The sequence below is a fragment of the Bos indicus x Bos taurus genome, chromosome 4 (genome assembly GCF_003369695.1).
Source record: "Bos indicus x Bos taurus breed Angus x Brahman F1 hybrid chromosome 4, Bos_hybrid_MaternalHap_v2.0, whole genome shotgun sequence".
In the NCBI taxonomy this organism is placed as follows: Eukaryota; Metazoa; Chordata; class Mammalia; order Artiodactyla; family Bovidae; genus Bos; species Bos indicus x Bos taurus.
The window spans coordinates 48,988,135-49,060,223 of record NC_040079.1 but is presented as its reverse complement, the minus strand read 5'-3'; the positions used below and the strand labels follow the sequence as shown (position 1 = coordinate 49,060,223).

General features: G+C 40.2%; 2 protein-coding genes and 1 long non-coding RNA gene across 4 annotated transcripts in view; 2 read left to right on the top strand and 1 right to left on the bottom strand.

Moving 5' to 3' along the window:
• The first annotated feature begins 15,123 nt into the window (after positions 1 to 15,123).
• On the top strand, positions 15,124 to 54,834 carry C4H7orf31 (chromosome 4 C7orf31 homolog). The gene is given in 10 exon segments (XM_027539359.1): positions 15,124 to 15,267; positions 25,904 to 26,080; positions 29,765 to 29,836; positions 31,940 to 31,969; positions 40,036 to 40,217; positions 44,132 to 44,220; positions 49,465 to 49,639; positions 49,933 to 50,024; positions 53,657 to 54,329; positions 54,332 to 54,834. Coding segments are annotated over 10 exon segments (1,752 nt in total). The 5' UTR covers positions 15,124 to 15,133; the 3' UTR covers positions 54,460 to 54,834.
• Positions 54,835 to 62,079: 7,245 nt separating this feature from the next.
• LOC113891379 (cytochrome c) lies at positions 62,080 to 65,237 on the top strand. Of its 2 annotated transcripts, none has more exons than XM_027539356.1 (3): positions 62,080 to 62,202; positions 63,920 to 64,096; positions 64,208 to 65,237. In XM_027539356.1, exons 2-3 carry the CDS (start codon positions 63,928 to 63,930, stop codon positions 64,354 to 64,356), a joined length of 318 nt encoding a protein of 105 aa, XP_027395157.1. In that variant the 5' UTR covers positions 62,080 to 62,202; positions 63,920 to 63,927; the 3' UTR covers positions 64,357 to 65,237. The 2 variants fall into 2 exon arrangements, with proteins under 2 accessions (XP_027395157.1, XP_027395159.1); XM_027539358.1 differs by lacking the exon at positions 62,080 to 62,202 and adding an exon at positions 62,566 to 62,587.
• A 6,831-nt stretch (positions 65,238 to 72,068) lies between these two features.
• The window catches only part of LOC113891875, a 7,411-nt gene continuing 7,390 nt past the window's right edge, over positions 72,069 to 72,089 (bottom strand). The window contains exon 3 of the long non-coding RNA XR_003510896.1: positions 72,069 to 72,089. This exon is cut by the window's right edge and continues 285 nt beyond it. This is a non-coding gene — a long non-coding RNA (uncharacterized LOC113891875).

The window sequence follows — 72,089 nt, the reverse complement described above, 5'->3', positions numbered from 1 at the left end:
GTCTGATGTTTATCTGACTGTCCCAGTCTTAGCTGTGACATACAGGAACTTTAGTTGTGGTATGTAGGACCCAGTTCCCCCCTGCACTGGGTGTGCAGAGTCTTAGCCACTGGACCATCAGGGAAGTCCCTTCCCCTCTTTATTTATGAGAACAGCGTTTGTTTTCTGGGCTTCCCTGATAGCTCAGGTGGTAAAGAACCTGCCTACAAGGCAGGAGACTCCAGTTTGATTCCTGGGTCTGGAAGATCTGATCAAGAAGGGATAGGCTACCCACTCCAGTATTCTTCAGCTTCCCTGGTGGTTCAGCTGGTAAAGAATCCGCCTGCAATGCAGGAGGCCTGGGTTCCATCCCTGGTTTGGGAAGATCCCCTGGAGAAGGGAAAGGCTACCCACTCCAATATTTTGACCTGGAGAATTCCATGGACTATATAGTCCGTGGTGTGGCAAAGAACCGGATATGACTGAGTGGCTTTCACTTTCACTTTTGTTTTCTACATGAAACTCAAGGGCCAGCTTATCACACAGGCCTGAGAAATCTGTTTATACCCCACAGTAGGTAAAAAATATAACTGCATGACTCATGAAACGTCAAAATGCAAAATTTTTTGTGTGTGACCCACCACCCCCTTTAAAATGTAAAGGATGGGGAACAGGCTGTGCAGAAATCTTTCACTGGCCCTGGATAGAAACTTGGGCAGATGCCATGAACTTCACTGTTGCTCTTAAGTGGTTCTTTGGCCTAAGTCAAAAATGCACAGTCTCAATTCTATTGTAATCAACATTTCAATCTGCATTCATTCATTCATGTTCAACTCTTCCCATGTGAGATCTGAGCTGGGTGACAGGAAGGAGACTGACTTCTGCTTTCTTTTCCAGCCTCAATTGCTTCCTCACTCTCTGGCTTTGTTGGACTCTTCTAAGATGAAAGAGAATTTGAGAAGAGAGGCAAGGAATACAGGACAGTTCTTGCCAGGGTGAATGGATTCACTCCCAGGACCCAGAGGATGGCCCGTCCACCATAGCTGGGCTCAGCCCTTGCCGAGGGACGTGGGCACCCACTCTGTTCATGCCCATTTCTCTTCGAGGGGTCCTCTTTAGTAGGGCTCAAAGCCACTTCCACAAATCTCTCTTTCCTGCAGCTCATATCTGGTTACCCACAGCTCACTCTCCACACTGGCTGTGATCCCAACACACCTCTTCTATCTTGCTGCCCCCAGACTCTTCAGCTGTGGGGCCTGGAGTTGAGCACCAATTTTTCATTTCTCTCAACCACATGGAGCACATTTCCTCATCATATGGAAGCCTCTCCCTGCTGAAGAGTAATGGGCTCAGTAATCCCTAGCACATGGGCATCGGTAGGGGGCATTCACAGCAGGGTAACAATGCTCTCCAAAGAAATCTCTTCACAAATCCAAATCTTACCCTTTTATGGTCTCCAAGTGGGTGAGAAAATTGAGGACTTAGTAGAACCACTTAAAAAGCACTTCCTTCATAAAGTCTGCACATAGTGATCTGGCTTTGTAATTTTCCAATCTATCAGATTTTGGCATTTTGATTAAAACTTCACTTTTGCAACAAAGATGGAGTTCTACTTGTAAGGTATGCTCACAGCTGTTAAAAATGACATTGTCTCTGCATCATTACGTATATATGTGCATTTTTCTGGGGAGAGACTTCAGAGTTCTTGGGTAAATTCTCAGTAGACCTTGTGATGCCATAAAGTTTAAGATTTACTGCCACAGAAGATTTTTATTTCTAGAATTATTTTAAATTAATATCTAAGTCAGTTTATTAAGGAGTATTATTATCTGATTGGTTACTTAAGCACTGAGAACATAACACCCAATCAGAATCACTCAAGTGGTTTAGCCTGATCTTCCTCCAAATATTGGCTTTTTAGAATAGCAGACAATAGAAGCAAGGTGGTTAAGTGTGCTCACCTCCTCAGCTCTTCTGTGCTTTACCAGGCACATGCCCTCAAATATTCCATTCTCTACCCCGCCTCCTCTCTTCCTACACTTCACTTCCTCAAAGAAATTCCATTTGGATTCGCCCTAACATAAACCTTAGCCAGCTTGTAAAGACAAGGGGAGTGTGGGGTTTCTGGGGAAAGTTTGGGATGACGCGTGCTATATGTCAATGATTTTCAGGGAAGGCAACTTCCATGAGATCTCAGGTCCACATTTCATACATCATACTAGGACAATGACCTTGAGAAATAAAGTACTGACTCTGGGGCCAATTTCTCAGTGAGGAAAATGAAAGGTCAGTGTTCATCTAGGTGTGATCAACAAAATGAAACAGCCAAGAAAGGGGAGAGTGCCAGCCTCTACTTTCTTCATGTGAGTCTTTTCTCTTTCATTTTGTTTTCTCTAAAGACCTTCCTGCAAACATTACTCTATACTCTTCCAATGTAACTTATCATGTTATTTAATAACCATACCAAACTACATGTTATTCCCTAGAAATATACATGTTCACAAAAATATGCACATTCCTGTGCCTTCATTTGTACTAATTCCTTCAGCTCAAAGGCCCCTTTAATATTTATCAAAATCCTTCAAGGCCCAATCCTGGTCAAATTTGGATGCAACTGTATATAAAAGAAAACCTAAACAACATACATTTAACCAAGAGAGACTTTTCCCCCCCACATTTATAACAATGTCTGGAAGGAAGCAGTTCTAGGCTGGTGTGGGAATTCCAGGGTCATCAAGGACCCATCATTCCAATCACATGACTCCCACCAGGCCATCTCAACTCCCATGAGGCCATTTCAAGGCTAAAAAAAGGGGCAAAGCATAGGGATGCTCTTTTTCTAAAGGATCCCATCCAACAACTTTCTCTTTCATGTCACTGGTTGGTCCAATCTGCAAAGGAAGCTGGGAAATGTAGTTTATCCTTTGGGCACACTGCATTAATGACATTAGGACAGGAATAAAAAGCATGGATATTGGACAGGCAATCAGACAGGTCTGCCCAGCCTCTCCTCAAGCTCACTTTCTTGAAATATACATGAAATATATATTACATAAATATATTATTTCTATTACATGAAACATATAGCACATTTTAATGTTTTTCCTTTACTCAACCAAGGTCAACACTATTGACATTGTGGGCTGGATAATTTTTTGCTATGGAGTCTGCCCTGCACATCATAGGATGTTTATCAACACCAGTAGCCTCTACCCACTAGATGCCAGTAGCACCACCTGATAAATAAGACAACTAAAAATGTCTCCAGAGTGTGCCAAATGTTCCCTTGGAGGCAAAATCATCCTTAATTAGGAACCACTGCACTAGCTTGTTCTTCTTTGTATCCCATCCCCAGCTTAATAATAATAGTGACTATTGATTGCTATGATAACTCTGTCTGTTTTAAATTTAATACTGTTTTAAGCATTCTTGTTATGTTCATTTTTACACATAAGAACTGAGCTCACAAAGAACATTCAGAAGAAATGAGAACTAACAGATGGACTCGACCAAGGTCTGTTTCATTTCAAAGTTTGTGCTTTTCCTCCTTCATCCACTGTCCTGTCCACCACCCCGTCAATCACCTCCCATCCAGCCCCCAAACGTAGTGAGTAGTCAGGAAACAGTTGTTGAATGAAGCTCTCAAAAGAAAACACGAGCACACTGGAGTCCAGGAAGAAAGCCTCAATGCTTTAAACATCATATACAGATATTTAGAAAGAAGGAAGGAAGGAAGAAAGAGAAAAAAAATTTTAAAAGACCTAGATGCCTGGAAAGCTTTAACCTAGCCATTTGTTAAGGTATTTACCTTAAGAGTAAGTAAGGAAGTGTCCACCTTAGTAATGAATGACCATAAAGATTTAAAACATCACAGAAGAAATGCTCTACCATTTTTAACTTAGACTCTAAAGAAGCAACTAATGATTTTTTTTTCTATAGCAAAGAAAGTGCTATAGTTGGTGATGAAACTCAACTATCATCAATTATCAATTTCATCAACTATGTTTCTGCTTCAGTGGGAGAACCGAACTGGTCAAGAGAGGCTTTGAAACATGCAGTCACTGCCCAGTGGAGCTGGGAAAGGTATCAGTAAGTACGCCTCTGCCTGGATACGTCTCTCACTCCCTGGGTTATCTGCAGTCTCTTACCAACCCCATTAATGAAGTGGGACAAAGCAATAAAGGAATTAAAGTAAATCGAAGTAAGCCTGTCCCAGCCCACCAACATGAATTGCGGGAGTGCTGGACTACTGCAGCCTTTCCCTGCCTTTCGCAGTTGATGTTTGTTACTAAACACCCTGCGGAAAATATCACATTGCTGCTTGGAGTCAAATTGAATTAGGAAAATATTATCTGGTGAACATAATACCCAATGTTTATTTTAACTTACTAGTTATTAAGTGGCCTTGAGTTTCTAAAACATTTATTAGATGTTGTACATTTTATTTGCTGTTAGAAGTATGAAAACAACCAGAGAGATTTCATTTGCCTTTTTTATGTATTCTATTTTGCTGTGGTAAAATACACATAATATTTACCATTCTAACTGTTTTTAAGTGTACAGTTCAGTGGCATTAAGTCCATTTCACTTGCCTTTTTACAAGGTCTAGTACCATTCTCTAATTATACTCACACTATTAATATTTAAATAACCATACTCCAAGCTTTAACATTATGTTGCCTACAAGAAAAAAATGCCTCTGACAACAATAAAGTTGACGCTTTTTAGAGATGCTCTGATTCTAACAAGCTTATTTAGGAATATTAGATTTTTCACCAGAACATTAAATTTTTCCTATATTCCCTGGAAGCTTATTTTGCAAGGAAGCAATTGCTGCTAATCTTTTTTTCTCCCAAACTATTTTATCATCTCACTAGTTTATATGGCTTTGTATTCACCTGGGGCAGAAGTTAGTGCTTCTTTAGAAATATCTAGCACGGCAAAAGCTTCTGTTATCAGTCAGATGTGAGAACACATTTATTTCAGAACAGTAATGAAGATGAAGCATTTGATTAGTTTAATTTCCCTGGGAAAGGGATAACGGGCAATAGTCATACGCATACTATGTCACAGCACTTCTCTTTGAACTTCAGGGCGCTATCACATTCTTTCTAATAGCCCATTTTTGTTTTCCCTACATCATGAAATTTTCCTCTTAGAACATAACACAAAGGCAATGTGTACTATCCTATGTGTAGGTTAGGAAATGAGAAGTATTATCCCCCGTTATTCTCTTCGTAAATGTGGGAACTAAAGTATGAAAGGAGTTGAACTGGAAAATCACTATTAGAATGAGGACTGGAGTAATACTTTACTAAGATTAATGTGGAATTAACAGTCTCTTTGTAAAGATAGAGAAATATTATTTTAATCCTGAAGAAAAATTATCTCAAAATTTATTTTACCTCTTGCCGGTTTCCAGGCATTAGTATATTGTTATTAATAAAACATAAAACTGTTGTTTCACTTTCTTAAAATATGTAGCAATACTAATTAGCTATGGCAATATACCTACATAATTTTCAACCTGCTTTTAAAATGTCACACAGCTTTTCCCTTGTAATTTAAAGCACTGAATTGTAACTGATATTGCAAAGTTACTTTTAACCACTAGAGGGCAGAAAATGTTCCACATTTGTACACAGTTCAGTTTAGTTCAGTCATTCAGTCGTGTCCGACTCTTTGCGACCCCATGAATTGCAGCACGCCAGGCCTCCCTGTCCATCACCAACTCCCGGAGTTCACTCAGACTCACGTCCATCGAGTCAGTGATGCCATCCAGCCATCTCATCCTCTGTCGTCCCCTTCTCCTCCTGCCCCCAATCCCTCCCAGCATCAGAGTCTTTTCCAATGAGTCAAGTCGTCACATTAGCATCATTCCTTCCAAAGAAATCCCAGGGCTGATCCCCTTCAGAATGGACTGGTTGGATCTCCTTGCAGTCCAAGGGACTCTCAAGAGTCTTCTCCAACACCGCAGTTCCAAAGCATCAATTCTTTGGCACTCAGCTAACTGATTTTAAAATCTTAAACCAAAAACAATAATCACCACCCCACCACAACAGAAAGTCTTTTAAGATCCTCTTGCTCTATATTGTACAACATACTGCGCACTAAAGTCTCACTTAACAACTAAAATTTTAAACTAATGCACAATCACGTCAATTCAACAGTTTATAGTAGACAAAAGTAAACATTTTTACAGCCTGAGTCTAGCTGTGAGTTAAGGATTATTAGTATTAAGGAATCAGCACATCTTTAAGGAAAGTCAGAATACTTAACAAAACAGACAGTACCCATTAAGAATCAGCAAGATTCTTTCTACATTAAAACATCTACAATGGAATGGAAAGGTTGTTTATCATAAAATTAAAATAGTAACTGAAGTCATAAATTGATCAAATGCTAAAATATTTATATTTGACTCTTTAATTTCTTTACATACTTTCTTTTACCACAAACCAAATGTATTTCTAATTGTGACAAAGATGCTTTAAGTTTCCTCTTAATGTATCTTTTTGACCTCATTAATTTTTGTTAATTATTTCTATTAATTTTTGTCCCTCCCAATTAAGGCATTTGCATTTCAGTAACTAAAGCATTACTTTCTTTGATTAGAAATCACAACCTCTTCACTTTCTCACTCTCATTAATCAAAACATATCATGGTGAATTAAGGCATTTGGATTTCAATCTGTCTGAGTAACATTTTAACAACTGCCCCCTCTGCCTTCTCTCTCTATCAATCCTGGTCATGTCCTACATCACAGGACAGAGAGAGGGCAATGGTGGCAGCCTGACAGAGGAAGAGAACAGGAATGAAGCCAGGGCTTATATCACTGGAGTCAGCGACTTCTCTGATGCGTGAGCCTTTCACTTGCCAATCAAACCTGACAAGGCTTTTACTTTGTAGGGTTATTGCTGACCTTACCCAAGACACTAAATCATTTCTGCAGTCTTGTTTCTTAGCCTAAGCAAACCTGCTGTCCCCACTTTCCAAGTCTGCGGGCACTGTTTAATACCAATAAACACAGCACAGTGGTGTAGAAAAGCTAAGGAGGGACAGCGAGAGGCGTCACTTCTCTTGGGCTAACGAAAGCGATACATATGTAAAACCAGGGCTAGTCAGAGGGAACGGCCTCTGTGCTATGACTATTGGTATAAAGTTACAAAAGGTTCTAACAACGATAGTAATAGGTCTGACTCACATGAGTCATGGAAAGGTGTTTAAGCAGAGACTGGATGGTTATACATCAAACAGGGATATCAAAAAGGAATATCACAGATGTCACTTCTGCTTGTGTGAAGTTGTACTAATTAACTTCCAAAACCTTATCAATCTTTTTTTATTTTTTAATTTAAATTTATTTTAATTGGAGGCTAATTACTTTACAATATTGTATTGGTTTTGCCATACATCAACATGAATCCGCCACAGGTGTACACGTGTTCCCCATCCTGAACCCCCCTCACACCTCCCTCCCCATACCATCCCTCTGGGTCATCCCAGTGCACCAGCCCCAAGCCTCCTGTATCCTGCATTGAACCTGGACTGGAGATTCGTTTCTTATATGATATTATACATGTTTCAATGCCATTCTCCCAAATCATCCCACCCTCTCCCTCTCCCACAGAGTCCAAAAGACTGTTCTATACATCTTCAATCTTCTTTTAAGATTTATGTTTAGCAAAGAGATACCTGCACAAGTTTAAAAAGTCAAAAGACTTCTGCAAGGCTTCTAGTTAGGGTGACTGCAAAAACTTCCAGTTTCCCAGAGACAGTCCAGATTTACGCATGTTACCCCAGTGTAAGTATTAATATCCCTCCCTTTTACTCACCAAACTGTCCCAGCTGGATGAAAAACTAATGTCCTAAGCCCCAACCACATCCACCCCCAATTTCTATTCCCCAGAAGCAATTAATTTCAATATGTTTAGAAAATTTTCTGTATGGATTCAAATTTCTAAACAAACAAAACATGAGAATACTACTTGCATCAGTTAAAACTGCCTTCGAATGCAAAGGCTGGGGGGGCGGGGGGTGGGAAATCATTGACTTAAACAGGTAGAAAGAGGTTCCTCGAAGGTATACTGTTTGAAGACTTATTCATCTGAAAATTACTTCCCCCTTTACACGGTGGGATTTTATATCCATTCAAATTCTCACAAAGCATAGGGGTAGGAAATGTAATGCCATTGCTGAGACACACTACCTAGACCTCCCTTCAGAATAAGACCTGCCGCTCAAGCTGTCAACCCTGACGGGGGCTGACTCAGCTGCAGAGAGCTAGCTATCTGGCCCCACCATAATACCCCTCCCAAATCAGAAGCAGTCAATGCCTGACTGAGTCAGGGGTGAAAACAATTTTTCCCACCCAACCTAGGGCTGCTCTGAGATGCCATCAGTGCTCCAGAGCTCCACGGAAGGTTAGCCAAGGTTTTGTCAGACTCATTTCACTGATGGACCTGTCCCTTTACCCAATCTTGCTTCCTTTTCTTCCTTCCACAGGTGTTGACTTTTAATAGCTTAGACCCCAAACTGCATCTCAGCATCTGCTTCCAGAAAATGCAATCTGCAACAAATAGGTACTATGGTTGAAATTCAAAAAGTGCAAAAAGGAATATGGTCAAATATCTCCCTCCCACCACTGAGGTCCAGTTATCAGTTCCCCTTCTCAAAGGCAACTAATGTGGCCAGGTTCTTGTGCGTATTTCTAGGAATCGTATGCATATATAAGAAATGATTATATAAATACATATATATACACACACATGTATACACATAATTTATAAGAAAACATGTAATTTCATTTGCTACACAAATAGCACATACTCCACAACTCCTCAGTACTTTGACTTTTTTCCATTAAAATATATCTCAGAGGTTGTTACTAGACAATATATAAAACATGTCATCATTCTTTTTAATAGCTGCCTGGTATCCCATTGCATGGAAATAACAATTTATGTGGTGAACAATTATGTCAAATCTTTTCCTATTATGCACAGTGTTACACTGAATAGTCTCTGTGTGCATTAGAGACCTGTTATGCATGTTTTCAAACCCTATGTGTGCATACATGTAGGAAAACTCCTAGAAGAGGGGTTCCTAGGCCAAAATGCCATGCAGGCATGCTCAGTCGCTTGTTGTGTCCGTGCTACAGTTATAGTTTTAACAGATGCTGGTAAATTGCCTTCCTTTTCTATCATACCAATTTGTACTCCCTCGAAAAAAATAGAAGAGTCTATTTCCTCATACCCTTCCTTTATTGTATCACTGAATTAAGAGTCCAATATAAAATATAACAAAAATAGACATTATAAATGTCTGACAAAATATATTTATTATATATCCATGAGACAGGGGAGTTGTATAAAATTTATTTGCCAAAAATTTGAATGGTCAGTTGAGCAATTTTAAGTGATTGAGGGGTGGCTGGAGACTGCTTATCAGGCTTGTTCACAAAGGGCAGCAGATTTGCACTTCCTAGCCACCATATTGCTTAAGCCAATTTCATATAATAAGTATCATTTCATATATGTTCAGAAAAAAGAATTTGAATAGATACATGTATATCTGAATCACTTTGCTGTACACCTGAAACACAATACTGTAAATCAACTATACGCCAATATAAAATTTAAAATGTTTTAATGTTAAAATTTTTTTTAAATAAAGTATTCAGGGGCAGTGCAGACAGTTGCCCAGGAGTACATTTAGAACAGGTGGAACAAGCAAAGTAGGCACTTCATGAGGCCTTATTAATATTTCCTCACCAGTATTGATTCATAAACATTATTATTTTATCCACAGACCAGTGGTTTAATACATGTACAGTTATCAGTAATGAAGAGCTTGAAAGTTCCCCATAGTGACCACTGGAGTTCTAAACTATTTTTTATTAAGTCGGTCCATTTAGTTGAAAATATGCAAAAGTTTTTGAACACAAAGTAAGCCGTGGTCCCAGAAGAGGACTCTCCTGAGAGAATTTAGAGAATCGAGATCCTATATGTCAAAACCAGAGGTTCAGAAAACAAATGAGTGCTCACACAGAGGGCAATAGTGTCAAGAAAACAAAAACAGATCCCCCTAAAAAGCTGGAGAGCTCAATCAAAAGGAATGAGCTTGAATCTGAGAGGAGACTTACCAGACCAAAAGAGTGGAGAACACAAGGGGATCAAGTGGGTACCAGGCATGATTCCCAGGATCGTTAGTTCTTGAGGGATTCAACTCCTTCAAATACCCCTTTTGACACCAAGTAATGTGAACCTTTAAAAGAAAATGGTAACAGTTTAGCCAGCAAAATCCAATTTATTTGGGAATACCACATGAACTGCCCTTTGGGCCATGGAAACTATGGCAAACTACAGTCTGGAGACCAAAGGTGAAAGGTGAAATTGCTCAGTCGTGTTCAACTCTGTGACCCCATGGACTGTAGCCCACCAGGCTCCTCTGTCCATGGGATTTTCCAGGCAAGAATACTGGAGTGGCTTGCCATTTCCTTCTCCAAGGCATCTTTCTGACCCATTGCAGGCACTCTTTACCGTCTAAGCCACCAGTGAATCCCATAGTTTGGATACCAAAAGAAGGAGTATTCTTTTATAGAAGAATAGTGGAAAAGTGGAAGGTGGGAGGGGCTATTTGTTTAAAAGTTCACTGGAGGAGATTTCAGGGTTGTAACAGTTTCTCATTGGCTGGATTATTTCCAGGCAAAAGAAAATCTTTCTTCTTCCTGCTGTAAATTAAGCTTCTTCTGGCTGGAATGTGTAAACTGTGATGAGTGGTATGTGTATGAAAGCTCCCCCTTAGGTCTTCCCAACTCCATTTTGAATGAGGCTTTCCTTTATTCATCTTCTTTTTTAAAGTATTTATCTATTATCTATTATTAATTGAATATTTGGCTGTGCTGGTCTTAGTTGCTGCACGCAAGATCTAGTTCCCAAACCAGGGATCAAACCCAGGTGCCCTGCACTGGAAGCTCGATGTCTTAGCCTCTGCACCACCAGGGAAGTCCCTCATTTTCATAAAACATATCATGTCTTTATGCTGTACACCTTAAATTTATACAGTCGTGGTGGTAGTGGTTTAATCGTTAAGTTGTATCCAACTCTTGTGACTCTATGGACTGTAGCCCACCAGGCTCCTCTCCTGAATCCTTTTTGCCAGGATTTCCCAGGCAAAAATAATGGAATAGGTTGCCATTTCCTTCTCTACAGGGTCTTCCCAACCCATAATTGAACCCGAGTCTCCTGCATTGGTGGGCAGATTCTTTACCACTGAGCCACCAGGAATTCCCAATTTATACAGTTAGTATTAGTTGCTCAGTCGTGTCCAACTCTTTGCAACCCCATGGACTGTAGCCTACCAGGCTCCTCTGTCCATGGGATTTCCCAGGCAAGAATTTTGAAGTGGGTTGCCGTTCCCTTCTCCAAAGGATCTTCCTGATACAGGGATTGAGCCCGCATCTCCTGCACTGCAGACAGATTCTTTACCATGTGAACCATCAAGGAAACCTCAATTTATATAGTGCTGTATGTCAATTATATTAATAAAACTGGAAAAAAGATCAAAATAAAAATATTCATATCTGCCAAGGAGTACTAAGTCTCTTAAAGTTTTATTCATTATCAAATGCCACTGGGTTAAAAGTCTCTATAACATCCTTTAAAAATATTATAGAATATAATCCATGCTTTACATTGTTATATATTTCCTGCATATTCTTTTCTTGACAGTTAAAGGTCTAGTTTTAGTAGTTTGGAATTTTCATCAACTCAGATGCAATATTCTATGCATACATTTTTTTCTTTCATTTCAAATTTCACCTTCCCTGCTGGAAGAATTACAAGTGATACAAAAGGTAAACAAAATACATTAAGGGAAATGAGGTAGTGAAAGAGAAGTCAATATGGCAGGTCAAAAAGGGATTTGCTCAATCATGCTGCACACATCTAGATAGGAGGCGACTGCTGGCTCAGCAGTAAAGAACCTGCTTGCAATGCAGGGGATGCAGGTTCGATCTGGGGTCAGGAAGATCCCCTGGAGAAGGAAACGGCAACCCATTGCAGTAGCCTTGGCCCAGGAGATTCCATGAACAGAGGATCCTGGTGGGCTACAGTCCATGCGGTTGCAAAAGAGTCGGTCAAGACTTGGCGACTAAACAACAACTATGACAAGTGTCGTTGGGGGTCACATACATATCACCAGATGGCTGAGATGGTGTGAATTAAATCATAAAAGCCTAGATTAAGGAGTGTTGGTCAAATAATAGACCCAATCCTGACATCCTTTAGAATCTTGCAGATGTAAAAACATTTCCGAAGACAACAACTGTTTTTTAAAAGATCTGGCAAAAAACTTATTCTTGCCTGTAAATTTTACTTGAAAATAACAGAGGCAAAAATAATTAAATTTTCCTAACCTTTACACTCTGGCTTCCCAGGTGGCGCTAGTAGTAAAGAACCTACTTGCCAATGAAGGAGACATTAGGAGACATGAGTTAGGTCCCAGGGTTGGGAAGATGCCCTGGAGAGGGCATGGTAACCCACTCCAATATTCCTGGACAATCCCTGGACAGAGGAGCCTGGCAGGCTACAGTCCGTGGGGTCGCAAAGAGTTCAACACAACTGAGCGACTAAACAACAACAGTCATTTGACCAAAATAAAATTTCAAACACACCAGGAAGCTATCACCACATATCCTGGTCAATCAACTTACAGTTTCCTCAACTTTCCTGGTATCACAAACACCCATTACATACTAACCTGTGGCTAGTGACACAGCTCATCAGATGTCACTGATTAAACCTATGACACTCAGTTATTACCTCCCAGGAAGAATCAAGCCATGAGGAAATTTGGACAAAGGTCAAGCATGGGAAAAGGTGACGTATGTAAAGTCCTGGGAGGCCAGGCACATAAAATAGGCTGGGCTGACAAGATAATGTCATGGGTATCCTGCGCACACAAAGCAGCGAGAAGGCTGAGGTGAACTTCTATGAGAAATTTTTTGGGTAAAAAAAATGTTAACGGGGTCAAAAAGAAAGTCAAACTTCACCTAATTCACAACTCGGCGTCCTGAAAAATCTATGCTTCCTGGTTTAGTGGCTGGTAACTACTGGACTCTGAGAAAGGTGCAGGGACAAAGAAACAGACCAGGAATACAAAATTAACACCTGGTCTACTCTAACGCAGCTTTCTTTCCCTCACATCAGCTAACACTCACCTGGAAAACACAGCACAAAATGAATACCCACTGCTGCTGCTAAGTCACTTCAGTCGTGTCCAACTCTGTGCGACCCCATAGACGGCAGCCCACCAGGCTCCCCCGAACCTGGGGTTCTCCAGGCAAGAACACTGGAGTGGGTTGCCATTTCCTTCTCCAATGCAGGAAAGTGAAAAGTGAAAATGAAGTTGGGAACCAGGCAGAGAACAGCCCTGTTACACCTCCCTTCTGAGAGGTGGTCGTTCTTGCCCTCACCTTCCCCTGTGTTCCTGCGGGCTCAGTTCCAGCCTCTCCCCGCAAAAGTAACCAACCTTCCCACATCAGGGTCCTTCTCAGCGGTTCTTTCCTCAGCCATCACAGAAACTCCTGGTCCCGTAGGTGCAGAATTGTGGTTCACATTGGTTTCTTCGGGAGGATTGGGGGCGGGGAAGTGGGGGGTGGTAACAAAGGTAATCGAAGCAGGGCGAGGTCTTTGCTGATCGGGTAGACCACCGCAGGCACACTGCCTGTTTGCCCTGTCCACACCCACCTAGAAGAGGAAGAGCCTCGGGCTGGCATAATGTAGGGGCTGCACGTGCTGAGTCCTGCGGAAGCCACCCTCGATAAGGCCGCACTGTTCCCCATTGAGCGTAAGGAACATGGATGTGTTGGAGGCTCCCTCCTCATCAGCGTCTCCCTGGCACCGCACTCCTCCACCACCCAGTGCACAGCAGAGAACGCGCGGGCCCCAGGGCCAGGAGCCGCCTGGACCAAGCAGCCCTCGAAAGAGCACGAGATACGTCCTGCCGAGGGCGCCAGGGGGCGGGGCCAGGGGCGAAGGGAGGGGCGAATAAAGGGGCGGGGCCGAGGGACTGGAGTGCCGGAAGAATTTTCGCGCGTCGACGGGGAGTCTAGCCCTCGTTCCCCACCTTCCTTCCGGCTTCCAATTCTTACGGGTTCCAAGAGTTCGCGGGCTGGCTTCTTCCGAAACTTCTAAGAGCCCACCGCCGCCCTTGCTCTCCTCTCCGAAGACCGCCGCCCCGCAGGCATGCATTACCTATTGCCACGGTCACGGTCGCCGTCACAGGCACCCTCAACCCCACCCCTGGCCTGCCCGCCGGCCCTCTCTCTCCTTCACCCGCACCTGCACGCAAGCTCCCCTGGGCCGCAGGTGCGGACGACGGCGGAATTCCACGCCCCGCAGAGGCCCTCCAGCTCTAGGGAGGGGAAAGGGAGGCTCTGCCGCCTAAGGCGTCCAGGCTGATGTCCCAAGGTGCGTCGGAACCCCGAGGCACAGATCGGCAGGGCGTCGATGGCCCTGGAGGCAAGGCTTAGGCCCGTCCTGGCCAAAGCGCATCTTTTGCTTCCCTCATCAAGTCCTAAGGAGGGGTGGAATTCTCACTTTGGGGTCTCGCTTGTGCTGCACCGCTGATTCTCCACCTCTCTTCAAAGAACCTCTCGACTAGAATCCCTGAAGACTTTAGAAGCACAGGTGTTAATTCTGTTGGATGCTGAGTCTCCCTGCTTAAAAAAAAAAAAAAAAAAAAAGACCAGGGCAGGGGGAATCAGCTGAGTTTTCTTGAATAATTACGGTTAAAATTGAGGCAAGAATCGAAGTCTTAAATGAGTCCACGAGTCATTCACTTAGCATTCATACTCTACTTTGGAACCTCTTCCACTTTGTGGATTTGTTTCAGTTGAAATTCGTTTCCAAAGAACTTAAGTTGCTGTCTGTTACTGAAAGGACACCCGAGGGCCCACAGATAGAGCTCACCCCAAAGATAGGAGCCCATGATTTCTAAGCAGACTTGGGTTGAACTACTGAGCAGTACAAAGCAAGTTTCCTGCCTGCCCTGAGGGAGGGTCAGTGTAACAGCAGCTAACTCAGTGACTCTTTAACCAAATGTGCCCTCCTTTTCTTTTTGCAGGTTGTGCCCTTTTAGCCAAGAAGCATGGAGGTAATTCATGGCCAGCCCTACTGCTGTAGGGAGCTTGAAGGAGCTGACATATTGTCAGACACCTTTTACTCTAATGAATTGCACACTCCACTAGAAACGGCTACTCGCCCAACTGCCTCAGAGGACAGGTAAAACAAAGACTGGATAATGCAAACAATTATAAAAGGTTTTAATATATTACTGTATTTTTGTTTTGTGAGAAAAAGCATTTAAGGTTATGGACCTCTTCTGTGTATCACATTACCGGGAAGGCATAATATGACAATGAACTAAACTTTGAAGTGTCCACATCTATTAGTAACTTGGCAAGAAGTAAAAAGTTAGTGTATATTTTTAAAAGGCAAACATCAAATTCATCTACTGCATTCTAGAACTCTAGAAATGATCTGTTCCTTCATTTTGAATTAATTTAGTTTCTTTGTCTTTGGCCGTGCTGAGGCTTCATCATGTGTGGGCTTTTCTCTAATTGCGGAGAATGGGGGGTACTCTCTAGTTGCGATGCTGAGGCTTCTCATTGCAGTGGCCTCTGTTGTTGCAGAGCACAGGCTCTAGGGCGTGAGGGCTCAGCAGTTGTGGCTCTTAGACTCTAAAGAGTACAGGCTCAGTAGTTGTGGCGAACAGGCTTAGTTGCTTCTCAGCATGTGGGATCTTCCTGGACCAGAGATTAAACCTGTGTCTCCTGAATTGGCAGGCGGATGCTTTACCACTGAACCACCAGGGAAGCCCTGTGAATTAATATTTTAATTGAACTTTATAAAGAGTAGTATGTGTGTTAGTTGCTCAGTTCAGTTCAGTCGCTCAGTCGTGTCCAACTCTTTGCGACCCCATGAATCGCAGCAAGCCAGGCCTCCCTATCCATCACCAACTCCTGGAGTTCACCCAGACTCAAGTTCATCGAGTCAGTGATGCCATCCAGCCATCTCATCCTCTGTCGTCCCCTTCTCCTCTTGCCTCCAATCCCTCCCAAGCATCAGAGTCTTTTTCAATGAGTCAACTCTTCGCATGAGGTGGCCAAAGTACTAGAGTTTTAGCTTTAGCATCATTCCTTCCAAAGAAATCCCAGGGCTGATCTCCTTCAGAATGGACTGGTTGGATCTCCTTGCAGTCCAAGGGACTCTCAAGAGTCTTCTCCAACACCACAGTTCAAAAGCATCAATTCTTCGGCGCTCAGCCTTCTTCACAGTCCAACTCTCACATCCATACATGACCACAGGAAAAACCATAGCCTTGACTAGACAGACCTTTGTTGGCAAAGTAATGTCTCTGCTTTTGAATATGCTATCTAGGTTGGTCATAACTTTCCTTCCAAGGAGTAAGCATCTTTAATTTCATGGCTGCAGTCACCATCTGCAGTGATTTTGGAGCCCAAAAAAATAAAGTCTGACACTGTTTCCACTGTTTCCCCATCTATTTCCCATGAAGTGATGGGACCGGATGCCATGATCTTCGTTTTCTGAATGTTGAGCTTTAAGCCAACTTTTTCACTCTCCACTTTCACTTTCATCAAGAGGCTTTTTAGTTCCTCTTCACTTTCTGCCATAAGGGTGGTGTCATCTGCATATCTGAGGTTATTGATATTTCTCCCAGCAATCTTGATTCCAGCTTGTGTTTCTTCATGTCCAACTCTTTGCAACCCCATGGACTGTAGCTCGCCAGGCTCCTCTGTCCATGGAATTCTCCAGGCAAGAATACTGGAGTGATTGCCATTCCCTTCTCCAGGGCATCTTCCTGACCTAGGGATTGAACCCAGGTCTCATGCACTGCAGGCAGATTCTTTGCCATCTGAGCCACCAGAGAAGCCCAAAGAGTAGCATAGTGGTTCCTTATAATTCTCTAACACCATCTGCTCAAAAATACTCCCAGAATCTGTTATTCAGACTTTATTTATGCTCTACCAAATTTTCTGTAATGCATTGCAGATTATGTTTAAAATCTCATCTCACATATATGAGTGATTACTATGTGTTGGCACTGTACCAAATGTTTTACTAATGTGGTAATTCTTTTAATCCCTACAACAGCCCTATGAGATAAATATTATTATTATCCCCATTTTATGTATGAAGGAACAGGGTACAAACAAGTAGTTTTCTGAGATATTAGTGCCAGCTTTACTGTATTGTATCAATATTTATTTGAATCATTTTTAGGAAAGAAAAAAAAACTCAAAATCATGGGTGAAAAATAACCTGTGTAATTGTTTTCTTGCTTTTGCTTGTTTGTTTTATAATTTCACATTGTCAAATCTCTCATTTAAGAAGTCTTTCTCATTTAAGAAAGTAGTCAAAAGAGTTAGACATGACAGAAATGACTGAGCATGCACATATGTTATCTTTATGATAGCAACCCCTCAAGAGTTTGAAGATTCTTTTGACTGTCTGAGTTCTTTTTGCCAGATGAACACTCATTTTTAACAGACTTTACTCTTCTCTCTTCCTGTGTCGAGACTTTCACTGTCTTGATCAGACTTCCATGGATCTATTCCAATTTGTAAACGTACTCTTTATATGAAAAAATAAAAAGAAAGCTTTTTCTCCCAATTAAAAACTAACACAGAAGAAAAAAGAAAAAAAGATATAAAGAAAAAATTTTAACTGAAAAAAAAAACCCCTGATATTTCTGTATGAATAACTTGGAAATCATGAAAATCCAAAAATAAAATAAATTTTCCATTTTTCCAATGGAAGAAAAAATGAAATTAAAGCACAGGAAGAAAACCTTCTGTACTTCCTTTATCCAGAAACAGTAACCGTTGTTAATATTTCAATATGTCTCCTCCATTTTTTAAATTTGAAGATTCCATTCAACATATTTTTTGTAAACTACTGTTTTTCACTTAATGCAAAGAAATATGTTCATATTTGTGGGAAAGTGTGTTCAGTTCACATCTACAGACTCATTCCTTGGTGCACCTCCTTTGTTATCTGATTCCCAAAAGTGGCTGTGAGCCCTAAATTCCTGCTCAGCTCCAAGGACCATAAGATCAGACAGGGCTTTCCTGGAGCCAGAGGAAATCCTTAGCAGATCGTGTGTGATATGGGGATAGGCAGTGGTCCCTGGATCAAAAGCAGAAGTGTGAGGTTTTATATTTGGCCAAAAGGGATCTGAGTAGGAATTTAACGCTGCCGTATCTGATGGAACTCACTGTGCCCGCAAAAGCACTCACAGAGGCATTTAACTGAAACGTTGATACCCTCTACCTAAATGGTCCTATGGTTTGGTTAGTAATTGGCTCCAAAACCCTTAAACAGACTTGAAATCTAAGAGAGAAGTCAGAGAAAATACTGCTTTTCATTGCTGTTTTCCAGTCACTTATTCGTGTCTGACTCTGAGACCCCCATGGAAGCACACCAGGCTTCCCTGTCCTTCACAATCTCCTGGAGCTTGCTCAGACTCATATCCATAGAGTCAGTGATGCCAACCAACCATCTCATCCTCTGTCGTCCCCTTCTCCTCCTGCCTTCAGTCTTTGCTAGCATCAGGGTTTTTTCCTATGAGTAGGCTCTTTGCATCTGGTAACCAAAGTATTGGAGCTTCAGCTTCAGCATCAGTCCTTCCAATGAATATTCAGGGTTGATTTCCTTTAGGATTAACTGGTTTGATCTTGCAGTCCACGGGACTCTAGAGTCTTCTCCAACACCACAGTTCAAAAGCATCAGTTATTCAATGTTCAGCCTTCTGATGGTCCAATGCTTACATCCATACATGACTACTGGAAAAACCACAGCTTTGACTAGATGGACCTTTGTTGGCAAAGTAATGTCTCTGCTTTTTAATATGCTGTCTAGGTTGGTCATAACTTTTCTTCCAAGGAGTAAGTGTCTTTTAACTTCATGGCTGCAGTCACCATCTGCAGTGATTTTAGAGCCCAAGAAAATAAAGTCTGTCACTGTTTCCATTGTTTCCCCATCTGTTTGCCATGAAGTGATGGGGCCAGATGCCATGACCTTAGTTTTCTGAACATTGAATTTTAAGCCAGCTTTTTCATTTTCCTCTTTCACCGTTATCAAGAGGCTCTTTAGTTCCTCTTCACTTTCTGCCACAAGGGTGGTGTCTTCTGCATATCTGAGGTTATTGATATTTCTCCCAGCAATCTTGATTCCAGCTTGTGCTTCATCCAACCTGGCATTTCTCATAATGTACTCTGCATATAACAAGGTGAAAATATACTAGCCTTGATGTACTCCTTTCTCAGTTTGGAACCAGTCCATTGTTCTATGTCTGATTCTGACTGCTTCTTGACCTGCATACTGGTTTCACAGGAGGCTGCTAAGGTGGTCTTCTTTTGCCATCTTTTTAAGAATTTTCCACAGTTTGTTGTGATCCACATGGTCAAAGGCTTTAGCATAGTCAGTGAAGCAAAAGTACATGTTTTTCTAGAATTCTCTTGATTTTTCTATGATCCAGTGGATGTTGGCAATGTGATCTCTGGTTCTTCTGAGTTTTCTAAATCCAGCTTGAACATCTGGGAGTTCTCAGTTCATGTACTATTGAAGCTTAACTTGGAGAATTTTGAGCATTACCTTGCTAGCATGTGAAATACGTGCAGTAGTGCGGTAGTTTGAGCATTCTTTCGCAATGCCCTTCTTTGGGATTGGAATGAAAATGGACCTTTTCCAGTACTGTGGCCATGGCTGTTTTCCAAATTTGCTGGCATATTGAGTGCAGCACTTTCACAGCATCATCTTTTAGGATTTGAAATAGCTCAGCTGGAATTCCATCACCTCCACTAGCTTTGTTCGTAGTGATGCTTCCTAAGGCCCACTTGACTTCACACTCCAGGATGTCTGGCTTTAGGTGAGCAATCACACCATCTTGGTTATCTGGGTCATTAATATTTTTTTGTTTCTTTAGCCACAAAATTAAACACGGCGTATACTCAATTACCTATAAATATAATAAGGTATTATTTGAAGCAGTATCTAGGCACAACCATGTTCCTAGTTCCGAATAAATAAAATTTGCTTTTCACTTTATTCCATGCGAAGTTTTTCCTTTCCTAGTCCCCAAATGGGAAAACCAGGATGATCCTATATTCTCAGAACCTCCCCCTCCCATTTAACACCCTTTTAAATAGTAGCTGGGAAGCTTACAGAAATAGAAGTTCTCTCTTCTCTCAGTAGTATTCCTCAACTTTTCTAGAATGTATCATCAGGGCAACATTGGTAACTCTACCCTATCCACACTGAGGCTTACTTCTTCCAAACCAGGTTCAGGGTATATGGCTCCCAACTCAAACCTCAAGGTATCTCAAAAACAAAACAGAACAATGAAGAACATTACCTTCATAATGGTAAGGATGAATACAAGTCGTAATGTATTAGGTTTCAGCAGCTTAATTTTCTAAGTGTGGCTGTACTTAAGGGGGTGGCTTTTTAAATATTATAATGTGTTTTGAACTAACTTGGCAATTTAAACCGAGATGAAGAATTGTTTCCTCTCATCCACCTATTTTTTTTTTCTTTCCAGAATAGGCAGCACAGTGAAACTAAGTTGTTACCCACCACTAGTCTGGTAACTGGGCACATGAAAATAACATGACAAGTGTTCTGAAAATACAGATTCCCAAGCTCTGTCTTTGGGCTTCCCCAGTGGCTCAGTGGTAGAGAATCCACCTGCAATGCAGGAGATGCAGTAGACAAGGGTTTGATCCCTGAGTCAGGAAGATCCCCTGGAGAAGGAATGGCAACGCAGCAACCCACTCCGGTAGTCTTGTCTGGAGAATCTCATGGACAGAGGAGCCCAGCAAGCTACAGTCTAATGGGTCGCAAGGAGTCGGATGTCACTAAAGTGTCTTAGCCTGCACTGAAGCTCTATCTGTAGAGACTCTGACTCACTGGGTCTGGGTTGGATCTAGGAGATCTGCATTTTTAGTAGTTTTCAACTTGTTTTGAGAATCACTGGGCTAGCAGAAAGCACTGAAACACAACATGAAAACCAGGATTGTGGTCTGGCTTACCCAGTGACCAAGGGCAAATTAATCTTTGTACATCAGTTACTTTCTTCACTGGTATGTTTTGGGACAATTATACTAGTCACTACTTGATCTCCTTAAAAAATATTAATAAGTAAGTGGCATTCTTTTGTGTTTTTTCCTTTGAAAATTTAACAGTGGCAGGTACAGATACTCAAAATCACAGATGCCTACCTCCTTTTTCCATTCAGCTGACATCTCCTTCCTAGTCCATTAGGAAGATAAATATCAATTAAGGAAGTGTCTTGAGAATTGCTTAAGATTTAATTACAAGTTCCATTTTATATCTGTATTCATGCCATTGCTTTCTGATTCCTGAGGTTTGGGGGTTTGTTTGTTTTGTTTTTAACTGTCAGCTTCCTGTCAAAAAATAAGCATATGTTTGTTCTAGCCTTTCCTTTAATCGTGCCTCTAATCATTATTGGCTAAATTCAGTCCCCCAAATGAAAATCCTGTAAAGTGACTCCAAAGAAAGATATTGGTTTATCTACAGGCAACATATCTTTCTCTTAAACAAGTAAACATTAATTTTATGTGGCTACAGATTTCAACACTAATAATTTATTGTTATTTGCTTAGGAGACATGTATTATTTAAGCTATAAAATTATTTAATACTGAAACTTTAATATTTCATTTAATTAGTTCCTTCTATAAATTCTGTTAATATTAAAGCTAAGGGGTAGGGATATGAGACCCTACAGTGAAAGAGAAATATGACTTCTTTATGCTTTGCCTTTTATTTTAAATGGTTTCCTGCAACTTACTGGTTTTAGTGAATGACAACTCAAATGATTGATTAACATATTCTACTGGCTCATCTTCCTAGGCTAGTGTAATATATGAGGGTCAGATGCTGAGAAATTGACTCATCTAATTTAAATGTAACTTTTAAAAACTTAGATATTAAAGCTTAGGTTGCCATTAATCAAATGTATTTAAATATTTTTCACTTGTCATGCCCACACACTGTGTCTATTGATTATAGTCATAGATCATAGCTCAGAGGTCTGAGAACGGAATACCTGCATCCCTTCTCCAGTACCCCAAATCAGCGGACACGAGATTCTCCTTGACTAGCTGGTGCAGGGGGTAGCAGACTTCTTCCTTAAAGGACCAGATAGTAAATACTTAAGGCTCTATAGTCTCTGTCAAGGGCTTCTCTAGTGGCTCATATGGTAAGGAATCTGCCTACAATGCAGGAGACCCTGGCTTGCCTAGAGAATTCCACGGACAGAGGAGCCTGGCAGGCTACAGTCCGTGGGGTTGCAAAGAGTCAGACACGACTGAGCAACTAACACTTTCACCTTTTTCACTTTCAGTCTCTGTCAAACCACTCAGCTCTGCTGTTGTAGCAGAAAAACAGCCATAGACAATAGCCAGTATACAAATGAATGGTCATGGCTGTATTCCAATAAAATTTTACTTACAAAAACAGCAGTAGGTTGGATTTGGCCTGTGGGTCATAGTTTGCCAACCCCTTTGTAGTGACTTTGAGACAATACATTCCATGTATGACAGTCCCAAGTGTTAGTTCTTCTTTCAGCAAATTTGTGCAGGAGGTTGACACTAAACCAGTGCATGGGTGCAGAGAAGAAAGCGGCTCCACTGTCCACATCTGTATCTCTGAGTTCCCTTCCCGTGTTTCTAACTGGGTCCACATTGCTCAGAAGGTATCATCCAAAGGGCCTGTGAGATCATGCAGGGTGTTACCCTTGTCTTCCTCACTTGCTTCCCCTCTCAAGCAGCTCTTCTCTACTGTGCCTCAAATTTCAATATTCTGTATCAGCTCCTCTGATGTAGCCCAAAATTTAGCTGTCTTTTCGTCCTTAAGATTCAGCTAAGTTCCACTCAAATCTTTATTCTGTACATTCTGGTAACCCAAAGCCTTCCTCAAAATGTACCGAAATTCCAAGGATGGGGTGGGGATGGCCATAACTGACTCTGGGTACCGGCTCCACGTATTCTGCTTCTGTTCAACAACATTTTGACCCAGATGTGAAACAGTCATTTTTTAGTTTCCTCCAAAGACCTCATCCAAACAGAGCGTTTGTGAGCCTGGTAAATTTCACTGATCAGGTAAGGGTCTAAAGGAAGAATCACATCATACCATATAATATATAACTAAGAGTCCCTTATAAGCCATAGCTTCTGTATTTAAAAGTTCTTTATCCCGGCTACCATCAGAGTTCCCCCAATGGCTTTTCACTCACTGTGATCCCTTAGCATCCTGCTAGTCTCTTTTCTTCCTCTCCTTCTAATTCCCTTTCCCCTCATCTTCCTCTCTCAAGAGTGAAACACCAGATCCCTTCCATTGCTGAGCAGCTTAATAAATCTTGGGTTGCTTGAGTCCTTATCAACACCTGTACTTGCAGAGTCTCTGTCTCTTCTCCAAGTGGCCTAACAAAATACTTGATCAAACAAGCCAATCTTCCCCAAGAAGGATTCTGGAGCCAACACTGTCAGGAATTTTCAGTTCCTTAACCTTTCAACTTTCTTCCATGATATTGCCCCTGCTTAGAGTCCTCCCTCTCTTGCACCCAGAAAAGTCCTACTCATCCTTTAGAACTCATCCTAGACAGTGATTCACCCAAGAATCTTTCCTCCAGAAGGGGATCCTGTTGGTCTTGCATATGTACAAATAGGGGGTATGCTATCTATCTCTGACCACTTAAATTCAAGTTCAAGTCATGGGCAAGTGCAAATTTGGGGAGAAAATGAGAGCTGGTTTTTCCTGACTCACCTTTAACATGAGAGGGCAGTCTTTTAGGGTCCCAGTTTACCGTAGGGATGGCTTCCTTTAGATTCCTCACCTGGCTGATTTCTGTACTTCTCCCCCTGCAATGTCCTTAAAGCAAAAATGAAATCTGCCAGAATTAGCACTGCCTTAAGGGCAAAAGTGGCTTCTGTGCTTGTTTGGCACCCCACTCCAGTACTCTTGCCTGGAAAATCGAATGGACGGAGGAGCCTGGTGGGCTGCAGTCCATGGGGCCACTAAGAGTCGGACACGACTGAGCGACTTCACTTTCACTTTTCACTTTCCTGCATTGGAGAAGGAAATGGCAACCCACTCCAGTGTTCTTGCCTGGAGAATCCCAGGGACGGGGGAGCCTGGTGGGCTGCCGCCTATGGGGTTGCACAGAGTCGGACATGACTGAGGTGACTTAGCAGCAGTAGCAGCAGCAGTGCTTGTTTACCTTTCTGGATTCCTATTTCCCCTCTTATGGAACCCTGGTGTCTCTTTCTGTCTTGTTAACAATGAGTTGCTTTTAAGAAGATGCTTTTCTTTTCAACGTTTTGTGTTGTTTGCTCAAGGAAAATCAAAGCAGTCAAATAAAAATAGAATTCAACTTCTCCAAGAAAATTTGACCCAAAGTTCAGTGGGTCCCCTTTCTAAAATTATCATGTCATTGTCTGCTCTCAAGGAAAACCACCTTGCAGTAACTATTTATTGAGCATATATTTGCAAGGCACAGTGCCATATCCTGGGGATTCCATGGTGAGTGTGCCAGTCTTTTGTCTGCAATGACCTGTCCTCTTTGTTGTGCTGGGGAAACTGTGATGAATCATTGTTCTTTGTTCTCTAGAACGTTGTGCTGTTCATTTCTTGGTGACAGATTACTGCTTTATTATACGAGGATGTAACTTAACAGCCAGGTGGAAGAGGTGCATAGGGCAAGGTATGTGGATTGGGGCACTGAAACTTCCATGAAGTCTGAGGGTCCCACCGCCACCTCCACATGGTCACCAACCCCAAAGCTCTTTTTCCAGCATTTTAATGTATTTTTAGTGGGATGGTTAGTCTAAATAATTGACTGCCATTAGTGGAAACTGGAAGACATGAAATCCTTCCTAATTAGGACGCAGGTCTTTAGCCAGATTAAGAGCTTTGTGCGGACTTCTCCCTAGCCTAAAGTTTTCATATTGTGTCATAAGTAGCAGTCCAGGAAACAGATCAGTCTATTTGGCCTTTTTCATTCACTCAGGCATGCAATTCATTTCACAGACATCCACTAAGTACTTCCTGTGAAGCATTTTTACAACAGTGAATATGTGTCCTTGCCCTTAACTCCCTTGTTGAGAAAGAGCAGAGAAAGTCATCTGAACTACCAGTTTTTAAGATGAGACTAGCCCTACCAGCCAATTTAGGAAATTACCATGTCTTCAACCTACTGAATGGTATAGTTGTAAAAGGTGGAACAATTGGAGAATTATTTTCTATGGAAGGTAATTTGTTGAATAGGGCAGTACTTCTAAAGTTTAGCATGCAAAGGAATCATCTGGAGGGCTTGTTTAAAACCGATTACATCTTAAAGGGGTGGGATGGGGAGAGGAGAGGGAGGGGATATATATATAGATAACATTGTGACTGATTCACACCATTGTATGGCAAAAATCAATGCAGCATGGTAAAGCAATTTTCCTCCAATTAAAAAATAAAGAAAAACAGATTATAGGGCTCAACACCTCACTGCACCCCCTAATTCTGATTCCTGGATCTGGGATGGAGCCTGAGAATTTGTATTTCTAACAAGGTCCTTCTCTAGCTCACTTCCGCATTGTAGAAGTGCTAACAAGCTCTCTGGAATCTCTCTTACCAAGAGCATTAGTCCCATTCATGACTGCACCTCCTGACCTAGTCACTTCCTGAAGATCCCACCTTTTTATATCATCACATTGGACATTAGGATTTGAATACATAAATTTGGGGGCAGGAGGGATACAAACATTCAGACCATAGCATTCCACTCTGAACCCATTAATATTTCAAAAATCTCTCTTTGTATGCAGGTATCAGAAATTCAGACAGTCACTCCAACGATGTAGGCTTCCATGGGGTGCTGAAAGGGAATATGGAGGGATGATACCCATTTCGCTCCCTGAGGAACACAGGCCGAAATGTGAACCTCCTAGAGTCATGGGCAAAGGACATCAGCATTATGGATTTGGTGGAGAAATCTGGCCAAGGTAAATGAACTTTCAGTCTCTCACATAGAGGTCATTGTTATTCAATTTTCTGTATTTCTATTGTGAGTCCTTTGTTAACTTAAATCTACTTCTGAACTTTTATTATTTATGAAAAGAAACAGATGGGAACACTAATTATATAATTTCTAATTGTGAAGTCAGTAAAAAATATGTTATAAATATCTTTGCTCTCCTTAGAGATGTTTATGTGATCAAAATTTTTGATTAATCTAATTCCCTTGCTAATCATATTTTATCTAAAACTAAGCAACATTCCTGAGAGAGATTAATTTTTGGCTTGAGCAAATAGATGGCCTAATTTCTACAAATGTTGACTTTTGAATTCTATTTTTTTAAAACCATCTATAAGTCATTAGAATCTAATGGGCATTGTTTTCAAGTATTAAAATATTTCAATCATCATTTATGTCTTAAAGTTACCCTCTCAGCAAATGTATTCAAAGGCCAGTTAACACTGAAGATAAAGCACACACACACACAAAATCTGAGCAGTAAATTAAATGTCACATTAACTATTAAGTATGAAATTTACTCAAAACAAAATCCACTGAAGCTTCTCCACACAAAGCCCGCTTACTCCTGTTTTATCTAACAATCCTGGCTACCTAGCTTACTGACAATCTAGCTAACTAGTTTTTTATTCTAAAGCAGTTAAAATAAATAAATAGGCTACAGCTAAAGAGGAAAACAATACCAGTAGGGACATGTGGTAGCCTTATGAAAGCCTCAGTAAAGTAATAAAAAGCAGACAAATGAAAAGTCCAATTGGAAAGATGCAAATATTGACACATTGAAGATAGGACCTCAAGTTCATTAATTCATTCAACAGATTTGTTTAAGCCCCCACTCTCGTGGAACTTACTTTCTAATATAATATAGATTTTTAATATCTTTGTAAAATGGAAATTGTTATCCTGGTTTTACAATAGAGACCCAAGAGGTTTAGTACCTTTCCTTCTGACACAAGAGGGTCAGACAATGTGAAGTTTCAGAATGGGGATCTGAATTATACAGTTTGATAATGTTAGTACAGTTGGCTAACGTTCTTTTCATCTGTTCATTCATTCACTCATTCCAGCTATTCATTTATTCAGTCATTTGAATATAGCAAGCATTGTTGAGATTAAGGTATAGCTCTTCATGGAGTTTATAGTTCTGGTCCCCAGAATTTGTGTATTAAAAAAAATGTACAATATCCTAAAAGACTTAGAAGTATATTCAGAATAATAGTGTGTAAAAAGAAAGCAAAAGACTAGCTTCTTATAAGAAAGAAGTCTTAGTGTCTTACGGAATGCAGCCCTAGGATACTTGGGAAAGGAAATATTTGTTCCAATTAGAATGTCAATCACTCCTGACTCAGAAATGCAGGTTAATATATTCGGTTCTTGTCACACCCTTTTGTGTTAAACGTTACCATTTTTATCATTTAAATGTTATCATTATCATATTTATCTCTTAAAAATATTTCAAGTTCCCTTGCCCTCAGCCCGTAGGAATTTATTACCTGGTGTGTGTGTGTGTGTGTGTGTGTGTGTGTGCGTGTGTTAAGTCGCTCAACCGTGTCTGACTCTTTGTGATCCCGTGGACTATAGCCCACCAGGCTCCTCTGTCCATGGAATTCTCCAGGCCAGAATACTGGAGTGAGTTGCCATTCCCTTTCCAGGGGATCTTCCTGACCCAGGGATCGACCCCAGGTCTCCTGTATTACAGACAGATTCTTTCACTGTCTGAGCCACGAGGGAAGCCTTTACCTGGTGGGGCAACCCCAAATTTTGTCCCTGAAAGATTTCTAAGCATCCCTTGGGGCTTCCCTGGTGGCTCAGTAGTAAAGAATCTGCCTGCCAGTGCAGGAGACACGAGTTTGATCCTTGATCAGGGAAGATCTCATATGACAAGGAGGAACTAAGACCCTGATGCTGGGAGGGATTGGGGGCAGGAGGAGAAGGGGACGACAGAGGATAAGATGGCTGGATGGCATCACTGACTTGATGGACATGAGTTTGAGTAAATTCCGGGAGTTGGTGATGGACAAGGAAGCCTGGCGTGCTGCGATTCATGGGGTCACAAAGAGTCGGACACGACTGAGCGACTGACTTAACTGAACTGAACTGAAGCATGTGTGAGTTAAAGAGTGTTTGATAATCTCTCTACATTCAAATCTCTCAACCTTGCCATGAACCTAAAACTGCAATCTAAAGATTGTAAATATGGATATATCTGATTCTTTAAATTTCTCATAGTGTTCCACAGTATGGATGTATTAAATTATTTAGCCATTCTTGTGTTTTCTTTTTCTTCTTTTATATTAACTAAATGTATGAATATCTTTATACAGGCTTCCTTGAACTCAGTACACAAATGTTTCTCCAGGGAAAATTCTAAGTAGAAGTTATGGATCATAATATATGAATTATTTTTAATTTTATCCCCCAAATGCTTTATATTCCCAGAGTAGTATCTAAAAGTATCCATTTTGCCATATTCTTAGCCAACTGTACTAACATTATCAAACTGTATAATTTTTGCCTATCTAAAGAATAAAAAGTTTATCTTGATTATCAGAATGCATTTCTCTGATTAGACTGAGTACTTTTTTCTTACATTTGTTTTCTTATTTTTTACTATTTATATTTCCTTTCTGTTCTTATTCTTTGCTCATTTTTATTGCTTGTCTTTTAGCTATAGATTCTTACTGGTTCTTGATGTTCTGGATATTAACCCTATATGTATCTATTATAAATATTTCTTCTAATCTTTGTTTTATTTGAGCTTTTTTTGCTGTCTTGTCTTAATTTTTTTATAAATTCTCTGTATCTTTTTTTTAAAATTTTTTCTATTATTTATTTTTGGCTGTGCTGGCTGTGCTGCACAGGCGTTTTTCTAGTTTTGGCAAGTGGGAACTACTTTCTAGCTGTGGTGCGTGGGCTTCTCCTTGTGGTGGCTTCTCTTGTTGCAAAGAATTCCATGGACAAAGGAGCCTGGTGTGCTACAGTCCATGGGGTCGCAAAGAGTTGGACACAAGTGAGCGACTAACACATACACACTCTTGTTGTGGAACACAGGCTCTAGGGCACGCAGGCTTCCGTAGTTGCAGCATGTGGGCTCAGTAGCTGCGACTCCTGGGCTCCAGAGCACAGGCTCAGTATGTTGGGGTGCATGGGCTTAGTTGCTCCTCAGTATATGGGATCTTCCCAGATCAGGACTCGAACCCATGTCACCTGCATTGACAGACAGATTCTTTACCACTGAGCCACCAGGGAAGTCCTTTTCAAAAATTTTTCATTTGATGTTATCAAATTTCCTTTTGATTTTTGAGTTTTTAAAAATCTTATTTAAAATGTTTTCCCTACCACCAAGAAAAAAACATATTCCTATATTTTTTTTAATATTTTTATGCTTTTCACCAATTCCTTAGATTTTTAATCCATCTGAAATTATCTCTTTGAATAGTATGAAGTTGAAATCCTTTTTTCCAAATGGCTAGTGAATTTTTCCTGCATTGTTTATTAAAAAATAAGCCTTTTCCCACTGATTTAAAATGCCATCTTTTCATATACTGACTTACCACATATACATGGTTGTATTCGTCTATTTATCTTTTACTATCTCACCATTACACTGCTATTAAAAAGATGTTCAATTTAATCTGTTCTTTCTTTTCAGAAAGCTTCCTATTGAACAATTTTATTACTTGTCACAGAACAAAAAAAGTGACATCTACGGAAATGATTCTTTGTAAGTTTGAGGTTTCTTTTCCTTATGTGAAATCAAATAACATTTTTAAGTGGAAATGAGTTATATGCAAAATTTTAATAGTCCCCAAATTTTCCTCAAGTCTAAGGAACTTCTAAAAAAACAAAAGTCTTCCTTTTTTTAAATAGATCATTGACTATAGAAACCAAGACCAATAGAACAAGAATAAAATAAATAGACTAAAACCTACTAATAGTTTGTTGCATTTAAACAACAAAAAAAATTGGAAAGATGGAATAGTAATGTTCAAAAAGATTCATACAGGTCCTCTTGACCCATTTCCCTGCCTTTGACTTTGTTATTCAATCTAATAAAAATCTGTTACATTTTTTAAGAGGGTCATAGAAAAAGCCCCAGTGCCCTCAATAAAAATTTTAATCAGAATTTTATGAAAGTGGTTTGTTATGACAATCTACAAATAACTCTTAATAAAGTTACTCTGTAAGTTTCTCTTTTGGATAAAGAATACTTAATTTACTCTTTGCTTAGAGGAATTATTTTCTAGTATATTATTTTTTGCTCATTGAAATAGTTTGTTGTAGATATTACAAAGGCCCACTTTGTAATTTTCAGATAAAATACTGACAGCACTGACGTAAAAATGAAAATACTATTAGTTCTGTTTATAGGTGATAAATTAATATAGAGTTCAGCCACAAGAGGGAGCCAAAAAGTTATGAAATTTGTGGTTGCTAGGCCTTTTTCCCTTTGGGATTAATAAACTGAAAAGCAGAGAGTGGCAGTAAAATCATGGATAGGTTCAGGTCAAGGAATTCGTGTCTCTGAGCATTTTTTATTTTCATTTTATCCTTTCAAACTTTGAATTTTTAAAAAAGCTTTTTAAAATTTTTATTCTTATTTTTCCATTTTGTTTTTTTAATTGAAATATAGTTCATTTACCATATTGTATTAGTTTCAAGTGTATAGCAAAGTGATTTCAGTTATACACACACACACACACACACACACACACACAGTTTTTTCCATGTTGAATCAAATTAATTTTAGGTAAGTACTTGTCAAAATCAGCTAAATGAGAAAAGCCTTAAATGCTGATTTAATGTTTCATATATAATAGTCAATCTGGTAGCTCTCGATCTCATAGATTCTTATATTCATTGCTTTCTATCCCCTACTCAACCAGAAATTTAACTGGAAGGCATGCTTTTTCTTTTTAGTTCCAACAAACTTAGAGTCCAAATAAAGATATAAACCTTTTAAAGTGCATGTGGATTGTGTGTTTACAATACATTATAGACTGATAAAATTATATGGCTTATGTACCACTTTCTAAATAGAAGAACATATAAAAAAGCAAACAGTATATTCAATTTTACTGCCTTTACTATTGATTGATAGCATTCTGTTCATTTTTCATAACTGAACTATTTCAGAAATATTTGTATAGGCTGAAACTAATTGTGAAATCCAATGAAAGTTGATGACAGTCCTTCTCTAGTGTGGACTTTGTCCCTGGGCTGCAGTGTTATTTCTTGGCACGTAGAGCTCAGAGCAATTAGTAAATACACAACCTTCTAATAGTGAAGTGATTCAGAAAAGGCATGCCTCTGAGAACTCGTTCAGTTTTGTTCTAGCCTCTCTGCAACTGGGCAACATCTACTCTCGTGAGAAGTGAGCAGTTCTGGGCAAAGGGCAAAGCACACACTGTACTTATATGTTTTCTCCAACCAGGCCACATTCAGGTCACTTTAGGTCATGTAATTGCACCACACACATGGTGTCAGGCTACCTCTGAGCATTTCGGTGCTCTGCCTATGAGCGTGAAGTCAGTAAGAACTAAAGCTCTATTATCATTAGAATAAGTTAGAAATGCAGAACGAGTGGTGAGTGGGGCTGAAGTTAGAATAAGCGTAATGGAAAAAATTGACCAACAGACAACTGAGATATGAGAATATCATATCTGTCTGGTTAATACTCAGTGTTCCGGAAAGTCAGTCAGTATCATAAAGACTCTGTAGTTTGCAAACGGGATACTTCTTTATTCTTAAGCAAGTTGCTAATAGAAATGTGAGCTTTTAAAAGTCCTTAATATAAATTAGGATTTGTTTCCTGTTTTTATTCTAGGCTGCCCAAACCACCTAATTCAACAGTAGGGTAAGTAGACAACTATATTTTCCTTCCCTGTTATAATCAAGAAAAAAATATTGGCCATCTATATGTCTTAGACAGTGTAAGGACAAGTTATACTTTTCATAGTTGTTTTGTTTTTTTTTTTTTCTTAATCAGGCAAGAGAAGAGGCTGATACAAGTCCAAAATAACAGCATTACTGATTTCCCCCAATTATATTCCCAACTTACTTTTTAAAGTAAACCTTTAAATTTAGTACTATTTTATATTTACAAAATTATTGGGAAAATAGTACAGAGATTTCCTATTTACCTCAGCGCCAGTTTCCCCTATTATTAACATCTGATATTAGTATGGTACCTTTGTCCTATTAATGAGCCAATAGTGGTGCATTAGTATTATTTAGATTTCCTCAGTTTTCCCCTAATGTCCTTCTGCTATTCCTAGATCCTATCCAGGACACCACAGTACCTTTAGTAGTCATGTCTCCTTAGGCTCCTTTTGGCTTTGACAGTTCCTCAGACTTCCCTTTTTTTTTTTAATTAGCTCAGGGGACTTTCTTAGTGGTCCAGTGGCTAAGACTCGGTGCCCCCAATGCACAGGGTTCGATCCCTGATCAGGAAAACTAGATCCCATGTGTTGCAACTAAGACCTGCCACAGCCAAATAAATAAAAATAAATACTTTAAATGACCTCAGTAGTTTTGATGATTATCTGTCAGGTATTTTGTAGAATGTCCCCCGATCAGGATTTGTCTGGTGTTTTCCTCATGATTAGATTGCAGTAGTATGTCTTAGGGAGGAGGACCACAGAGGTAAACTGCCGTTTTCATCATATCCTATCCAATGCATAACTTATCACTGTTGATGGTAACCTTGATTACCTAGCTGATATAGTATTTATGAGGTTCCCCTTGTGTGCGGTTAACCTTTTTTTCTCCTTTTCCCATCCTATCCTCTTTAGAAGAAAATCACTATGTACAGCCCACACTTAAAAGTCTGGAATTATACTCCACCTCCTTGAAGGCAGGGTATCTGCATAAATTATTTGGTATTGTTTTGTAAGGGAAATGTGTCTATTCCTCCTCATTTGTTTAATCACTTATTTAACCAGTATAGACTCATGGATTTTATTTTGTACTCGATACTTTAGTAGCAGTACTGTACTACTGTATTTTGTCATTCAAATTGGCCACGAGAGCCCATTCAGTTGGCTTCTATGCCCATACCCCTATGGTTGGGGGCATTGTGTATGAGGGTTTTTGGTTTATTCTTCTGTTCGTTTCTTTGTTTTTGAGTAGTTCATCACTTATCACTGTGGGGCTTTTTCTTTTAGCATTTCCTTACTTTCTGGCAGTACAAGATGCTTCTGGAGTACAAGATGCTCCATCCTGTTTATGTCCTGCCGCAGCTCTAGAACCAGCCATTTCTCCAAGGAGCCCAGCTCCTTCCCCTCGAGAATGGTATTAGAATCCACTATCCGAGTGCTCGGTGTCCCTGATGCCGTTAGAGTTCCTATCAATCTTAACTGGAAATGCTAAGCTGGCATTTAAGAATTGCATTCCAGTTAAAGCAAAGATCTGCTCAAAAGGCTATTAACAGTAAAGTCTAGGTTCTTTGGGGTTTTATTTTTTAAAAAACAACTATATGAAGACCTCTGTTTTGGACTTTTCAAATTCTCTTTGTGGCAACATGAAAAACAAAAAGTAAAGTCCTTTTTTGTTGGTTTTATTTTTTTCCTCAGATGACCTTATAGCCTGATAAGTTCCAAAGTCTCTTTTTCCTTTGACCTCAACTCCTCAAACATACCCTTGGAAGAGCTGTGTAGTGTTTTGATAAAAATCTTGGTAGACCTGCTCAATAGAGCAGACTGAGTCCAGAGACAGCTCATGCCTCTAACTGAATTATTCAAAGAGAAACTGAATTCCTTTATTTAAATGTGTATGTAGTTAAGCAAATCTTTTATATTCTGCCTTTTCCTTATTATTTCTTCTCTATTTATGGACACAAAATGAAAAGTAATATTTATAAATCATTTAATATAATTATAACAGGAATATAATTATTTTCTACACAGTCTTAGTTTAAAGGAATAAAAATACATTCTGGTCATTGGTACTCAAAACTTGAATGTGTTACAACTTCAAAATTTAGTTGAGGGTGTAATTTGCAATTTTATAACTAACAAAAATAACATATATACAAGATATTAAATGAAATTCCATAATATACCTCAACTCAAGAAACACAGAGTCCACAGCTTTCAGGTCTTAAAAGTAAAAAACATTTTCCTAAATCATTACCAGATATAACTTAATACTGTTTGCTAGGAATATATATTACTAGAATCTGAAGGGAAAAAAGTTTTGCCTTAATCCTAAGTGATGAAAATTAATGGGGGCCCCTCACTGCCTTCCTAGTCCCACTTTTACCCCTTCTACACAAAGCCAAAATCCAGGCCACACCCAAAACCAGAAGATCCTAAGAACTACAGATACACATTTTGCAATTTTACTTTCTATTAAGAGGATCAATCTCAGAAAGAAAAAGCTTATTGAATTCTTGTGATTCTTTTTTGTGGTTTACAGTCCATAGAGTTGCAAGGAATCCGACACAACTGAATACACACACACAGCACAACAACAAACTCTTGGCCTTTGGAATTTATTTTCTAAATTAACAAGTTAATCTCTGCTTTCTGGTGTCTCTGTGACAAAAACAAGATATAATGAAAAGAAATGTAATGACTTTTGTTCATACCAATATCAAATTAATAAGACATGGGGTCGCCTTGCCCTGGCCTCTGACCTGGAGCTAAATACTTATCAGCAGATTATTCTCTCAGAAAGAATGTAGATAAAGCAGTTAGCAGAGGGCCCGGCATGTGTTTTATTATCATTGTAGTTAACATTTAAAGGCAAAGTTCTCTGAGTGTAATTCTTACTCATGTAGCAGTTACAATGTCAGGATCTTCCAAGATTTCCTACTGGGATATTTTCTAGGAACAGGGAGCAGATAGGACCATTTTTTGAAATATTCATAACCACATTTCCTTAAACCACATCAAGTCCATGGGAGATGGTAACAGAAGTTCCAAATTTAATCCCACTAATTCCACATTCCCACTGGTTCTTACACCTCAGCTCAACCTGGCACATCCTGGAAAGAACCCAGGAGAATCAAAATGAATTTTCTACCCAGAAAAGTTGCATACATTAAAAGTTAATTAGCACTAAGACAATTACTGCATTCAATTTACTCCATTAACCGTTCTTCTCAGTATGTTTTATGACTCAGGTCCCCTGGCTATTGGACAATATTGTAAGCCCAGCCTTTCTCATTCATTCCTCACTGTCCCTAGGATCTCTTTGTTTCTCATCCAGGTCCCCTGCTTCCTGAGTGATCTACCTGAAGGTGAATGAGCCAAGCCCTCAAGGCTTTGCATGTGCCTTGAACAAAACCCTCCCTTAGAACCTAGGTTTTACTAGCCTACAGGAAACTCCAGCCTTTCCTGACTCAAGTAGACTGGACACTCTCCATGAGCACAAACATGTTTGTTCCTGCTTTATTTGCTCAAACGTTAAATGCTCACTTATTTTCAAGCATAATGGTAAGAAATTAATTCCTCTTACAAAGGGGACACAGTTCACTATAGAACCATTGAAGCAGACACTGGAAATATTTATCTAGAAGAAATGAAAATCATTGCATAGCATGTAAAATGAAGTACAACCAGTATTGCTACAGTGAAAGACCAGTCACTACTTCAGTGTCTTCATGATTCCCAGGGACATCAGTTAGCTGGAATCCAGGAATGTCCTGATTCTGTGTTCTCATGTCATCATATAGTTGATGACGTTATACCTTGTTCCAAGCTGTCCAGTAGATGATGTGGCACTTATAAACTGGAAAAGTGTTTAGTGGCTAGCAATAAAATAATGCTATACCAAATTCAAAAGTGTGTTCAAATGGGAGAGCCTGCCACAAGGGCAAGAAAACCAGATCACTTTACACAAAAACAAAAGTAGTGACTGGCCTCAGAAATGATTTATGCCTGAAGTCCAGGCTTTTTCTCTTACAAATCAATCTTAACTTCTTGTGGTGTCCGTAAGAGACCAGGAACTTGTTAAGAATCTGAAGCTATGAGGTATTTCAGAGAGCCCACCAAGATGCCAGGACTGCTGAATTCAGTACAGGTTTGCATCAGGGTGATGAGAACAGATGGCCAAACTAACCAAAAATGACTGCTACTGAAAAATGTCCTATGATGCAAAAGCAATGAGACATTTTTAAATGTTTCTTATAGAAATTATTCTCATTCTTTCATAGTCACACCATCCATAGTAACTTGCAAAAGCTATTATATAAATCCTTCCAATACTTAGATGGAAAATAGTGATAGAAAAATCTCAGTAACAAGACTTTCACATAAACATTTGTGGCATAACCTATACATTTATTTCAGCCTGGTAAATACAGACATCACACAGCTTTCCCATAATTTCTGCGAGTTCTCACTGTGAGCACTAGAAATGCAGTTCAACTTTCAAACCCTTTCCCTAGCTCTTCTCCCATAAAAGCCCAGAGCGCCTGTACTCCTGGAGTGTGTTTTCTATTTAGTTTGCATATGCTCTATTGGAGGTCTGAATTATCTGGTTATATTTGCTGGGGGAAAAACAAACAAATTTATGGTCTCATAGTTCTGAAGACTAGAAATTCGAGATGAAGATTTCAGCCTATTTTAAAACTGTATTTTCTACTTATATATAACACTTCTTTGTTCCTTGGACTTCCTAATTTTGATTCTCCTCTAATTTAGATAAATCTCACACAGGTTTTTTTAAACCTCTGCTAGTTCTTTTTAAGAACTCTGCTTATTCTTCAAATGAGAAGAAAATTGTATCCCTGTTGTCTTTTTAAATTGTTGGGGTTTTTTTTTTCATTCAGTATACTAGCTATTTTTGGCTTTTTGATCTCTAAACAGTACTGTGTACGCTGTGTAGATAAACAGGCAGTATATTTTGTTGATTGATTGCTTAAAGAAACAGATGGCCTGGTTGAGTCCAAGATGGTAAGGGATCATTTTGCCCGTTGAAATTGAATGCCTAAAAGGATTCTATAAAATGAAGTACGGGGATTCTCTAAAAATAAGATGCAGAAATGGAAAGCAACTAGAAATTCTTCCTGTAGTGTTCCAAAAACTACAAAATGCATATATCTTTCACTTCATATTTTTATATCAGTAGCAAAATATATGCACTGATAAAGAATTCACTACAATTTATTTTTTAATATAAATTTATTTATTTTAATTGGAGGCTAATCACTTTACAACATTGCAGTGGTTTTGCCATACACTGACATGAATCCGCCATGGGTGCACATGTGTTCCCCATCCTGAACCCCCCTCCCACCTCCCTCCCCATGCCTCTGGGTCATCACATCCCTCTGGGTAATCCCAGTGCACCAGCCCTGAGCACCCTGTCTCATGCATCGAACCTGGACTGGTGATTTGTTTCACATATGATAATATACATGTTTCAATGCCATTCTCCCAAATCATCCCACCCTCTCCCTCTCCCACAGAGTCCAAAAGACTGTTCTATACATCTGTGTCTCTTGCTGTCTCACATACAGGGTTATCATTACCATCTTTCTAAATTCCATATATATGCGTTAGTATACTGTATTGGTGTTTTTCTTTCTGGCTTACTTCCCTCTGTATAATAGGCTCCAGTTTCATCCACCTCATTAGAACTGATTCAAATGTATTCTTTTTAATGGCTGAGTAACTCCAATACTTTGGCCACCTCATGCGAAGAGTTGACTTATTGGAAAAGACTCTGATGCTGGGAGGGATTGGGGGCAGGAGGAGAAGGGGACAACAGAGGATGAGATTACTGGATGGCATCACCAACTCGATGGACATGAGTAGGAGTAAACTCCGGGAGTTGGTGATGGACAGGGAGGCCTGACGTGCTGCAATTCATGGGGTCGCAGAGTCGGACATGACTGAGTGACTGAACTGAACTAAACTGAATGTTTCATTGTGTATATGTACCACAGCTTTCTTATCCATTCATCTGCTGATGGACATCTAGGTTGCTTCCATGTCCTGGCTATTATAAACAGTGCTGCAATGAACATTGGGGTACATATGTCTCTTTCAATTCTGGTTTCCTCAGTGTGTATGCCCAGCAGTGGGATTGCTGGGTTGTATGGCAGTTCTATTTCCAGTTTTTTATGGAATCTCCACACTGTTCTCCATAGTGGCTGTACTAGTTTGCATTCCCACCAACAGTGTAAGAGGGTTCCCTTTTCTCCACACCATCTCCAGCATTTATTGCTTGTAGACTTTTGGATAGCAGCCATCTGACTGGCGTGAAATGGTACCTCATAGTGGTTTTGATTTGCATTTCTCTGATAATGAGTGATGTTGAGCATCTTTTCATGTGTTTGTTAGCCATCTGTATGTCTTCTTTGGAGAAATGTCTATTTAGTTCTTTGGCCCATTTTTTGATTGGGTTGTTTATTTTTCTGGAATTGAGCTGCAGGAGTTGCTTGTATATTTTTGAGATTAATTCTTAAAATAATATTTTTTATTCATTTAGCAAAATTAAGAAAATTTCATATGTTTTGTGATATCTATTCCACCAGAATGCTAATTCCATGAGGATAGGGCCTTTGGCTCACTATCATACACCAGGGATTAGAACAGTACTCACCACAAGGAGGGAGTCCCAATAAATATTGGATGATTAAGTGTTTTCCATTGCACTTCTTTCTTTTTTTTTTTAATTTAATTTTATTTTTTAACTTTACAGTATTGTATTGGTTTTGCCATATATCAAAATGAATCAGCCACAGGTATACATGTGTTCCCCATCCTGAACCCTCCTCCCTCCTCCATCCCCATACCATCCCTCTGGGTCGTCTCAGTGCACCAGCCCCAAGCATCCAGTATCGTGCATCGAACCTGGACTGGCGACTCGTTTCATATATAATATTATACATGTTTCAATGCCATTCTCCCAATTCATCCCACCCTCTCCCTCTCCCACAGAGTCCAAAAGACTGATCTATACAACAGTGTCTCTTTTGCTGTCTCGTATACTGGGTTATTGTTACCATCTTTCTAAATTCCATATATATGTGTTAAAGAGTCAGACACGACTGAGTGACTGATCTGATCTGATCTGATCTGATACTGTATTGGTGTTTTTCTTTCTGGCTTGCTTCACTCTGTATAATAGGCTCCAGTTTCACCCACTTCATTAGAACTGATTCAAATGTATTCTTTTTAATGGCTGAGTAATACTCCTTGTGTATATGTACCACAACTTTCTTACCCATTCATCTGCTGATGGACATCTAGGCTGCTTCCATGTCCTGGCTATTATAAACAGTGCTGCAATGAACATTGGGGTACACGTGTCTCTTTCCCTTCTGGTTTCCTCAGTGTGTATGCCCAGCAGTGGGATTGCTGGGTTGTATGGCAGTTCTATTTCCAGTTTTTTATGGAATCTCCACACTGTTCTCCATAGTGGCTGTACTAGTTTGCATTCCCACCAACAGTGTAAGAGGTTTCTCTTTTCTCCACACCCTCTCCAGCATTTATTGCTTGTAGACTTTTGGATCACAGCCATTCTGACTGGCGTGAAATGGTACCTCATAGTGGTTTTGATTTGCATTTCTCTGATAATGAGTGATGTTGAGCATCTTTTCATGTGTTTGTTAGCCATCTGTATGTCTTCTTTGGAGAAATGTCTATTTAGTTCTTTGGCCCATCTTTTGATTGGGTTGTTTATTTTTCTGGAATTGAGCTGCAGGAGTTGCTTGTATATTTTTGAGATTAATTCTTAAAATAATATTTTTTTACTCATTTAGCAAAATTAAGAAAATTTCATATGTTTTGTGATATCTATTCCACCAGAATGCTAATTCCATGAGGATAGGGACTTTGGCTCACTGTCATACACCAGGGATTAGAACAGTACTCGCCACAAGGAGGGAGTCCCAATAAATATTGGATGATTAAGTGTTTTCCATTGCACTTCTTTCTATTCTGTTTTGTTTTCTCAACTAAATCTCAGGGAAATCTGCTCCCCGTATCCAATTGAACACCCCTACCATACACACATCTCCCGTGGAGCCATGTTCCCGACTTTTACATCACCCAAGGATCTCTACACTGGCATTAAAGCCCGAACCCAACAGCCGTTCCCTCCCACAGTGCCAACAAAGCCTTATGATACAACAGTTTTGAAGACAAGAGGTAACGTGATTTCAAATCAGAACAGTATTCATTCTTTTTATATTTGAAGTTTATTCAATAATAAAATTAAACAAAGGACCCCATTACAGACTAAATCAAATTCTCTGCAGATGCTCTTTACTTTTCTTTACAGAGCTTCCTATGATATAACCAGAAACCAAATGTAAAATTAGATGCTTGTATTCTACTTGTATTTTCAATGTTTATTTCCTTCCCATTCTCTCTATGGTTTAGCTTTGACAAATTTCATTCGAGCTCAAGTGATCAGCACAAAGGACAGCATTTGGCTCAGAGGCTCAGTCTAGACATGCATGTACCTGTTGTGATAAAACTGAAAAGATCATCATTGAAATAAGACTCAGGAAGTAATAAGATCAATTTAATCAATTCCTTTGAACACTCTGGAGTGTCTTTTCGCAGATGCAAAGTTTAGGGTCTTCCCAGATATGTTTCACTAAAGAGGATAGTAAGCTCGTACACTAGCCATCAATTCTGTCCCATACTAGACACCTCAAAACAGAGAATAAATCTATGGAGAAAGAAAAGATATTAGAGGGCCGGTAACTGAAGATGACAAAAGAGGTACATGGCAGACAGAGATAAATATTTGTTGAATGAACTTTGGTAAGACCCAAGAACTACACTATAATGCAGTTCCTCTACATGAATATTTGGACCCTATATAAGAAGAGAATACTGCCATGATCAATATCAACCTCAGCATCGTATTAGAAGGCAGTAAATTTTGAAAGATATGGTGAAGTGTTTAAGAGCATGGATTAGGGAGTCCAACTGCATGGGTAGCATTCTGGCTCTGCCATTTACTCACCACAGACCATGGCAAAGTTCCTTAACTTCTCTGCCTCCACTTCCCAATCTGTAAAATGGAATATTCATGCCTACTTCATAGATAAAAGAGATAGTGTTAACAGCTACTATTTTTATTACATACTTTGCTATATATAATGATTTTAGTATGTGTATAGCATGCTGAATCATTCCATAAAAGGTAGTGAAAGCTATATCAAATATATATAGATATATATCTATATACATATATATACACATGTATGTATATATGTATAGGATATCTAAGCAGTTGAAATTTTTATGATCTCATTAGGTAAATTATCAAAGTAAATTAATTTTTTCAATCCCTACATTTCATGCAAAGATGGGCTCAATACAGGACAGAAATGCTATGGACCTAACAGAAGCAGAAGATACTAAGAAGAGGTGGCAAGAATACACAGAAGAACTGTACAAAAAAGATCTTCATGACCCAGATAATCATGATGGTGTGATCATTCACCTAGAGCCAGACATCCTAAAATGTGAAGTCAAGTGGGCCTTAGGAAGCATCACTACGAACAAAGCTAGTGGAGGTGACGGCATTCCAGTTGAGCTATTCCAAATCCTAAATGATGATGCTGTGAAAGTGCCAGCAAATTTGGAAAACTCAGCAGTGGCCACAGGACTGGAAAAGGTCAGTTTTCATTCCAATCCCTAAGAAAGGCAATGCCAAAGAATGCTCAAACTACCACACAATTGCACTTATCTCACACGCTAGCAAAGTAATTCTCAAAATTCTCCAAGCCAGGCTTCAACAACACGTGGACCGTGAACTTCCAGATTCAAGCTGGTTTTAGAAAAGGCAAAGGAACCAGAGGTCAAATTGCCAACATCCGCTGGATCATGGAAAAAGCAAGAGAGTTTCAGAAAAACATCTATTTCTGCTTTATTGACTATGCCAAAGCCTTTGACTGTATGGATCACAATAAACTGTGGAAAATTCTGAAAGAGATGGGAATACCAGACCACCTGACCTGCCTCTTGAGAAACCTGTATGCAGGTCAGGAAGCAGCAGTTAGAACTGGACATGGAACAACAGACTGGTTCCAAATAGGAAAAGGAGTACTTCAAGGCTGTATATTGTCACCCTGCTTATTTAACTTCTATGAAGAGTACATCATGAGAAACGCTGGGCTGGAAGAAGCACAAGCTGGAATCAAGATTGCCAGGAGAAATATCAATAACCTCAGATATGCAGATGACACCACCTTTATGGCAGAAAGTGAAGAAGAACTAAAGAGCCTCTTGATGAAAGTGAGAGTGGAGAGTGAAAAGTTGGCTTAAAGCTCAACACTCAGAAAAGTAAGATCATGGCATCTGGTCCCATCACTTCATGACAAATAGATAGAGCAACAGTGGAAACAGTAGCTGACTTTATTTTTTTGGGCTCCAAAATCACTGCAGATGGTGACTGCAGCCATGAAATTAAAAGACACTTACTCCTTGGAAGGAAGGTTATGACTAACCTAGACAGCATATTAAAAAGCAGAGACATTACTTTGTCAAAAAGGTCCATCTAGTCAAGGCTATGGTTTTTCCAGTAGTCATGTATGAATGTGAAAGTTGGACTGTGAAGAAAGCTGAGCACCAAAGAATTGATGCTTTTGAACTGTGGTGTTGGAGAAGATTCTTGAGAGCCCCTTGGACTGCAAGGAGATCCAGCCAGTCCATCCTAAAGGAGATCAGTCCTGGGTGTTCATCGGAAGGACTGATGTTGAAGCTGAAAATCCAATACTTTGGCCACCTAATGCAAAGAGCTGACTCATTGGAAAAGACCCTGATTCTGGGAGGGATTTAAGGCAGGAGGAGAAGGGGACAACAGAGGATAAGATGGTTGGATGTCATCACCGACTTGATGGACAGGAGTTTGGGTAAACTCCAGGAGTTGGTGATGGACAGGGAGACCTGGCATGCTGCGGTTCATGGGGTCACAAAGAGTTGGACACGACTGAGCAACTGAACTGAACTGAAATTAATTAATTCTGAAATTACATGAAGTGCATACAGTTAGGAAGAAATCACACAAATATGTGTTGAATTTATAAAAACACTTTTCCGTGCAGTTGTAGACCAGGAATTGAAGAAATACATTACCACATTAATCTTCTGTTTCAAGCATCTGCCTGTCCTTGACCAGTTAGTCATCTTTAGGGGATTTTAAAAGATGAATATATTCTAATAACCCTAATAAATGAAACCTTTCCAGGAACTAGTACTACATTGGGTTTTCTACTCTTCCACTTATTTTAACTCTTCTTTTCTAGAAATAAGTAGAATCTAGGTTAAGAGAAAGGCTCTAGAACCAGATTGCCTAAATTTGAATTATTGCACTTATTCATTGTGTGACCTTGGGAAAATTGCTTATTTTCCTTGTGCCTCAATTTCCTCCTTTGTTAAAGTAGAAATAATAGTACCTTCCTCACAGCACTCAGTACAATACAAGCAGTATAATACTAACATTATAATAAATGTTCAATAAATGCCAGCCTTTTTTCTTACTACATATAGCGATGGGTATTCAGAGCATGCTTTAATGTGGAGTTTATCATAGGACCAGAGGAAGCCAGGCTGTATTTGGTAAAGCTTCTCCAGCTACCACCAATACCTAAAAAGCTGTATTCTTTAAAAGTTCTGTTTAAATACTTCTTTTTGTAAGCACATACTAACGCCATTTCTTGATATTTAAACAGAGAAAACCTAAAACAGGTGGTAGAGAAATGTATTTGCTGAGCCTTCAGAGACCAAAAAGAGTATCTAGGAAGAGATTTATGATTTACCTAAGAATCCCTTTACCTATGATTTGCTTAAATCACCTTTTTTTAAAAAAACAAGAAAGGAGCAGTACTGCTGCCCCCTCAGTCTGCTGAAGGCACCAGGCTTAGAGACTCATTCTTGCTCTGTGTGGCCCACATGCTGTTTACTAAGGGCAAGAGTTCAAACAGAGCTATAACTATAAAGCTCAAATGTGTGCCCGAATTCCTCTCTACCTCCTATTATCTTGTTTGTATTTATGGCACCCAAAATCCTATTAATTAAAAGGCTGCTTTTCTGGAAAATTTCAGGTAACCCTTACAGATATGAACTGCTTGATTTTCCAATGGATTCCAAGAAGAAAGCATTGGTTTGGCCAGGTCAGCGTGTGTATTTTGATGTAAGTATCTTTTTAAAACTGTGTTTAAAACTTTAAAAGTTTGTTTAAAACAAAGTAAAAGATGCTTTTGCATTCTGTGTTTATAAAAATCCAAAAGATAGATTACTTTTATCTTCTATACAGATAGAAACATTGAGATTTTGGCCATGATTCATATTTATTGTTTGTTTTCTTAACTGATTTTATGTAACATTTCCATATTTACAAAAAGTTCCCCACAAAATGAAGTAAACGAGTACTGTGGATCATTCACTGTCTCTACAACTCTGTTCTTATGATTCATAACATATCAAGTAACTTCGAATATAGTAAATGTAAATATACATAGAGTAAACAGAAAGATTTGCAATTTAATGTGCCAATTACAGTAGTACCTTTGTGCAGAATCAAAAATAAAATAAAACAGTAGCCACCATTTATTAAGAAATTGCTACACCCTAACTTCTTTATATAGAGAGAGTTATTTGGCCCTCACAATACACTCAAAAGGTTAGTATAATCATTCCCATTTTATAAATGAGGACACTGAGGCTCAGGGAGTTGGTAACTATCTCACAATCATAGAACTCAGGCTCATGAGACTCCAGTCTCTGTTCTTAACCTCTCTACCATGACTCCACATAGTAGAAAGAGAACACTTTTAAATCCTGAAGGAAAATATATATTTGAAAATAATAATAGCTGACATTCACTGGCCAGTTAGTTTGTGAGAGGCAATACCAAGTGTTTTCCATATATTATGTCCTTGCATCTAATAGTCTGTGAAGGAGGCAAGAAATAATGATGGAAACCTAGAAACATTTGAATTTCTCTGGGAAAGACTACTGTGGCAGGCCAGAGTGTGGTCATTGCAATGTCATACAGTCATCTGTGAAGCATCTGTTTGTTTTTTGTAAAGTTATATGTCAGGAAAAATCCTTAAATAATCATCTATCTGACTAGATGACTTTTATTCTTTCAAGCAAAATCTATATCAAAGTAACCTAGAAATATGAGAGGTTCTTCTTTCAATTCCTCTCATTTCTACCTGCTGATTAAAATACTGCTGTAACTCGTGTCACCCCCCTTGGCAATCTTGATTAGCACCCCTTTACCTAAGTGTGAATTCCAGTGCTTTAAACGAGCTACAATGACCCTTTGGTTCTGGCCTTCCCTCCTCTCTTCCTTCTCACAGCCTGGCTCTGTTCGCTGGTCCCTGAGCGGGTTCATGGCCACTTCCTCTTCCTGAAATGCTCTCTTCTCTCATCTCAGACTTGCTCTTTCTTCAAGGCTCAGCTCAACCCTCATTGTTTCTGTTGCGTAGCAGAGAGTAAACCAAATTAGGAAAACTGTGTTGTAGTTCCTGCTGTATCTGCCATGTGTCCTCTAATGGGCATGCTCTCTGTTCACCGTCTTGCCGCCTTTGCTTTTCCTCCATTCTGTCCCAGGCAGCCTTCCTCCTATCATGCATCCTCTTATGCCTTCAACTTTCTCTGTTCCAAAGTCCTAACTAGGTATCAAAGAAACGTATCTCTGCCACTCTCTTATTTGCTCTCCCTCCTCTATTCATTTCATATGCAAATGACAAAGTTCCTAATCATGGCTTCTTAATGTAAAAACAGTGCTGACACAGTGACATGAAATATGATCCAATAAAGATCCAATGTGTCCCCAATGTTAATGTCTCTCCAAAGAGCAAAGTGGTCTCCATAATAGACCTCTTCTCTCCATTAAACCTTAGTAAGCCCCACCACTCAAGACTAAAACAACACATTATATTTAGTGCTCTGTTTTAACATGTTATGACTGTATTAATTCCTGTTATTTTATGGCAATTTATGGAGTTTTTGGTGCCTAGCCCAGGGCACTTAAAAGCTGGCACATGGTTTTGCTTGTATCAGGTATTCAGTAAATGTTTATTAAATAATTTACAAGTTTCATAGATTTTTATAAGCTCTGCTGGGAATGTAACAACCATTTATATAGCACTCCTCCTCTGAGAATGTATTCCAAATTCTAAACAACAAGGCTATGGTTTTTCCAGAAGTCATGTATGGATGTGAGAGTTGGACTATAAAGAAAGCTGAGTGCTGAGGAATTGATGCTTTTGAAGTGTGGTGTTGGAGAAGACTCTTGAGAGTCCCTTGGACTGCAAGGAGATACAACCAGTCCATCCTAAAGGAGATCAGTCCTGGGTGTTCATTGGAAGGACTGACGTTGAAGCTGAAACTCCAATACTTTGGCCACCTGATGTGAAGAGCTGACTCATCTGAAAAGACCCTGATCCTGGGAAAGATTGAGGGCAGGAGGAGAAGGGGACGACAGAGGGTGAGATGGTTGAATGGCATCACCGACTCAATGGACATGGGTTTGGATAACTCCGGCAGTTGGTGATGGACAGGGAGGCCTGGCATGCTGCGGTTCATGGGATCGCAAAGAGTCGGACACGACTGAGTGACTGAACTGAACTGAAACAACTAACATACTCTGTTGTACTGAGATGTTAACATCTCAGAAGTTGGAATTCCTTTCTATTCTGTACTTACCTTCCATATTAGATCCTAACTTTCACCTGTGAATAGTACATTCAACCTAAAGTGAAAATGACAGTCACTCAGTAGCATCCAATTCTGTGACAGCCCACCAGGCTCCTTTGTCCATGGAATTCTCCAGGCAAGAATACTGGTGTGGGTAGCCATTCCCTTCTCCATGGGATCTTCTTGACCCAGGGATTGAACCTGGGTCTGCAGGTTGATCTGCCTGCAATGCAGGCAGAGTCTTTACCATCTAAGCCACCGGGAAGCCCCCATATTCAACCAATGAAAACCTATTGAGTGAATGATCCCCAGCAATCCCTCTCTCACTGTCCTGGCAGTATTACATTACCTAACACACTAAAAACTGGCTAACTCTCCACTCTCAAAAGTTTCCTGACCCTTTAAACTCCTCCCAAGATAACTCAGGCTACAATAAAATTTTGCATTCCCTATTTTCTTCCTCTGTGCCTGTGATGGCATTTCAGTAGATCCCTGCTGTTAGATAGACCAAATTGTTGTTCTTCAGTCACTAAGTCATGTCCAACTCTTTGCGACCCCATGAACTGCAGCTCCCCATGAACTGAAGACTTCCTTGTCCTTCACTCTCTCCTGGAGCTTGCTCAAACTCATGTCCATTGAGTCGGTGATGCCATCCAACTATCTCATCCTCTGTTGTCCCCTTCTCCTGCCATCAATCTTTCCCAGCATCAGAGTCTTTTCCAAAGAGTTGGCTCTTCGCATCAGGTGGCCAAAGTATTGAAGCTTCAGCTTCAGCATCAGTTCTTCCAGTTAGTATTTGGGGTTGATATCCTTTAGGATTGATTGGTTTGATCTCCTTGCAATCCAAGGGACTCTCAAGAGTCTTCTCCAGCACCACAATTCAAAAGCATCAATTCTTTGGGCCAGATTAAAACACAGAATTAATCTTGCCCCTCAGAACAAGATTTGAACTTTGAAAATCATGATAAAGAAATAAAGAGGGCTTTATTTAGCCCTGGATAAGCAGGCCACATAATCATGAAAGGTTTATAGAGCTGGTTATTTAATACTTCTTGAGACAGATTTTTACCAAGTGACTTTTATCATGACTACTTTAGGTATGGAAATGGGGTTCCCTCCAACCTCACAGGGTTGTGGTGAGCAGCAGCCCTTAGGCCCAGAAACTTTAGAATGCCTGTGCTTTATAAGGCCCAGCTCTGGCTAACTGTGCCCCTCCTTGTGGGGCAGAAAGTTTATGAGAACAAGAGGGTGTGTCCATCTGAACCTGTGCTCCCCAGTCTCTTGCCCCAGATTGATGCTGGACTGTACGTTCCCTGACAAGTGGCTTTGAACCCAGTTTCAGGCCCTTTATGGGGTCTCTTCCCCAGGTCCATCCTCCCAGGGGTTGACAGTGCTGCCAAGCTAGTATATCCCTCTAGGCCAGACGGGTGGCCAAGAGGTGGCTGTGTGCTGGAAGGGGCAGTAATAGGTATATTGAACTTGAACTTAAGGGATAGGTACCCTCATATAAAAGGCACCTCATAGTTTGGGATGGAAGTGGGGGTAAGAAGGTGAGGTACGAAAGCAGTCGGGCCAGGGGCTAGCAGTTGGCTCTTTTTGAACCACTATGTCCCACCCAGTGCAATACTTGGGACAGCCTAAGAAGACTTGGAATAGTCTAAGAAGTCTAAATTTGAACCTGGTCTTCCAGGTTGTTATGAAAGTATCTTATCAAGGTAGGAGAGTGAAACATACTTACTTGCCAGTTTATTTGCTTGATTTACAAATTGAACTATTTAGACTAATGGAATGTGGACTCTCATTGTACTAAAATCCCAGGACCTGCAAGTGTTAAGGGTGGGCCTGGCCGTAAGGACAAGTTCGCAAGGTTCAAGAAGTATTTATTCCATACTTCCCCGCACCACCCCGTCTCTGCCCTTGCAGTTCCTTTAGCCTCTCCGCCTCTGCATGCCACTCAAGCCCTACTTTCTGTGGTGTCACCTAACATGGTCTCTTGTCGCCTCCCACCCTGTGCTACCAGCACCACTTCCCTACTCGGCTGGAATCAATTTCTCCCTCCTCTGAACTTCCAAATTATTTTGTCTTGACTTCTCCTGTAGCCAAGAGTTAGTGTCCATCTTATAGTCATTTATGTTCACGCCTTATCTCCCCTTCTAGCCAGTGTACTCCTCGATGACAAGATTTGTTTCTGATCCACCTGTGTGTCTGCCACTACCTTACACATGTAGGTGCTCTGTAAATATGTATTGAGAATCATCAATCTGAGAAAATGTGAATTTCTAAGTAAACAAAAAGACTACAGTGAAACCCATTCATTCACTTTTATGTGCATTCCTCCTTTTGAAAATATAAAACTCTATTTGTAAAGCAGTTATGTCTACAGAATGAAATTTTTATTTGAATTTCAGTGAGTTAGCCTTCATCATAAATTCATAAATGATATCATATGGTGTCATTTTAGGCAGGGAAGGAGAAGTAGGAGGCACACAATTTTGGCTGTACCTCAGAGTCCTTTATTTCTCTAATAAAATTTCATTGCATTTCTCCAAAGTATACTTTCAGACGCCCTGCTAAAGTAAAGGAATTTTCAAAAAGACCTCCTTTGATAAAAATACTGTGTTTAACTCTAAATACAGTTTAGGTTACAGTTGCAGAATTTTAGTAATTAATGAAGGAAAAGTATTATGATCTTTTCTAACAGCAATGACCTTTTATACTCATATTCTAGCTTCCTAAATGTGTTGAGAAAAACAAGCCAGTGTTCTACCCAAAACCACCTAAAACCTTCGCTCCTAACACTTCTTTAAATTCATGGGACCCTATTACTTCTCTAAAAGAAGTCAACATACAAAGAAATCTCGAGAAGTCCCACTGGATCACTTCATATAATCATGATTTTACAGGTATGAGTTCACTTTAATGAGTAAAAAGAACAAACTTAGAATATTTAACAAGTGCTATTACAGCTTTATCTTCTAATATTTCCCCGTTTTCTTAATCTAAGTAGCAATCAGAATAAGGTGGGTGGTAAGTTCCTCTTAGAGGGTAATTGGAAAGTTAAGTTTGTTTTCATTTTTTATCATTTCTAATTATATTACAAAGGGGAACAGGTAAGTGTTTCTATGAAAAGGTCTAAATTTACATAGCATTCTTCATTTACTTTAACAAAATAATAAGATGTGATGTTTCCATTAAGGTCTGGGGCCCATGAATCCCCTTGAACTGGATGATTACCATGAAAAGGAGGTAGCAGAGTTAACTGGACAGATAGGATTTGACCCAGAGCCTGTAAGTAATTGCAGTCAACTCTCAGTTATTTAGGGGGAAAGTGTCTAGATTTGGGGGCTTCCCAGGTGGCTCAGGGGGTAAAGAATCCACCTGCAACGCAGGTGCAATCACTGTGTTAGGAAGGTCCCCTGGAGGAGGTCATGGCAACCCACTCCAGTATTCTTGCCTGGAGGATCCCATTAAAAAAGGAGCCTGACAGGGTACAGTCCACAGGGTCCCAAAGAGTCAGACGCGCCTGGTGTGTCTGAGCACACATGCACGCACACATCTAGGTTCTGGGCTCCTTGCTTTACTCACTTTTTATTTGCTTCCTGAATATTAGTGACCAAGCCAGCAAAGGGAAAATTTAACTCAGTTCAGAAGTTAATTCTGAATTGATTCGAACTTGTCCACTGTTTTGAAGAACAAGCAGGTTTTCTTATCTTCATCACATGGGTGCATGCTACATCACTTCATTTGTGTCAGACTTTTTGCGGCCCTGTGAACTGCAGCCTGCCAGGCTCCTCTGTCTATGGGATTCTCCAGGCAGGAATACTGGAATGGGTTGCCGTGCCCTCTTTCAGGGGACTTCCAGACCCAGGGATCAAACCCATGTCTAATTATGTCTCCTGCACTGACAGGCAGGTTCTTTACCACTAGCACTAGCTGGCAAGTCCTTTCTTCATCACAGTACTGGGTTATTTTTGTTTTATTTTGTTTTACAGATTTTCTACTATGCTACTGTTGCTAAAATTTACAAAGGAATTGGTTTATGAACATTTACCTAGTAATAAATGTGGTTTCTTAATAAATTCTGTGAATCTTTGCATATTTTATATCTTGTACACTTTCACTGCTGCTGAAGAGATAAAGGCTTCCTCCTGATATCCACAATCATTGAGAGTTGGCTGAATTACAAACAAAAGCCAATAAATTCTCTGCAAATAACAAGAGATTTCTTAATTGATTATGTGAAATGTCCTAAAAGAAATGATCAAGCCCTTTAGTGATAGAAGTTATAATTTCTTAGCTTAATTATGCAAGTGAAATAAAATGACCTAATAGGATACATTTATGTTGTTTGATTTGGACCTAAATTTTATCCTCTAAAACTCAGTTTTTTAAACAAGATTAATATTTCCAAAGATGTAGGTTCTGGAAAGACACCTAAGAAACAATGTTAAGGTATTTCAACATGAACTCTTTTTAGACTGAATGATCAAATTTATTTTATATAGCTTCAGTATTTCTCAGGGTGATATAATAAATCATAACACTAGAAGTAGTTCCACAGACTGTGCCTTATAATTCACTAAAAGGTTTTTAATTTTCTCTATGTTTTACCTGTAACAAACATTCTCTAAGGCTAGAGAAGACTATACATATACTGTGACGTTGTCAGGTGTGTTCAACAGCCGTCCAGATTTCCAGATTTAAGCCCGTAGAGTCCAGTCCCTCAGGAAGCAGCTTTATCATTTTTACAAGGAAATACATGTACAGTTATACAAAGGATGTTTGTCAAGTATATTATATGCAAAATTATCATACATGTAAATAACACCTAAATTTTTTATTAATAACAAGATAAAATATGTCTTAAATAGTTGGAAGTTTAAAAGAAAGTTTAAGTGACTCTTGCTGGTTTCTAATTAAAATATAAATAATAGAGTCTGAGAAAGCATGTTTTACTGGTGATAAATATGTGTATGAAATATTTTGTTGTAGAATAAAGTAAAGGTATAAAGCTGCTTCTCACATATAAGGATACCATCAAAGTAAGATATATACTTTTTTGTTTATAAATTTAACAGTGTATTTCAAAGGAATTTTTTTCTTGTTTTCATAGTATCTACTCAAACCTGATTAGTTAAAGGAAATAACAAATTTGTTGATAACAGTATGGAAACTCTTCCAACTATGAACAGATTAGGTTTCAAAAAGCTGTTCCCAAGTCCTTTTTTTTTTTTCTAATTCCAAACTAGAGTTATATTTTCACCATTCTTATTTTTATCTTTGCTATCAATTCCATCATTGTCACACATTCGTTTTTAGTTTTCTTTCTTAAACAGATTATAAAAATGTTCAAATGTTCAATGTTAACATACAGAAAAGTCTAAATAATTTTACAGTTAAGACCTGTATACCCATGGTCTAGATTTTACCTAGCATTTTACTATACTTATTTTATCACACATCTATCTATCTTGCCATCACTCCAAACATCGATAAATTCACTTTATTTTTTCTGCATTTCCATGTAAATCACAGATTTACACTTAATCCTAAACATTCAGCATGTGTGTGTGTGTGTGTGTGCATGTGTGCTCAGTCGACTTGTTGGGACCCCATGGACTGTAGCCTGCCAGACTCCTCTGTCCATGGGATTTTTCCAGGCAAGAGCACTGGAGTGGGTCACCATGCCCTTCTCCAGGGGATCTTCTTGACCCAGAGATCAAACCCGAGTCTCCTCCTGCATTGCAGGCAGATTCTTTACCCCTGAGCCAATAGGAAACCTCAAAAATGCATACCATTAATTGGACTTAAATTAATTTTTTCTTTTAAGGTGATAGCTCAGTTGGTAAAGAATCCTCCTGCAATGCAGGAGACCCCAGTTCAACTCCTGGGTTGGGAAGATCCAATGGAGAAGGGATAGGCTACCCACTCCAGTATTCTGGCCTGGAGAATTCCATGGACTGTATAGTCCATGGGGTCGCAAAGGGTCGGACACAACTCAGTGACTTTCACTTCACTTCACATACATTCATTACAATTACACAAACCTTAAGTGTACAGTCCATAAGTTTTGACAAATGCATACACCTTGTAACCCAAACCTCTATCAATATATTCAACATTACCATCCTCCCAGAAAGTCCCTTCATGCCCCTTCCAAGTCAACTCCTCCCTCTTCCTCATCCCTCCCCCCAGTCATATATCTATTAATAACCCCTTCAACATACTCATTGCTTTTGCAGTTACCAGACATGATTAAGTTCATAATATCTGTCAAACATCTCAAAAAAGAAGCACAGCTATGACAAACCCCTGTCAGACCAGTGTTTCTCCAAGCATAGCATATCACTGGCCTTAGCATCACTCGAGATGCTTATTAAGAGAACAGATTCCTAAGGCCTACTGCAGACCCTCTGCATCACAATCTCAGAGGACCAAGCTTGGGAATCTTATTTTCTGCTAATTCAGAAGCTGATTCTGAGTCAACCAACCAAGGTTTAAAAACCCTTGCCTGAGTCTAATAAAGAAGGCTTTGGCTGAGATTTAAATAATTGCACGTAAATTTTAATTAACATCATCTGTGTTGGTGACAGACATCATCATAAAATATGACCTGTTTCATTCCAATAAGTTCTTTTATATCTTGGAAAGTCTGAAAGCAAAGAGTTCCTACATGGAAAAATTTCTCTATAGCCAAGTAAAAATGTGCCCTTTCCTTATAAAAACGTGTTTATTAGGACCCAAATTTCAATGTCTTTAAACAAATATCAGTAAACATTGCAGTGTTTACTCCAACCCATCCTGTGTTTGCTCAGATAGTGAAAATGGGTGTGGGTTTTGACCTGCCATTTGTGGCAATATCCTGACAATGCTAGATCTATTAATTAGTTCATTTTCTCTTTTTTATCCTACCACCACAGCAAGAAAAATTCCATCCTGCCTTAAAGCCCACCAGACCCTTGGAAGGACGAATTGCCCGACTGATTCAGAACCAACGTCCTCTGGAGGCTATTCTTGAGCAAAGACCATCTTCCTGCCCAGACTGTACCCCTAGAGTTCTGTGTACTTTTCATACCTTTGTGCCCAGTTCTACAGAAATGATGGCTCTGAGTGATAACATACCTGCAGATGTGACACATAAAAACCAGGAGATTGAAGAAAAGATTAAGGAAGAACAAAGCTTGCTATCTACCTATGCACTCCCATCCTGTTACCCAACAAAAGATCTGGCTAATACTTACGACATAAAACCATTTCCAAAAATCACAGATACTAAAAAGACAGAAGATTTGTACTGGAGACAGCTGTCATTAAAACCCCAACTTATACCTTACTGTAACCCAGATCATTACATTCCCTATGAACATTTAAATCAGTATAATGTGTACCAAAATCCTGTTAGCCTTAGTAAGCCTGGTATTTTACAAAGTAAACCAGACCTGAAAACTTGTGATTTTGAACACTTTTTAAGTAAGCCAGAACAGTTGACCTTGAATATGGAGGATGATGAAGAAACAAAACCTATCCTGGGTTGGATTCCTAGAGCTGGAGTGGCCAAACCTCAAACGGACCTGCTGGAGCTTAAGAACGCTTTTTCAAAACTGGTGCACAAAAACGTTTCCATAAATCAGTTCTAGAAGACTATAAAGACCTCAGGGATAAAGAGCACTCGGGGAAGAAACACCAATTCTATGGCCATAATTCCTATTATTTCTATAATTGAGCTATTCATCCTTCCCTTCAAAACCCAGCTTCTAGCAAGAAAAGAAAAAATATAACAGAATTTCTTCCTCATTGCTGGATTCTGTTTTTTGGAGAAGGCATAATGAGCTTGTTAATGAGGTTTATGTTTTCAGGTATTTAAGTTAGGGTCTGATCAGAAGAACCCAGAAAAGGTGATGTTCTGACTTCTTCAAAAGTTTAACAATTTGACAATAAAATAGAACCAGAAAAATTTATAGTCTTTAATCTCATTTTCAAATTATATGCCAAGGAATATTTCCAAAATCATAATAAACAATGTGTATGACAAAATTTTACAAAAAATATTTGAAAAAAACTCAAATTCCCGATAATCGACAAACGTCTATACAAACTACAGTAGTACCTTAATAAAATAAATATATGGACACTGTCCCTGTGTAGGTAAATGTTTGTATAAAATAACACTAGGTACAAAGACAAAATTCAAAAGCCCAGTTAACTGAGGGACTGACAGCTCTACAAACTACATTACCTTAATAAATACGTGGGCCCTGTTCCTTTGTGTAAACACGTGGACAAAATAAGTTAGTGGAAAAGACAAAACTCAAAATGCTCTGCATGCGCACACATTCTAAGTTGGATGTTTCTTTTCCTTTCACCTTCTGATAGAGAAACATAACCATTTCTTTTATGAAGAAAAAATGATTTTATTGCAAAGATCTAGAAATGGTTTTAATTAGTAACTGATGAACTCTATGGCAAGAAAGGATGGTGTCTTAGTCTGTTTGGGCTGCTATGACAACATACCATGAACTCGGTGGCTTATGTAAACAACAAACATCATTCTCACGGTTCTGGAGGCGGGGAAGTCCAGGTCACAGCGCTGGCAGGTTTGGTGTCCGGTGAGGCTCTGCTTCCTCACTGACCGCCATCTTCTCACCACAACCTCACTTGATAAAAGAAGCAAGGGATCTATCTGGGCTTCTTTTGAGGGCACTAACCCCATTCATGAAGGTTCTGCCTTCATGAACTAAAGTGAAAGTCGCTGAGTCCTATCCGACTCTTTGCGACCCATTGGTCTATACAGTCTGTGGAATTCTCCAGGCCAGAACTGGAATGGATAGCCTTTCCCTTCTCCAGGGGATCTTCCCAACCCAGGGATCGAACCCAGGTCTCCTGCATTGCAGGCAGATTCTTTACCAACTGAGCCACCAGGGAAGACCAAAACTACTGGAGTGGGTAGCCTATCCCTTCTCAATTGGATCTTTCCAACCCAGGAGTCGAACTGGGGTCTCCTGTATTGCAGGCAGAAACTAATCACATGCCAAAGACTCCCACCTCCTAATAATCTTGGGGGTTAGGATTTCAATATATAAATTTTCAGGGAGGGGGATACAAACATTCAGACCACAGCAGATGGCTTGATATCTATTATTCTAAAGCCAAATATGATTTTTAGAAGGTGTCTACCAAGAGTTTATATGACTGCTAAATGGAATAAACTCATTTATTGATAATATGCCAAGAGCTATGTTTTAGACCGTTTACCATGGAAAGTTCATGAGGAACTTCTGAGTGTATTTTTGAGATTTAATATTTGTTTTTGTTTCATGACCAATATGTCATTTGGTTACACCCTCTTTAAAACTATTCTGGGCTAAAATTATGGAATGGAATTTTTTCCAAATTTTATTCTGTAGCACTAGTTATATTCATTAAATTAGGTATTGTGGGAAGCAAAAAGTCACATGGTAAAATAACGTTGGGGAAAACTGGGGGCAAGAAAGTCAATCACATGACTTAATCACAAGATTCTCCATATCTTCTGACATGTAAACATATTGGGGTATGCCTAAGGTGAGGGGGATGGGCTTCCCTGGTGGCTCCGTGATAAAGAATCCATTTGGCAATGCAGGTTTGATCCCTAATCCGGGAAGAGCCCCTGGAGAAGGAAAGGGGACCCCACTCCAGTATTCTTGCCTGGTAAATCTCATGGACTGAGGAGCCTGGTGGGCTATACAGTCCATGGGATCACGAAGAGTCAGACATGACTTAGCAACCGAACAACAAGGCAAAGAAGTTGGGGTGTAAGGGGGGGTGGGGTGGGCGGGATTGGACAGTGACTCTAAGAGTTTGCTCTTCAGTTACTCTACTGACTTCTGGTTTCCACTGTTGCTGTTGAGAGATGTGATATATATCTATTTGTAATTTTCTTAAGTAGATAATCTCTCTTTTACATCTATTTTAAATACTTCTTTTTGTCTAGAAAGTTCTGATGTTCCATCACCAGGTCTTAATGCTGATTTTGTTTATCCTGTTTGCATTCATGTGCTTTCTGAATCTGAGACTCATGTCTTACATCAGTTTTGGAAAATTCCCAGATTTATATTTTCAAACACAGGCCTCTCCCTAATTTTCTCTATTTTAGTCTTCTGAAACTCTAAATAGACCTCCTTATACTATCTTTCTTATGTCTTTTTTTTTTTCTTATGTCTTAACTTCTCTAATTTCTCTTTTATATATTCTACCATTTGTTCTCTAAATTACATTTAGTAATTACTTTGTATTTACCTTCCATTTCATTAATTCTCTCATTTGTACCTTTTCTTTAAACCTGCTTTTAAAATGTGCTTTGTGGCCCATCTTTTGAGTCTTTAATGCAGGACGATTGGCCATATTTACTTATTGTGTGTGTGTGTATGTGTGTGTGTGCGCGCTTAGTCGCTTCAGTCATGTCTGACTCTTTGCAACCCCATGGACTGAAGCCTGCCAGGCTGTCCGTGGGATTTTTCAAGCACAAATACTGGAATGGGTTGCTATGCCCTCCTCCAGGGGATCTTCCAGACCCAAGGATCAAACCCAAGTCTCCTGCATCTCCTGCATTGCAGATGGATTCTTTACCACTGAGGCACTGGGGAAGCCCATATACTTATTTTATATATTTTTAAAAATCAATTAATCTATAATCCAGTCACTAAAATATCAAGAACTCACATGCTATGTTCCTCCTCATTCCATTTCCCACCCTGTCCTCTCAGAATCACAGTAGGCATTATCCTTTCCTTTAGTTATAGCTATGGCTTAGTCTTTCTTGTCCTTGAATTTTGTATAAAGCTCACCCTATATATGAAGTTTATTTCAGTGACTTTAACTTTTATTTACAGAAATTATTTTTGTCTTTTTAAAATCTGCCACATTATTTCTGATAATCCCTTGTTTGTTGCACATGTTTTTGTTTCCTTCTTTATCTAAATGTTTTCAAATATCATTTCACATTATACATTGTAAAGGTAAATAAAATTTATTTTCTCTGTTTACAAAGGAAAAAGTGGAGAAGGAAATGGCAACCCACTTCTGTATTCTTGCCTGGAGAATTCCATGGACTGTGCCTGGCAGGCTACAGTCCAGGGTCCCGAGAATCGGACACGACTGAAGTGACTAACACATAATGGAAAAAGAGACCTTTCCCCTCTCTCCCATCTTCTAAGAGGAAGGAAGAAAATCTAAACCACCTAAATCCTCACACTAACCATTTGGAATGTAAATAGGTCTCTCAAAAAATGTAAACACCTCGGTAGATAGAGCTTCACCTTGGGAGCTTAATGCAGGTGTAACCATTTACTTCTCAGGAAAGTAAGTTTTATTTTTCTTTTGGATGAGGACAACTCATTAAACAAATGGCTACCACAAATTCCCAAGTGAACTTAGGGCGAAATAATGTGAAAAAATAAAAACTTAACTAAGAAGGATCTGGCCACAAACGGTGATGTCAAGTCCTCCTGTGGAAAACAGGTGACCGTTAATCCAAATAACGTGACAATGGTGCTGCCAAATGGAAAACAGGGCACTACTGACCCTAAAGCCTCATCTTATATGCTAGCTAAAAGCAGCATGAGATAAAAGCATTATAATTAGTTTAGCTGTATAAATTGTGTGAGGTCTTACTTTGATTTGGTAGTTTCTTCTAGATTACCTATATACAGCTATTTTATATTGTGCTTATTCAGTAAGAAATGTGTTTGCTTTCTTTCCATAGTGATGTGAGGTCTCTCTTTTTCAGTAAGGTTTTTACTTCTCCAACAGTATCTAATAATTCCAACACCTGTGGCCCTTTGTGGCTGTAATTTTGCTCTTTGTTGGTTTTCATTATTATCTCATGCACAGCATTTCTTAAATATGGAACCTGGGTTGATTGAGATATTTCTCTGGAGATCTGAGTTTGTTTTTGCCAGACACCAGAACACATCACCTATCTACAACTACTTTGTTCATTTTTCTGCTAGAGGTTCCTTAGACCATGCAGGTAATAAAATAAATCAAACCTTAAACCTCCATGTGGGCAGACCTGTGGTTATGAATTATCAGAGGATACTTTTTCCTCCCATCCAGTACCCAAGACCAAGCCAGATAAGACTAATTTGGTTCTTCCCTTTGCTAATGAGCAGACTATTTTATCCTTTAGATTGAAGTGCTTCAGCATTATGCAGGGGTCTCAGCCAACTGAGACCCCTCCCTACTCCACTACTCATCTTTTGTATAAGCTTTACTTCCATTCTGCAGTTGTTTAGTGGCTACGTCATGTCCAAATCTTTTACAACCCAGACTGTAGCCTGCCAGGGTCCTCTGTCCATGGGATTTCCCAGGCAAGAATACTGGAGTGGGTTGCCATTTCCTTCTCCAGAGGATCTTCCCAACCCAGGAAACCCACAACTTCTCCATTGAAGGAGCCAGCAGATGCTGAGCCAGCAGAGATGCTCTTAAAGCCTAAGGCTCTTTCACTTCAGCAAGCTTCCACAAGGTGTCTCTAGAGTCAACTTCTCCAATGCATGAAAGTGAAAAGTGAAAGTGAAATCGCTCAGTCTTGTCCGACTCCTAGCGATCCCATGGACTGCAGCCGACCAGGCTCCTCCGTCCATGGGATTTTCCAGGCAAGAGTACTGGAGTGGGGTGCCATTGAGGGGGTGGTATTTTTACTAGATTTTTTTCTTATCATGAACATTTAAAAAAATATATCACCCATTGTGCTGCTGGAAGGAGAATTCTAAGGCATTTGTTTTATAATAGTTATACCCCTTGGGAGAAGGCAATGGCAACCCACTCCAGTGTTCTTGCCTGGAGAACCCCAGGGACGGAGGAGCCTGGTGGGCTGCCATCTCTGGGGTCGCACAGAGTCGGACACGACTGAAGCGACTTAGCAGCAGCAGCAGCAGTTACACCCCTTACCAGCCACTACAATAGGAAAAGATAGATATACATATATGGAACTGGGCAACTTGTAGAATAGTACTGTTCTCAACTAATTCTCTCTGGTATCTTGAATACATGATAAGCATTATGAATCTCTTTAGAATCTCAATACATGCATATTAAGCACAAATGTTATAGTATCTACTACAGGAATGTGCCAAGTGTTCATTTTTGCTAGTTTGCTTTCTCATTTTCCTACTACTTTCAATGACAAGAGTCTTTATCCCCAATTTCCTTAGGTAAAGGTGTTAAGGACTTCTGATTTTCTATTCTGCCCCTCATGGAAATAAATTTGAAATGTCAATCAATTCACTAGGCCACTTGATGTATTGCTAATTCTGCACGGCCTGCAGTACCAGCACATTGTTGCTACTCCCCATCAGTCAACTGAACAAAGACTAGTAACTTCTGATACCACAAACACATAAGATTTGAATTAGGGCAAATACCTATTTAAGGCCCAAGTATTCCTTGAAGAGATATGGGTGGCAACATTAGGACTTGGCCTCAAACGTATGGACTGAATTTGCAAGGTGTTAACTGAGCTTGGTTTTTCAAAAACTTGGGTAGCTAGTCAAATGAGCCTACTTCAGTATTACAGTTAAAACACTATCTTGGTCCACTCCAAAAGCCACAAAAGGTCTTGAATATTCAAGTGTTGTGATTTCTTCTCTGTTTTACACACACTTCTGTGGCAGCAGTGTGTGAGATTAAAGACAGGAAAATGGGAAATCAGGACACAGAAAAAAATAATCTATTCATATAAGGAGATAGATGATCTGGAGAAGAAATTACAGGACCAGTGGTTTAAGAGGGGTCTGAGGTAATAATCTAGGTTAACCTACTACTATCTATTGCTTGGGGCTTCCCAGATAGCTCAGTGGTAGAGAATCTGCCTGCCAAGAAGGAGGGGTTCAATGAATGGGTAGGGAAGATACCCTGGAGGAGGAAATGGCAACCCACTCCAGTATTCTTGCCTGAGAAATCCCATGGACAGAGATGCCTGGCAGGCTACAGTCCATGTGGTCCCAAAAGAGCCCCACGTACCTGAGCAACTAAACAACAATCTATGGCTTAACTGGAGGGAGGAGGAAGGATGCTAGAACATTAGCTCCGCCAGAGAAAAAGTCCTCACTGATTTACTCCACCGTCCTAGACAGTGCCTGGCTAATAGTATGTATTCAATAAATACTTGACTAAATGAATACAGCACCGTCTGACAGAATATGGGAAAGGAGGAAAAATTCAAACTCGGGGGCTGAATTTGAAGGACAGGAGTCGAGAAATTTCCCGGTGACAAAACTGGGCATATCTTGAATGAGAGCTTGTGGTGGAGGAAAAGTATGATTATTGGAAGCTGTAGTGATCAAACCTGTTTTTTGTTTGTTTGGTTGGTTGGTTGGTTGGTTTTGGCCTTGCCGTGCAGGCATGTAGGATTTTAGTCCTCCCAATAGGAATCCAACCGCATTCCCGGCGTTGGAAGCGTGGAGTCTTAACTTCTGGACCGCCAGAAGTCCCTTGCATTTCTAACGACTCCAACCACACCAGCTTGCTTGAACATGAGCTTCACCTAGGTTAGATGGAATGCAAATCCTCTATAGAGTTCCAAAGATTCGCTAGGCATGTAAAATGTTTCTTTCTGGATTCTGGTTGCACACATCCCTTGCTCTTTTTGCACACAAACGCGAGAAGCACATGTAGAAAAGCACGTGGTAAAAAAGAAGCCAGCAGGCGAGGGGCCAGAACTATAATCCAGTCTCTGCCTCAACTGCAGCAGCTGCCCTAGTCTTCAGGGCTCCATCAAGGGACGATTTGGAAGATAACTTAAAATTACAGCGGGCAGGCGAAACAAGAACAAGGTCAGGAGCTCGTGTCCAACTCTTCCTGGTTGCGGGCTATTTCTGTTGGGTGCAGCTCGCGCCAGCGGCGGAAATACGACCGAGTCTGGATAAAAGTCTCCAGCTGAAGGGATGACAGCCAAGAGACCTCTGGTATGTCCAAGTCGATCGTTTCCCTCCGAGCAGACAAAACCTACTGCTCAAAGAGCATTACGTCAACCAGCACGAGACTGGTTACCTTACAAGAAGATAACGCTATCGACCCACCACTCGGCTCCGCTCCACCCTCCCGGACGGCACACGCACGCACACCAAGGCCAGGACTTCTGACAGCCCCTTCCGGCACAACCCCGGTGTCGTACCTCTAATGGCCTGTCGTAATTGCCAGGAAGGAAAGGCCGGAAAGGAAGGGCACTCAACGCGGTAGCCCCCAAGCATGCTAGTCGGCATGCGCGCGCCCAGAGTCTGCACTCAGCCCTGGAGACCCGAGCCAATGAGGCGCGGTTTCGTCACTGCGTATCCGGTCGCCGGGACGCCCGTCAGGGGACCGGAGGGCGGAGCCAGTTTGGTTGCACCAACACCGGTACTTAGGCACGTACCGGCGTGTCCTTGGGCTTAGAAAGCGGGACATTCGGCTTGTGAGCCGGAACTTCTCGGTCGCGCACAGAGAAAGAACGGTGAGCGCCGGGCGCGGAGGCCGCAGCAGGCGGGAAACTGAGCCACGAATGCGTGCGCCTGCATAGGGGCCGCGCGGGTGGACTGAGGCCCGCGCGCGGGGGCGAGGGAGCTGGCAGGGAGTGGCGCCCAGCTAGACTGCTCCGGGCCAGAACCGGGTGGGCTACGGCTTGAGACCCCAACTAGGTAGTAGGGTCTGTCAAGGTTCTGAAAACTCGGAGGCGGCTTGGTCGCGATTCTTACGCAGACGCCGGTTCTCCGTTATAGGGACTGCTGATCTGGGGCAGTGGTAGACAAGACTTCCTCCGAGGTGAGGGCGGGAGTGCGGGGATGAAGCGCAGCGCTTCACGTCCTCCTTCCAAAGGAGCAGAAACGATTGCTCCTCCAATAAGTCATTTATTGGCCACCTGTCATTTTCCTCCTTAACCTGCTGAGGAACGTCCGAGGGGGTAGGTTTCATCACAGTCTCCTTGAAACAAGCCTGGATGGATGACCTCGTGGTCACTTCCGGGGATCCCAGAGCTGGATGATGGGGGTCCCTGGGTGACCGCGAAGCCGGCTGCTGACCTCCTGCCCACAACAAAGCAATTTAGAGTAACCTGAGCGGACTGAATCAAGAAAGATTTCCCTTTTTGTAAAAATGTATTTTGTCTTCTGTTTAGAGAGCAGTGGCTTTAAATTGTATGAACAAATAATGAGGCCTTAAAAGTTGGAATTTTGATGGCTTGGATTTAATATCGCAGTTCAACCTAATTGCATTTGTGACTTTGCGTGACCTTGGTGTCATCTTTTGACATGGCTTTGAACTAGATTCCCACTTTGCTTTCCTGACCTCTAACCTTTCATCACTTACGTCAACTGGGAAAAAAATGCACATGAGAATTGTGAGTTAAGTTTTCTTTGGGGCAAAACGATGAGTACGTCCTAGAAGATGAGAAACTGCTCTGAAGAGGTGGGGGGGGGATGTCAGTATTGTATGATTTTCATGAATGGGAGTACTGTACAAGTCAAACCCACTTTTACCAGAGGTTTGCTGCTAGTCAGCAGGAACAGGTACCACCGTTAAGGATTTTAGTGCTTTTCTAGATAATAAGGAGATGGAAGAATTGGGCTCATAAAATCTTCACCTGGAAAGATCTAGCTGAAGGCCAGTTTTGCCAGTTTACTCAGAGCCCAGAGTGCCTCATTCCTGCTCCACCCTGAAATCCTTTCAGAATGTGTTGAAGTTCAGCGACTGCAGCCACTTGTGCCTTAATCCTTGTATAGGCTGATGGCAAGTGCCAAGTTTTAGTTGGCACTTAAACACACAGAGGGGCTTTCCAGGTGGTTCAGTGGTAAAGAATCCAGCTGCCAGTGCAGGAGACAGCAGAGATGTGGGTTCAATCCCTGGGTCAGAAAGCTCCCCTGGAGGAGGAAAAGCCCACCCAATATTCTTGCCTGGAAAATCCCATGGCCAGAGGAACCTGGTGGGCTACAGTCCATGGGGTCGTGAAGAATCAGACACACTTAGTGACTGAGCATGCAGAGATATTCACAGAGGTGTGTTTTTCAAGGAAGTTCTTCCAGATAGTGTTTTTGGTATTAAAGAATCTGTTGCAAGTGAACTAAGTAAGACAAAATTCAACCTGTTATTCAAGTTTGGTGTCAGTGACTGGGGTTGATGATTGGAATCTACTGTACTTGGAGAAAATATTACTAATCTGAATCTTTCATTTTTAGATTTAAAAATGGGTGATGTTGAGAAGGGCAAGAAGATTTTTGTTCAGAAGTGTGCCCAGTGCCATACTGTGGAAAAGGGAGGCAAGCACAAGACTGGGCCAAACCTCCATGGTCTGTTTGGACGAAAGACAGGTCAGGCTCCTGGATTCTCTTACACAGATGCCAATAAGAACAAAGGTAAGAGCGGGAATTGTTAACTAACACAAGCACAAACTGTATGAATGTAACTTATGGTAAACACTGTTTCAGGAGTGTGACACGCTTAACAATATATCCTTCTTTGTTTAGGTATCACCTGGGGAGAGGAGACGCTGATGGAGTACTTGGAGAATCCCAAGAAGTACATCCCTGGAACAAAGATGATCTTTGCTGGCATTAAGAAGAAGGGAGAGAGGGAAGACTTGATAGCTTATCTCAAAAAAGCTACCAATGAGTAATAGTTGGCCACTGCCTTATTTATTATGAATCAGAAGTGTCTCATGACTTTTTATGTGTACCATATTTAAATTGACTCATATACTAGAATTCAGATCATGAACGGCTGATGGAATAATTCTTTTGGACAGTCCTGATTTAAATAAGATTGGTTTGTGGTTAAACGAATATGGTCAGCTTTTTTAATTTTGATAGTAATTCCGGTTCAACAAGTACTATCATTTTTCCCATTCTAAAGAGATGATTGAACTTGAATAAGGAATATTAAACTTTTTAGGGAGATGGTGCATTGCTTCTCAAAACCTATAAGAGATTGGTTTTATATTTAGATTTCTATAACTGGTTATATTAATATATTTAAATACTGAAAAGGTGCCTTCACTGTCTCATAAACAGAGGAGGAGTCACATGTGTTTCAAGTTGTGTTCATTAGCCTGTTAAGGCAAGGATTGAAAATACACTGACAAAGTCCACTTTATCTTTTTGGTTTTATAAACTATGCCAATTTAATTAAAATTCTCTATCTAAAATTTAGCCTTTTAATGAAAGGCATTTTAGTGTGGTTTATGTATAGCATCAAATAAAGCGTATTTAGCACCTCACATTCTGTAGATGATCTTTAAGATCAGATGCTTTTTAAATTCCCTGTGACAAGATATGTTAACAAACTTTTCTTGTTAATTCTTCACAAAGTCAGACTAAGTTATAATTCAAGGTTGTCTTAAACAGGAATTCAGAAATGCAACTGTAGAACTACTTGTATATGGTGGTTGGTAATCATGCTTTTGCCAACTCAGCAGGATTAGAGGGGCTATATCATTAGTTCAGATTTGTAAACTGTCTGATATAAGGCTTCAGAATTAAAAAACAAAGTCACAGATCATGATTTTTCTAACTTGATTTAATGGCATACCAAATGGTTGAAAAATACAGTAGCCCAAACAGGCAGCATTATTACTAGTCATAATAGTAGATCGTGTTTACTTGGTCTTCTAGGACAGCCTGCCCTAGAACAACACCTCAGTCAACCACTCAGTTTCTCTGGCCAGAATGAGCACTGCAACATTTATGCCAAATGTAGAAAGAAGACTTTCTGATCATAGTGTTATAGTATGTACAGCGTATGGTTATAGTTTATGTGCTAAATTATTCATACACAGTTTGTGTCATACATGTTTAGTGTAGTCCCTAGAAATTTTATGGAATGGTGAACTTGAACTACGCCATAAAGAATACTGAGAGAAATTCTCAGTGTGGGAAATAAGTCTGTACCAGTGGTGAGAGCCATTTCTGTGACAGTAAGGGAACTGGGAGAAGGCCTTGTCAAAAGTGATGGGGATGTTTATTTAGGTCTGTAAGGCCTGATAGAGCACTGTGTAACTTGTGAATCTTATTTTCAGTCATTGGAGAAGTGTGAAAAAGCAAAGAAGATAGTCTGAAAACATGGGCAAAAACAATTTGGGGAAGCAGAAGCCTGCTATAATTCAGGTGGTATCCAGGTCAGTGTAGCAGTTAGCTTCTAAGAAAGTTCTGCACCAGTGTGGGAACACATGGAGACCAGGAAATTGACTGATTTCTGTGCTTCCTAAGTCAACTAAGGCCTGTGTTGGCAGAGAATTGTGTTCTAGGCCAGTTATATTCAATAAGGGCCTCTAGTAATTATAAGTTCCTATAGTTAATTCAGGGCTTCCCTGGTGGCTCAGACAGTAAAGCATCTGCCTGCAACGCAGGAGACCCGGATTCAATCCCTGGGTCGTGAAGATCCCCTGGAGAAGGAAATGGTAGCCCATTGCTGTACTTTTGCTGAAGAACTCCATGAACAGAGGAGCCTGGCAGTCCATAGGGTCTCAAGAGTCAGACATGACTGAGCAACTAACACTTTTCAGTGCAGAAGTACACACTGATCTTTGGCTGCATTTCTTTTTGTTCCCCAGACCATTGACATGGTGTTCACATACTCAGAAGTATAATACAAGAAATTAGATTTCCACTTGTTTAGTAACACTTGGATTCCAGGTTGTCTTATTTGGAGATTGAGTTATTTGGAAACTGGTCATAACCCCAGGCTTTCTTGGTTCATTCAGAAAGCTAAACAGGTACGTTCTATTTCTCAAAGGGTAAACATGTCTAGGTTTTTAGAAACTTGACTAGTAATCTTGTTATGTAGCATATCTTTGCACACATGCATAATGATAAGGCCAGTGTGTGGTAAGTGATGCATCATTGACAGTTTTTCAAAACAGCAAGAGATTGACTTGCTCAAGCTTTGGTTAAGTTGGCTATTTTAGTCATATTAGAGGTCTCAGTATTGGAACTGGAAGAGATCTCAGTCTTTGATTCCAACTGAACAGATGAGAGGTGAGATTAACCTTAACTAGGCTCAGGGAACTATGGAAACTACTCACTTGGTTGAGCTGGGCCCCTAGCAGGACCTAGTAGTCCAACCTTGTAGGTCACTGAGAGGAAGGGAGCTGAGGCATATGGCAGATACCTGTGTTTGGAGAGGGGTAGGCTTGGCCCAGTTCTTTAACACCCCTACACTGAGCTGTGAAGGTTTTTGAGGTATGCTGTGGGCAGGGGCAAGTATCTGGACTGGGACACAGCCTATTCCATTTCCAGAGTGTTGCTTTCTTTCCACATGTTGAAAGTTGTCCTTCCTGGGAGCTTTGAGGGGTGCTGGGCCCAGAGCGGCCAAAATCACATGCTCTTGCCCCACTGATCTGATTACAGAGTCCTCCTAATTAAGGGAGGGGAGAACACCCTGCCTCCTTTTCCAGCCCCTCTGGATTTGCTACCATTTTTCTTGTACTCAACATCTGCCAGTAAATATTGTCTACACTGGAAAAAAAAAACTAGATGAGTGACAGCTGAAACCACAACCAAGCTACTCTGACCATAGTTTGGTCTTAGTCTAACTCCATTTTACCAGAAATATAAATGAGCTGCTTCTAGTTTGCTTTTTCTTTATTCATTAGAGTTGTGCCTGTGTTCCACATTGATGCCATTAAATATGTGTATGTAGCTTGAACAGCATCCTCTGAATAACAACCATTGGACTAGTTAATTTTATTTGTGTTGTAATGAAGAATGGTGGGTTTGGGGAATGGAAAAATTGTGTTCAGCAGAGTTGGGGTTAGTAAGCAGTCCCAAAGCTTTTTGTAAGTAAAACTATTGGCACATGGCCACTAGATTCACTTGTCTTATCTAGGGCTGCTTTTGTGCCGCAACATCAGAGTTGAGTAGTTGCAAGAGAGACCGAATGGCCCACAAAGCCCAAAATACTGACTGGTGCTTCACAGGAAAGTTCTTGGCCTCTGGTTTAGAGCTTTGCACAACTGCATTCTTTTGCCATCTGGAGAATAGGAATAATCTCTACTTCATATGCCTTGCTATAAGCATTCACTGAGTGGCATCTGTGAAAACTCTAACTGGTAAGCATTGAAACACTATATCTTCATCAAATTCCCTCAAGTCACCTATTGGAAAATTACTGCTTCCAAGGTTAGTAATTACCTAATTGTCATTCCTAGCTTTCTGTTCTCAAGTGGTCCTGACAACTCTAGGAATTTGATAACCCTTGACTGCTCTTACTTTTTTTACCTCCCTCATTCAAATTTCACATATTCATTAAACAAATAGGCATCCTAAAACCTTTATGCTCATAAAGCTGTAACCATCTGTTAGTAACCCACGTCAGCATGGCATTGCCCAAATGCTCGTCCAGCTATCACCAGATTGCTTTATAGTTAAGGTGTATTCATCCTCACTAACTCATTGGGAGAAGTCCCTATATTATAGCTAAGTAAATAGGTTGTTACTTCCAAAGGTCAGAGACCCAGGTACATTGCCTTGGTAGTATCACATGCACTGACCTTGCCTTCTCATGGTGCCTTCCAAAATACCATATAGTCATCTCTGTCAGCCTCTCTATGGAACTCCCACACTTCCTTTTGTTATTAAAGACAGCTTTCTCTGGCTCCGTGCTTCTGCAGTCCTCAACAAGTGGAGTCTGCTTGTTCTTCCACACTGTCCCAAGTTTCCACATGGATCTGAGTACTGGTTGAGATAATCACACACTTCTATGGATCAATACCCCTGTAAACTTATCTTTGATTCAACTAAACCATCAGAAACCCTATATCTGTTCTCTCTTCATCTTCCTTGTTAATTTAGAAGGTCCTCATGCTCCTCAGGCTTATCTCACCCAGCTCCCTGCTCTCACAGCAGATGACCTTGCCTCCTATTTCAAATAGGGATTTACTTGAATACAAGGAAGGTTTTGGTCATCCCCCATCCCTGTCTTCAACAATGTTGTTCTTAATTCAGCTATGATTTGGAATGTTCAATTACATCAAAACATAATTCCAGGTACTATAGATGCTCCAGCATGATCGATCTACACCCATTCCCAGCCCCTTTGTCCTCTCCCATAGGAAGTGAAAGAAACACTGATTTTCATTGAGGTGCAGGAACTTTCATTGGGAGCCACACTCCCAACAGAAAAAATATTGCCCAAGTTCTGGAAATTATGGCTTTTCTTAGTCAGTTTATAAGTTTAATGAAATTGTGGCTATCCCTACCTGAATTGGACAGGGGTCATAAATCTGGACCAAGAGATAACAAGTCTTTCCAGTTTGGGGATGACAGGGGAAATTAATTTTCTTTAAAGTCACCTGCCTATGGTATAAGTTGGGGCATACCATTTTGTCAGACAAGAATTTCTTACTTTTATTGATGAATGTTGGAAGAAGACAGCCCAGAGTTCTGATTTCTCTGCTAATGCTTCCTAACAGAATCTTAGACACGTTAACTGTTCTGTGCCTTTAATATCCTCACTGTGAACTGACAATAATTTTAATCATTACGGTTGTTGTGAGGAATAAACAAGAGAACGTTGGTGTGTTGCCGTGCATTCAGTAAACCCTTAAAGTTAGCTAATTTTGAACTGGCTGGATAGGGCAACTTGTCAAATTAGCAGTTGGGCAGATGGCACAGAAGGGCTAGGACACATTGGGATGACTTTTTTAACTGAAGTGATTTAGTGGGAGAGAAGTACCGGGAATTAGTGATTTATATCTGTGATTCAGGTCCATAATTCTAATAACTCACTCATTAGGTGATATATCATTCTCTATTAGTGACCAGGACCAAGAGTCAATGAAGTACAACCCCAAAGTAAATGGAGAGCTATTTACTTTGGGAGCTATTTTGAGGGGGTGTGAGACATTTGGTCACAAGGTTAAATGGGCACCTAATTTTCATACATTCATTGTCTAAGTATGTCTAACTTTTACAGTAACCTAACAAAGACAGTTGTTAATACAAGGATTATGCCAACCCTCGCCAACTTCTCCTGAACCTTTGAGGGTAATCTCAACAAAAAAGGAGACAAATCAATATGGAAATAGTATGCATTAGAGGCCATTAGAGTAGGAAATGTGTAGGAGGCTGGCACCAGCCCACCACTGTTCCCTGTCCCAGAAAGATTTATCTGGAGATTTAATCCAGGTGACAGCAGGGTCCATCTGTAAGATTCTTGCCTCACAATGGTTGCCAACTTGTCTTGAGCAATATTCAGTAGGTACATGGCTAGAGAATGTCGGTTCTGGAAACCAGCACCTCATATAATTCTTTGATGGAGCATGTGTGATATCAGAAAACATGGACTTCCCTGGTGATCCAGTAGTTGAGAGTCCACCTGCCAATGCAGAGGACACAGGTTTGATCCCTGGTCCATGAGGATCCCACATGCCATGGGGCGGCTGGGCCCATGCATCATAACTGCTGAGCCTGTGCTCTGCAAATAGTGAGCCCACATAACATAACTGCTGAAGCCTGTGCACCCTAGAGCCCTGCTCTGCAACAAGAGAAACCACTGCACTAAGCCAGCAACTTGAGAGTAGCTCCCAGCGGCACAACTAAAGAAAAGTCCATGTGTGGCAAAAAAGACCCAATGTAGCCAAAAATAAATGAATAAAGTACATAAATATATATATATATTTTAATATCACCATGCTAGTCAAACACTGTGCTATGTACACAGGTTAGAGACTGAGAAGGGATCTATGAGATAGATTTTTAACTTTCTAAATCAGACTAGGTTAAGAAACTAAATTTTTCAGTATGCACATAATAATATTAAGGGAGGAAAAATAAAGAACCAATGCTTACAAATAACCTAAATTTACACCAAAAGGAACTAGAAAAAGGAGAACAAACAAGACCCAAAATTGGGCTTCTCTCATGGCTCATCAGGTAAAAAATCTGCCTGCAATGCAGGAGACACAGATTCAATCCCTGGGTGGGGAAGATCCCCTGGAGAAGGAAATGGCAACCCACTGCAGTATTCTTGCCTGAAAAACCCCATGGACAGAAGAGCCTCGCGGGCTACAGTCTAAAGAGCTGCAAAGAGACATGACTAAGCACACACAAAGTTAATAGAAGGAAAGAATACTAAGATCAGAGCAGAAATAATGAAATAGAGACTAAAAGAAAGAAAAGAGGACTTCCCTGGTAGTACAGTGGATAAGAATCCACCTGCCAATGCAGGGGACACAGGTTTGATTACCTGGTCCTAGAAGATTCCACATGCGACGGAGCAACTAAGCCTGTGTGCCACAATGAGAGAAGTCACTGCAATAAGAAGCCCAAGTGCTGCAACAAAAAGCAGCCTGGCTGGCTGCAACTAGAGAAAGCCCACATGCAACAACCGAGACCCAGCGCAATCAAAATTTTTTTAAAAGAAAGAAATGAAACCAAGAGTTGGTCCTTTGAAAAGATAAACAAACTTGATAAACCTGTAGCCAGACTCATCAAGCAAAAGAGAGGCCCCAAATAACATCAAGAATGAAAGATGAAGCCTCTTTCAACTGACAGCACAGAAGTACAAAGGATCGTTAAGAAATTACTGTGAACTATACACCAAAAAATGGACAATGGAGAAAAAATGGACAAACTCCTAGAAACATACAAATTCCCAAGACTGAGTCAAGAGGAAATATTGATAGAAAATATGAACAGACCAATTACCAGTAATGAAATTGAGTCAGGCCACAGCCACAGACTCCCTACTTTTGGTTCCTCTCCTATTACACTGACCATTCTTTCTTAACTTTGTTTGTAGGTTTCTTTTTGTCCACTCTGGAAGAAACTACTGTTTGCCTACTTGATACACACTTTCCTCTTCACTTTTAGTAACAGAACCTTATTTTTTAGAGTGGTAATGGACCTATAAAAGGCTACACTGTCCCACTTGCCTGGGTGTGGTCAATGGTCAAGTAAAAGTGAGTTGGGTGGGACTTCTGGGTAGAGCTGACTCAGCTAGAACTTCCCTTTTGTCCCTTCTTCCTGCCTGGAACCTGGATGGGATTGCAAAACTGCTGGCAGCCATCTCAGGCTTGCATCACTGAGGATGGAGCCATGCACCTGAGGATGGCAGAGCAGAAAGACAAGTGGAAGGACTAGAGTACTGGTGATCTGCTGAAGCTGTCATACTAATCCAGACTTCTTGAACAATTTAACAAACTTCTTATTTAAGCCACTGTTGTTTCAGCTTCTGTTACATGCATCTGATTCTAATCCTAGCTGATATTTCCATCCCTTATATTATGAACCATACCAGGTTCATTTGCCTGACTCACATCAAGCCAAATCCTGAGACGCCAAGGTATGCAGCAGAGAAAGGCTTTATACACAAGGCAGCCAAGCACGGAGACAAGAGAACAAGTCTTTAATC

Excerpts from the sequence above, each read along its gene's own strand:
- LOC113891379 (XM_027539356.1), top strand. The coding sequence starts at position 63,928 with ATGGGTGATGTTGAGAAGGGCAAGAAGATTTTTGTTCAGAAGTGTGCC. Across the intron at positions 64,097-64,207 it reads AGATGCCAATAAGAACAAAG|GTATCACCTGGGGAGAGGAG; the intron begins GTAAGAGCGGGA and ends TTCTTTGTTTAG.